A 60,948-nucleotide genomic window follows, 5' to 3' on the forward strand; every position below is an offset into this window, starting at 1 on the left:
TAATGAACGTAGCAAATAACAGTATCCCGATGACTTCCCCACTTGTAAGAAAATTTCGTAGACCGTGGTGGAACGAAGCCTGTCGCGACAGTTTTAAAAACTAGAAAAGACTATGGAATCTATTTCGAAGATACCCAACGACAGAGAACTTCATTGCTTTCAAAAGAGCCAAGGCAAAAGCACGGCGCATTCGGCGTCGAAGTCAGAGATAATCATGTATTAATTTTATTTCCTCCATCACATCCTCTACTTCCACTAAACTTTTATGGAAAAAAGTAAAGGCTGCTAATGGGATTTATCATAAAACTTCTGTTCCTATTTTAAAAACAGTAAATGTCATACATTTTGCACCAACCGATGTGGCTGACATTCTCGGCCAAGCATTCGCACAAGTTTCCGCAATAGATTCTTATAGTCCGACATTTCAGGCAGTTAAAAATCGCACGGAACGGTTGCCTTTGCGGTTTTAATCCCAAACCACTTTTTCATACAACTGTGAATTTAGGATATTTGAACTGGAAATGGCCTTGTCTAAAACCAAAAATACCAGCCCCGGGCCAGATGGAATAACTTACAATATGCTTCGCCATTTAAATATGACATCTCTTACCAATCTGTTGCTGTTATTTAATAGAATCTGGACGGAACAGAAATACCCTTCACAATGGCGTGAATCTATTGTGATTCCAATATTGAAACCAGGCAAAGAGCCATGTATTCCTCTGAATTATAGACCGATTGTCCTTACAAACTGCCTCTGTAAAATATTTGAACGGATGGTCAATGCTCGTCTTATATATGAATTGGAGAAATAGGGAAACATCTCCCCTATGCAGAGTAGTTTTCTTAGAGGTCGATCCACTTTCGATAACCTTGTATTATTGGAAACACAAATAAGAAATGTCTTTGTGAGGAGGAATCATCTTGTCTCCACATTTCTCAATATAGAAAAAGCATATGACCGTGCATGGGGCATGCTTAATACATTTTTTGACCTAGGTTTTAGGGGTAACTTACCTATATTTTTACAAAACTTTTTAAGACATCGCACCTTTCGTGTTCGAGTTGGCAATTTTTATTTCAATCATTTTATTCAAACTGAGGGAGTTCCCCAAGGAAGTATCCTCAGTGTAACACTTTGTATTGTTCATCTCAGCCAGATTTTGAATCATTTGCCTTCATCTGTTACTGGAACACCTTATGTTGACGATCTGCAGATCTCATGCCAAGGTAGTATGATAGGTAGTAATATGAATATAATAGAGTGACAAATGCAAAATGCTGTGGACAAATTGGTGGCTTGGTGCAATAACAATGGACACAATATCTCGCCGTGGAATAGTCGCTGTGTGCACTTTTGCCGTAAAAGAAACATTCATCAGGATCCTAACATTCAAATTAGAAACGTTTCCATTCCTGTTGTGAAAGAAATACGGTTTTTGGGAGTGATTCTCGATCAAAAGCTCACCTTCCTTCCGCATATTTTACACCTGCGGAAGAAGTGTGAGAAGTCCTTAAACATTTTAAAGGTACTCTCCAGAACATCTCCCTTCTTCGCATCTATCAAGCAGTTATTCTTTTCCGAATCGATTACGGGTGTATGGTACATGGCTCCGCCCGCACATCTGTTTTGCGGCTACTGGATACCGTCCATCATTCTGCTTTGCACATTTGCTCTGGTGCGTTTTGTACTTCCTCAATAGAAAGCCTCTACGTTATTTGCCACCAGCTACCCCTTTGTTTAAGACGTAAGAAACTGTGTTCTGAATAAAACAGAGCGGACAATCTGTTCTAAAACACCCATTAAGAGAAATATCACTATCAGTTGGCCTACGTCGCCTCTATAATGCCCGTCCTTCTCATATTCTACCATTCTGCGAAACAGTCAAAATGCTCCTGCATGACTCGAACCTGAACGATATTCATATTAAACCAGTTGACCCTTTTAGATTTCCACCTTGGGATATTCCGCAATTTACATTTCTTAATCCTTTCAGAGGATTCGATAAATCCTCGACTTCTCATATTATCTTGAAACAGTTCTTTCTACAGCATCGATATCGATATCTTTTGTGCCTGTTTTCACGGATGGCTCGAAATCAGATGGCTATGTTGGTTGTGGAATAATACTTCCATCTGATACACTGAGCCACCGTCTTCACAACAGTTACTCAGTTTTTACTACTGAATTGGTAGCCATTTTTATAGAAAATTTCGCTTTCCTCATAGCGTAAATTCATTATTTACGCTGATAGCGGGAGTTTGTTAAAGGCACCCTCCCACTACCACAATCATCAAATCCATCCAATTGCTGTACAAATTATGTTCACTTTGCACATCTTGCAAAATAAGGATTTTCAAATCTTATTTTGTTGGGTCCCCAGTCATGTAGGCATTTATGGTAACGAATTGGTGGATTCTGCTGCAAAATCTGCAGTGTCGCCCTTGAACCAAGGTCTTCCATACAGTGATGTTAGGAAGGTCTTCAATAAACACATCCATTTTACCTGGCAAAACACTTGGGATCTGCACATCCAGAATAAACTTCATTCTGTCAAACCAATTATTGGACTGTGGCCTAATCGCCCTATACGCGAGGTTGATGTCAAATTGAATCGCCTCCGTATAGGGCATACTCGCTACATGCATAAACATCTCATGTTTGGCGAGGCGGCACCAAAGTGGCCTGCATGTCATATGGATTTTACCATAAATCACATTTTATCACAAGTCATCACCATTAACTTTGAAAGACCTGGTGGGTGAGAAATACCACCCAAATATCTTTACATTTTTAAAAACCATTCGCTTTTATTTCTATATATAGAACTTTTTAATGTCATGTTTTGACATTTTACCTGGATTTATTGTTTCTTTTTTCTCGCAGCAATGTTTCCCTAAATAAATTTAACATTGTACATACTTCACATTTATTAATATTGATACCTTCTTTTACATTTTAGCATATGTGTTTTTATATTTTGCTCTTTAATCCCACCATTTGTTTGGCGCAGCACAGCCAAATATGGCTCTAGCGCCAAAAAAACACCAAACCGTTCAGCGATCCCAGAAAATTATGAAATTGAAAGCTTTGGCAACAATCCCTGTAAACGCTAGTCCTCATAAGTATTTGAATTCCTCAAAAGGAGTAATAACTTGTGGGGAATTATTCAATGACCTTCTCGAAGTTATAACCAATGAATTAAAATACCAATGGGTAACTCATGTACGCCAGTTTATCATTCGGCGGGATGGACAACTCCTTAATACAAAGCACTACGTTCTTACTTTCAACAGCCCCAAATTACCTGAATCAATTAAAACAGGATATATAAATTTAATAATAATACATAAATTTGCCATATATTCCAAACCCTCTACACTGTTTAATATCAACAGTTTGGTCATTCTAAAATGAACTGCCGCGGGACTCTGACTTGCGCCCGCTGTGCAGAAAAGGGTCATAATGGCCAGCAGTATCCTGCAGCTGAAAAGTGCATTAACTGCAATGGAGACCACACTGCTTATTCTCGACTTTGTCCACGTCGGCAGCTAGAGAAGAAAATAGTTGCAGTCAAATTTAAATAAAACATCTCGTATCCTGAAGCGAGACCCAAGGTTATATCTCAAATTCCTACAGAAGATTCAAGTTATGCATCAATCATTATAAAGAATCTCCCAATTGTTGCCAATCAAAACATTCAAATAGAAAAAAACTGCCCATTCAAGCACAATCCTAAAATTCGGAATGTGACACAAATGATACTTCTGGGCCATCTAATGTCTGTAGGTGTAAATCTAGATCTAAATCACAAACTTCTTTGACACTTAGACTTTCAAAGCGAGGCTTAACAAAACATGACTTACTGACAACATTTAGAAAACCTGCCGTTAAGAACTCTGTCACTCTAGGTTTAGCAAATAAGGATGTTGTCCAACAGGACTTCATGTCAATTTTTGGTGATCATTTAAAAACTCCTGAACTCATCTCCCTTCACCCATCAGAGGAAGAGGATGAAAAATTAAAAATGAGTTGCGACGCTAATGCAACTCCATCAACTTCAATTATACCCTTTACTAAAACTTTTTTCTTAATGGGTACCTTCCTTTCATGGAATTGTCGCGGCCTTCGGTCTAAACTTCAAGACATTAAAAATCTCATCAACAATTTTCATCCTATTTGTATTGGTGTCCATGAAACGTTCTTGTTGTCCAATATTCCTCTTAAACTACGTGGTTATAACAGTTTTAATTGAATGTCCTGATTTTAGATTTCATCGGATACAATTTCTTAACTGCTCATCGCTGGAAATGCGAAAGTTGATGGGTGAGCACCCCCATCAAAACATTTTTAAATTTTTAGAAGCTGTTGGTATTTACCATTTCATCTAATATTTTATCATGATGTAATTTAAACATATTGTTTCCCTTTAAAAGGCCTCATGCCAACATTTTAATCACAATACATATTGACATTTATTTAATTTTTACGTACGCAGTATAGTCAGAACTGGATCTTGCGTCATTAAAATCCACGAATCCAATCCAATCAAATCTTAAGGACGGACTTCGTAATCTTAAACCGCGGTTAGATGACGAGGATGATACCTGAGCTGACACGCCCCTCTCCAGGCTTCCACACCACACCATCAGGATATCGTTTGGAGGATGGATTTAGCATGCACCAGGCCCGTTTACACTACGGTTCTTCGGTGGAATCGGGTACTACTAGGCCACGCCCGCCCCCCCTCCATATTTTCCGAGAAAGAAAACTCCAAAGGTAAATTCATTAGAAACTGTTCTAGCCTAGGGAATACTAGACTGATGACTAATTCTATTATAACTAATTATATTAAATGACTAATTATATTAAAACAAAACAAATTGGGGGGATTTCAAAATTAAGCTAATGCATTTTGACAATTATGAATTTTAGAATGCATTTTTGCTGGAAATTGCTACTATTACTTTTACCATCCATGTAATTATAGTATCTACTTAACTCATGAGCAACTTTTGATAAAATAAAGAATCTAATTAAAATTTGCGCTTTTTGCAAGTTTTGCAAGTGAAAAAAGCTGCAATAAATTTTTTTACAATGATATATCAAACGAAAGATATGTATAAATGCGAAAGTAACACTCAGACAACATTTAAAATTGAAAGTACAACTCCATTCACCAAGTACGATGCTTTCGCATTACTAAATAAACATAATCTTGATGTTAAAAAACAAAATATTTTAGAATCTACTACTATATTACATTTAAAAAATCTGTTACATAAAAAAAAAAGGTTGAAAACTTTAATTACTCTGTGATCAAAAATGTAGCTGGTTAGGATAATTTTTCTATTAGGTAAAAAATAATTTGAGCGAATAAAAAAAGTTCCAGAATATTGCTTTATGCCAAGAAATACATTTTTAAAAAATTAAGAGAAATTAGGAGATGACACTGAGGAAATTTCAGTGTTTCAGGGATAAAAAAAGAATTTGGCCATTGAGACAAGACATATTTTCCACTTACAGGTGGATGAATGTTATTGTTAAAATTATCTTCAGGTGTTAAAGAGAGAGCCATTCTGTGTATTAAAAAAAATGTCTCATACACTGGTGGAAAAAAAAAAACATATCTGCAACTTAAATTCATATTTTCAATAAAATTATCTATTGTTTAATTGCATATTTAGAGAGTCATTAAATAATAAAATGAAACTGCCTGTTAATGGAGCTTTTCATTAAAACTATGGGAATAAAATTGATAACACTGCATAACACTTTTGAAAGTTTTTATAATTTAATTGGTGTTCATTTAAACGAATAGTTAGTATTTTGATGCTTAATCCTTTTTTTCCCCTATATGAAATAGGAGCAAATATAGGACCATATTTCTATCAGAAAAATATGAAAATATTCCTTTTCATTAATCCAAGTAATATTTCATTTAAAATACTAAAATTAGTATTCAGAAAATTCCTCAACCTGTAATTCAATTTTAGTTACGCTTTAGAATATTGTTTTGTACTTAGTAATCAAGTTTACTAACAACAAAAATCAATAAATTAGTAGTTATAGTTCTGATTTTATGAATTATATGGTTAACTGGTTATGATATGCATGGTTATAGCTACTATAAATATTATAAAAGGTGAAAACTGATTATATATTTTAATACTGCATATGAAATGTTAACATTATGATGTCAAGAGTCCCGTACACATGTTATTAATTTTTCATACTTTGATATAAAAAATATAACTAGTCACTTTACATATTTGTATACTTTCTGCAAATTGAAAATTTGGTTACACTAAACTCAATATGAGAAAGATTATGCATATAGCTATATATTTTAAAATTATTAATTACATTATGTTGTTGAGAATAATAATTGTGTTTTTCATAAAATTATTTATAGATAATATAGTTATGGATTATTTAAATGTTCCATAACTTCTAGAGAATGCTTGCTTTTACTAGACCTATGGTATATAATGATTATAAGTAGAACTAGAAATAAAAACATAAAAGAAAATAAAAAAGCATATTTGATTGCATACAAAACAAACTTATACATAGATGTTATTTCAAGCTATTTTAATTCACTGCTGAACTCTACAATGTTATGCATGCTGATTATAAATTGAAATTTTTTTTTTCCAAAATAAATCCTTATTCTTCTGAATCTTTGAGGGAGTTTTCGTGATAATAATAAAATGACATGCAATGGAATGATTTTACTTAGCTTAATTGTTTTGTTTTTAGAATCTTAATCAAACAATTAAAAATTAAATATTGATAGCTATAGAAATTAGATCAAGTTTAATGCTTTCAAAATATTCTAAAGTCAAAATATCAGGGAAAAAAAATTCTATTTTCAATTATATTAAATATTTTCAAATAGAACAGAAATTTAGAACATTGTCATTGACAAAGCATTGCATTATAAACAGAACTTGGTTGGAAAAAAAATATACTATCCCAAATAAAAAAACAGAAAATTCAGCCATTCTAAAAAGCAGTTTTATTTTATTTCGATTTAAAATGAAATGCTAATTTTTAAAATATTATATATAAGCCAGTTCTAGTAAGTTTCTAATCTAAAGTAATTATCTCGGATAAGGAAGACTTTCATGAAGTAATCCTGCATGATAATTAAAATCGCAAGAATGTTATTAAAGAACAAGTTGCTACGGCAAGGGAAGTTCATTTTACCGCAGAAAAAAAAATAAAACGTACATTCGTTAAAATACAACAAAATTTAACATATATTTATAAATGTATAATAATTTAGCAATCATTTGCGAAAAATATCACATTTTATAACTCAGAAACACCACTCAGAATGTAAACAATCTATGGAATATGTTATAAACAGACTGAACCCCAACTTAACTACCGGAAAAACTTCAGAAGATATACTCAGTCGTAGATATCAAGTGATTTTTACTTCATATGAATGAACTCCATTCACTCATCAATTAAGGTTCTTCAAACCATATTTAACGTTTGGCTTATATTTCCGCTACGAATTCAGAATCTAACTTTCCTCGCTCCTTATCTCACCATCTAAACAATTCGTTCTATGTTTGAGGACGGCGCTGAAAATTCTCGACATTTATTTCGACGGTCTAAAATCGCTTCTGAAGAGAAATTCTCTTGTTCTCTTGCTGTTTCTAAAAAAAATTATTTCACAAGCTTAAAGCTTTGCAAGTATCAACTGCGTTAAAAAAAAAAAAAAAAAAAAAAAGCGCGATCGGTATTTTTATTCATTCTCTAATGTGGTACTCTAAATACGAATACAGGTGCTTAAGTTTGTAAAAAAGTGAGAATCTAAACATATATAAATAGGAATATATGCATTAAAATTAATAAAAATGAAAACAATACTATTGTCACATTATTACGTATTATAAGTGTGTATTATTTGAAGTCTTACCGAAAAGAACTTTTAGTAAATAAAAATAATAAATGTTTAAAATTACAACAGAAGAAATGTAAACCCCTCCCATCCCCAATTAGAAATTCTAACTAATAAGGCCTTTCATAATTGCATTTCAAAATTGTTAAAAATGCACTTAATTTGAAAAAAATATGGTACTTTCTCGATCTATATGAATTACCAAAAGAATAATATTGATTATCATCTAAATAAAATATTTCGAATACTTAAGTTATAAAAGATCCTCTCATATCTTGTATTGAACTACTCCAATGTGGGAAAAACAAGGCCTCTTCAAGAAATGCAATTGCATTTGGGATTATTCCATATACCTAAAGGCAATAGTTTTAGTTAACACATCTTATAAAACATAACTAGATAAAATACCCAAACTAGCCGTACGGAAAGTTAAAGAGCAGCCTACAGGTACAGATATATATTTTTTTAATCTCTGTACCTGTGCTTATTTTTTGTTTTGTTTCATGTTTAAAATCAATTAATTGGTGTAAACTTCTTTAATCAAAATCAAAATTTCCCGATTCTCTCATATTTGATTTATAAAATAAAAACACTTCTGTAATAAAGGTTGGCCTTAGAAAGTGCAGGCCCATTACAAATAAATTTTGATAGTACCTGGTTCTCAAGCAACTTTCATCAATGTCGGTACAACTATAAGAGATAAAAATTTATAATTGGCTAACTTCAACTTAAAGGCAATTTCAGTTTTTCCCAAAGATGTTATTTGAAGACATACACAGTATATAAAAGTACAAAATATATTAAAAGTAATAAAATGCTGATACAAGTGTTAATAGGAATGACATTCAAGAGGAAAAAAAAAAAAAAAAAAAAAAAAAACAGTCATGTTTAAAAACCTTATTTTAAGGGATGAATTTTTTTCATCGGTTCGGTAGTAAATCAAATTGTTATGCACTTACCAACATTAAAATTTAAAGTAAAAAAACAAAACAATTAAAGTTTTTTTTTCTTTCAAACTTAAACAGGAGCTGGATATCCATTCATTATACATTTGTTTTTATTTATTTGAAGAAAAAAATTTACTTTTCTTGATTTTCGTGTTAATATACGATGAAAAATTTTATATACGAGCATTTCCAAAACTTTAACGATTTCTTCCCTTTTTATGCGATTGGATTGAATAACCACAACTGCCTTTTTTAAAGTGAAATCTGAAATGAACAACTGAAGTTCTGCTAATTATGGCAAAAATATTGTAAAATTAGTCACACTTTTCAACAAAGAATTACTTTTAGACCTTATCAATTATTTGAAAAAATTCCTGTAAATTGAATGGCTGCTACATTCAAAACCAGGTTTAGCCCTATAAAAGCTCTTAAGCATGCAGATTTTAGAAGTTATTCTCTTTGTTAAAAAGGATACATTTTTTTAATTAATTTATTTATAAGGAATTTTTAAGTAATGAATACTATAATGAACTGAAATAACATAAAACTCAAAAGATGCACATTAATAACTAACGTTCTCTTGAATTATTCAAGAAAGGTGGTTTCAGGACCCCAAATACAAAAATTTTAAAATTAATTTGACAAAATAATTTAAAACTTTAAAGCCTTTTGAACACATTTAAATATTCTTTAATCAAAGACAGAATATTTCCTAAACTGTGAAATACTGAATATAAAAGTAAAGAAAGTTTAATCGGGTAAAAATCATTAATAAAGTGGTTTCAGATACTATCTTTTTACGTTTTTTTTAACTCATTCTTTCAAAAAATCTTTTATTTATAAAGGTGGTATTATGCATATATTTCAAAATTAAAAATCTAAATTCATTTATTTAAGCTTACTAAGTAGTAATAATAGTAAACTAAAAAGGGAACATATTAATAATAATAATAATAATATTCGTTTTAGGTTTTGTTCAGCATACTAATAATTTATTCTATTAAAATGAACCTTTTTAATAAGCACGTAATTCTTATTTATTGGAAAAATTCTTGTTAGAGAGCTAATTATTATGATAGAAATTTAAGTAAGTAATGTGTATCAACTGCATCATTTATAAAAAATATAGGCTTTCTGATTGAAATTTAAATTATATATATATATATATATATATAATGATTTTGTAGGAAAAGGTTAAAAAGGTATTATTTCAGAGTGTCAAAATTATTATTAAGGACAAAAAAAAAAAAAAAAAAAAAAAAAAAAAACCGCCTGGATCGTTTTTTTAAAAATTTTTTTTTTTGTAAACGGAAATTCTACTCAAGTTTGATTTTCTATTCAACATTATTTAGTCCATGGCAGTTAAAGAGAAGAAAAACTCATCTAGTTATAAAAATCTTTCGTCCTTATTTTACCATGGGTATCCAATAATGATTTATATCTATATTTACAGAGTTACCTTAGTATTAAAACAAATAATTCTTGTAAGCAAATAATGCGATATAATAAAAGGCTGCGAAATTTTACTAATTTGAAATTGACTGAACCACACAAACTCGACTTATGCAAACAATCTGAATTTAGAATAACTTTATATAAAAATTAATATAGTAAGAGAAAACGGCAAATTTGAAACTAAAAATGGCAACAAAAAAAAAAGATTCATTCATAATATTTCAGTTTTAAATAAATAATACGTGATAAATAAATACAGTATGAAATTTTAATAAGCTTAATTAAGTTTAAAAAAGGTGTTTTTTTTTTTACTAGATTCATTGAATAGCACTGAACTTCTCCCGAATTAAGAACTTTCAAACACTGTTTGGACATTGAGGATTGAAGACAAAGAATTTGGACACTTTGAGGACATAAAGAACAGTTGTATTTAATTAATGAAAATAATTAGCTTATTTTAGAAAGATTATGTGTAGACTTGATCTCAAACTAAGCAAGATAAATTCGAATTGCCTAAGAACTAGAATTAAAAACGTTACATTTTGCCAAACTTCATTGTAATGATAATGATTTAACGCACCTGTTTAAAAGTAAGTTTCGTGCAAAAATCGTTATATTTGAATGACAACATTTTTTCTTTCCGTTTCAAGTCACTTTCCGAATTGAGCCACAAGTATTTTTTCCTAATCCATTATCCTAAACTTTGTAACAATGCAAAATATTTGTTCAATATGAATTTAGGGGCTTCTTTGATGTAAAAACAACTGCATTTCCCAGCAGTAAATATATTACAACAGTTTACTTCGAAAATCTTTTCCATCAATGCTGTAAACCAATGGCATCATCGAATTATACCAGTACTAAGATTAATCAGCTTGTTACGATGGCATACATAACCCAATATGAGCTCCTGTGTCTGAGAGAGCGAGACAGAGAGAAAGGTAATAACTTGCACCAGCAGATAAATGCTGTAACTTCATTTACCTTTTCTAAATAAAATAGTATGAAATTTTTCGTTACAAATGCTTAACATCTTCTATTAAAAGTTCTGGCCGCAATGATTACTCAGATTTCATCACTGTTGCGGCTGGAATCAAGGCGGAAGATATGCTAAACTTTTTGTCAAGAAGGGTAGGGTTCTTACGAGAGGTGGCTAAATAATTTTTTTAAATTTTTTTTGAAGATGAATTTTCTTGTGCCTATATAAAAATTATGATTGTAGGCCTGCAAGCGAATAATTAAAGAAAACTTTCAGTATTATTGATCGATAAACAATACGATATACGATTTCATTTTGAGAAAATTCGAATAATAAAAATGTACTCGGAACTTTTTTACAGTGAACTTACAAGCATTCTGATGTGGGGCCTCTAATGGGAGCTATTGGTCCAACAAATAACAGCAGCCCTGGATGAATTATTATTACAAGTACGATATTGAACAAGAAATTTCCCATAATATCGCTTTATGGCATGCTTTTAACTAAAATACCTTCTTTCCAAATTTTCGAAGAAAGTTATAGGTTATAATATTATCCTAATGACAGAAAAAGAATCTTAATCACCAAAGAAAGGTAAAACTAAAAAAAATTGTGTAGTGTTATGAAATATCAGTAACAGTGTGAATAAATATTATAAACTTTTTAAATTCAATGTGCACATTTATTAACATCATACAAAAAAAAATTATGTCATCCATTATGTCTGCAGCTATAACAAATATTTCTGACTGCAAGGCAGCAATGCCTACTTAAATATATAACCTTACATGTAAATTAAATAAAAGTTCAAATTCATATAAGCTTACATTCTACTATATCTTGAAATGCAACCAAGAAATGTGAACAGATTTGAAAAATATACAATCAAGAAACTAAGTAGAAACAAAATTTTATACAAAATTGACTTACTCATATTTTGGCAGAAAAATCACAATGACTAGGCAGAAACTGTATTATACATACATTTTTTGGAAGGCAAAACTTCCATCACATTAATTCTTATATCAGCTGCATTGCTATTCAGACAAAATTAAATTATTATGGAAAGATAATTATTTCTTGTATAAATAATGAATTGCTAATATAAATATATACTTCAAACAATTAATTTATTTCTCAACACACAATACTGACAGAGTAAAATTGCATTCACCAATCATTTTTTAATTGCAATCATTAAATAACAACAGAGAGGCGACATTAATTATATTAGAATAATTAAAAAAGTAGTTTAAATAATAAATATGTTGACCAGAACACATAAAAAAATAAGTGGTTTGGCATTCACAAAAAACAAACAAATTTGAGTCCTGTCTTCAAACAAGAGGAAGTAATATTTTAATTCAAGTTGAGCACAATATGAATTAATATATTTTGATCATCCACCTTTTATTTAAGTCCAAGATACAAATATTAATTCAAATGATGATGATACAAATGCAGCATGAATGCAAATAAACAATAACAGCTTAGGAAACAATGAACTTGCAATTCAAATTTCAAATATTCATCATTTATCAAACAAAAAGGTGTACACAATTTTTTAAATAATAGTATTAAGGAAACATTATTTCATATCAAATGGAAAAGTGCAGATTTATATATTATTCCAAAGATAAAAGCAAATAAGAATTTCTTTGGTTTAATAACATTTATGTGCACAGTTTTATATAAAATTTAATACAAAAAATTCTAAAACTATACAACTAGAGAATGATACAACAAATCTATATACAATACCCAAAGCTTTATTGGAAAAATTAAAATGCTTAAATTATAAGAGTATAAAAATTTATATAAAATATATTTATCACTTAAACTATCAGATATTTCATATAGCTAACAAATAATCAGCACAAGAATCCAAACGGTAACTCTAAACATCTAAGAACCATAACAAAATAATTAAAAAGAAAAATATATAAACTCTCCATTCTTCCAAAAATCGTTTACTTTGATATCGTTCAGCTTTGATATTTAAAGAAAAAATTAACTTTCTCTAAAATTTACTTTTGTAACCAAATTTTATTATTTATCACTCAAATTATGAAATGTTTCACAATTCTCAACAAATGACGTTCTTTACCACAAAATACATATATATCAAATGCATTCATTAAAATGCAGTTGCAGATAAATTGATAGCAGATATTTATTCAAAAGTTATAGAAAAGTTGAAGATATTTATTCAAAAGTTATAGAAAAGTTGCAGATATTTATTCAGTTAGTTTCGCTTATTTAAATTGTGAAACATCAAAGACATTCAACTATAAAACAATTTAATGATCTGAAAATTTTCTAACCAAAATATATTAGCATAATTCTTTGTATTTTAATTTAAAAATAATAAACAATTAGATGTTCATACTTAAAAAAATGCCTACAGAATTAGAATGTTATATTCAAGCACAATTTTTATAACAAAAATATCTTAAATATGTATAAGCAGTATATGCATACACAACAAACTTTCAAACACTTACAGCATTAAAAGTACATTTCATTCAAAAGAAAAACATCACAGATATATCTACTAAACAGTATTGCTTTAAAAGATGATTGGAAGTATTCTAAGAAAAGTCATTTTAAATCATACAGAATTCCCACAGCACAAAAATTATTATTTATCAAAACGTATATTTTAAATAAAAAGTACATATTTTTACGTCGGAGCAGTTTCTCAATTTAAAGTTACATATTTTAGCAACAGCCAAAATTCATGCCTTGTTTTCAAGTTTTCAAAATAATTTATTAAGACGAAGCTAATCCATTATAAATGGTAAATTATGCATTGAAAAAGACATTTGAAAAAGTTTACTTTTACATTAAACCTCACCTTTCAGCACAATTATTTTATAATTTTTAATACAATTTTATGAATATTTAGGCTATTGTCCGATTATTACCACAGCATTTCTATAAATGAGGACTGTTTCATAATATTACAAATTAGTTACAATTACACAAGAACGACAAAGCTACACATAGTAAAGAAATGTTGCTCCCAAGTTCACTATGAAGAATTTTAGCAGTATGGGGGAAGAGAGGAGAAACTTAACAACACAGTGCGTAAAACGCATTTCATTTCAAAAATAGTAACTACTTTTCAGATACTATTTTAAATCAAGAAGATGAAATAAGTGTATTTAATTAAAATAATCACGATATAATTAATATTTACATTTAGAATGATCAAGTAGGAAATGTTCTTAGTTGTACACTTCTATCATCTAACAATATGGGGACAATTTTCACAATGGCTTTGTGGCTACATAAAGATGTAGAATTAGAAAAGTCACTGATTATGTTTTTATCTATTAAAAGTTAGCAGAAAAACGGGAATTGAAGAACAGATTAATTTAGAGGAGAGAACAAACCATAAGAAAAGTAAAAATATTAGCAAACTGGAATGATTTAAAAGGTAACAGTATCACAACGCAACTCACCATTTTGATTTCAGAAGTTTAACCATTTGTAAAATTTATCGATGCATCGAATAATAAAACAGACTTCAATAAACAATTTCTTCTATTAAATCAAATAAAAGAAGATAACACAGGATGTCAAAAATGTATCGGAACGTTACTAGTTACTCAAAAGCTATTAATCGCACATTAAAATCAAAAGAAAGTCATTTTAGAAAAATGATCTTTAAAGATGTATGCAATTTTTGGTTCTGCCGGGGGACATCTACATATAAAATTTCATGCGAACTAATTTTTTTTTTAATGGAAACAACCAATTTAAATTGCAAATTCATATTCTGCAAATAAAATTAGTTCGAATGCAAATAAAACTTTTCTATTTCAATGAAACGAGTGTCGAATTTATGAGAAATTGAAATTCGAATATAGTAACGTTAAATGAAATATGCAGATTTTTCGATATACCCCTAGATATAACTGATCAATTAAAACAATTCTTTCCTTCCATTAAATTGTTAATTAAACAAATAAATTGTGCACTTTTTCATATTTAAAAAATATTTTAGAATTTTAATTATATTTAAAAATTATTAATAAAACAAAAATTTAGATGCTAATCGGAAAAGCAGAAACTGAAAAATCGAGGTGCAAAATTTAAATAATTTCAGCTCAATAGTTCAAGAGACAGAAAATTCTAATACATGCCGAATTTTGCCATTTTCATCTTTTTCGAGGAGCTATTATACGTATTAGTTGGGGGAAAAGTATTGCTGAAATAAAAAAATTGAACATTTTAAATAAATAATTAGTCAAATAATTAATGTTTCCTTTTCAAAATAATTATGATACACAGAGCAGAGAACAAGCGTAAAAATCGATACAACAAACATTCGATTCAATTTTCTTAACTTTAAACATAATACATCAGAGAGGATAGAAACTTAATAGGATCAGAAGAAAGGATAATCCTAGTTGTTAAATCTTTGATGGAAACAGTTGTATAAATACGATTTTGTATAAACATGAAACAATAAAAGGAAAATAATAAATATATGAAAGGAATAAATTCTGCAGTTAACCTGTTAACTAAGCATGACGAAATACTTCAATGCAAAACAAGATTTAAAAAAGTTAATACAAGGAATATTTAAATAATAAATAGAAAATTAAAGCTGCAAAAGGCAAATTTTTAATTTTCGTTTTTTTTCCTACTAAAAAGCAATTGAATATAAATGCCACATCCAAAATTTTCGTAAATGATATTAATTTTCGTTTGGTGAAAACTTCATAAAAATCAAACTGGCATTTACAGCCATTTAATTACCATTTTTGCCTATTAAAAAAAAAACTAAGGAAATATTTTTATTTTATATAATTATTTATGTTTTTAGAATATTCCACAACTTTAAAAAAAAAATCTATATATAAAAAGCGATATAATGAAATGTCGAAGCATGCGATCTTCGAGATTCTAGTTCACAGCAGTTCCAATATACAAGGGGGGAGGGACTTCAAATGGGTATATCTCAATCTTAATTATGGATAGCCACAAAGTAAGATACGCCCGGGGTAAAATGAATGACTAAGTCACTGCGAATGAAATGTAAAAGGCACTGGAAAGTTATAAATATGACCTATTTTCAAAAGTTATGTATATGGAGGCATCACATAAGACTTATTCTTGTACATCTTCGGTTGTTTTACCGAAAATTACATAAAAGTTCGATTCCAAGAATTTTTTATGTGACAAATCATGTAGAATAAAAAGAAGAGAGAGAGAGAGCTGCCAAGGAAATTTGAAAATAAGTACAATAATGGACTCATAAGAAAACATAAATAATTTATTAACTCAAATGCCACAATTAGCTTGATTTTACGATTTGTAGACTGTGAGCAATAAGAAAATTCGAATACATTTTTGACGGAATGTACAGTTAATGGAAGAATTTGCTCGTTCGGGGCAAATTTATTCATGTAAAATATCGATACTTGAGAACAAAATATAAGAAGATTAACTCTAAACGTACTGCGAGTGGTAAAATTAGCTTTTTCAAGTGCATCGGTACGTTTAGCGTTAAAGACCGATCCTCCATTTAATGCTCCAAAACAATTGCTGCTAATACTAAACTTATTTACAGTACTTCCTTTTAAATATATAAAAAAATGTTAGTCACAAGCTTAAAGATAAGGCAAGTTGTGGATTACTTTCAAAACTAAAAATCTATTTTAAGTAAAAAACTTAGATTCAATTTCTGTTACTGATCAGCTTATGTTATCAAAACTGTCATATAAGCAACATCTAAAATATTGGGTGGTATACCATTTACAGGATAAGTTATTTCACATTACAACATCTCATAATGCATCAGAAATATTTAAAATAATAATTACCTACATTTTGATAAACAGTTAGTTGAATATTCATTTGTACAAAGATTACGTATCTACCATACACTATAAAAGTTAAATATTAATAAAATAATACCAAATTCATAATATAAAAAGTAAAAAATCTCATTAGCTGAGATGAGCAATATTCATCAAGTTTAAAATATATACCAGAATACATTTTAAAAATTCCAAAAATTATGGCATCTATGTTGAATAAAGGCATAGTTTATGCTAATTCTTACAAGTGAATTATTTCATGTAAGGCATTGACATAATCAAGGCAAGACAGAAGATAAAGTCGTCGCACATAAGAATAGTTTACTTTTTAAATCAGAAATAGTATTCTCAGAAGAAGTATTTAAAGGAAAATACATGCTTGATACATATTATTAAGAACAGCTTACAAAGTCTGATATAGCACCACATGATGGGTTACAAATGCAAAAATTCAGCAAGGCATATTCATAAAATATGTATACATAAATAGAATGCATATTTAAACTCTTGGAGCACAATATAACAATCAGTAGTTCTCTAAAATTACTTCAAAAGGCAGAAAAATGTATTTGAAATGGGTGAAATCGTGTAGCAAAAACATATTTCAAAGTAAGTTCTTATTTTTGCATTTCTGTTTTTACATGAAAAATAATATTGTGAAGATATTAATGCAGGAAGAAAGCTGCTAATTTAAAAAAGATATTTTTAAAATTCAGAAGAAATGCTGCATAAAAATAACAAGATAAAATCTATTTTTTTAAAGCACAAATCACTAATACCCACCTTATGAATATTAAACAAATTCCATAAAAAATATATTTTTTTCCTTTTGAAAGTGATTTCCTTTTTTTAAATAAAGTTACAACAACATAGGCATAAGAATCTACAAATAAAATGTAAGAATGGGAAATGACAAATCAATATTCTATTTTCAACAATATGCACTATCTTTGACACACTGAACAAGTGATTAGAAATATCTAAAACGATAAGCTATTAGTAAAAAGAGTTATTTGAACTTGAATCAATCAATACTAATGAAAGTGCAATCAATATGAAGCAAATAAAAACAGAACTCTCAAAAGAAATTCTAATTTCATTCGAATTTTCGTTTCAGCCAAAATTTTCATGAATATATATGGATTATGGCTTTAAAAAAGAATGTAACTATATTTATCGTAAACAATTATGGAAATTAAGAAAGATTTATATCAGAAAGTCAGAATGGGTTTCTTGATATTTTTGAGGTACATTTACAACATTACAAAACTAACAAACTTAGGTTTTCACCAAACATCTCACTGAATGTTTTCCATCTTATATTAATACTTCAGGATAGAATGCAAAACAGCATTTACCGAATGAATAAATTATACAAGCAAAAAATGGGAAGAGAGCTTTTAAATAAGATGAAGAGAAATGACTACTGCTTAAAAAGAACACAAAAAGTAACTTAAATAAATAGTGAAGACAAATAAAGGAACCAAATTTTTATTCTTCACATAATGAATAAATAAAATTTGTTCTACATCTAAAACTGAAATATCAAATAGTAAAATTCTATATATATGGCCTATAAATATTCATTTGAATCATTTTTTTATTTTGTAAATTAAATAGGATTTGACAACTGGTAATATAAAGTTATAAGTCATTTATGAACTTTGCATAAAATGTTTTGTGACTAACGGAAATGCATTTTCCAGTATTAAAAACATGCAGTTCACACATAAATAAAATGAAAGTGCCTGATATACACATATAAAAAATATGCAAAATGAAAAATGTCACCTTTAAATTAAAATTCTCTAATCTTTGGCAACAAAACTGAATTTAATGTATCTGCATACAGATGCATATTAAAAATTTCAGTTACTCGGTGAACAACTATAGATTTCCAAATTAGAAAATATCAGACTAAAGGGGGGGGGGACACATGATAGTACTTTTAGTTTTTTTTAACTGATAGAAATAGTAAGCATAAGAAATATTCTACGTTAATTCAACCCTTGTATGATGAAAACTTTATTCACCGTCAGTAATATCAGTGTCATTATGAAACAGCTTTTGCTTTGCACAAAATAGCATAACTTCATAGATGGCATTCCTGCAAAGAGAATAGTAATCAGGTATTATGGAGAACTAATGTTTTGAATTAATGAAAAATATGCAGAAATAAATGCAAATATTAACTTTAAAAAAGAATATCTGCAGTTTCAGTTGCTGACCAGCCTCCAGTGTCATCAGGATTGGCAGGAATAATTGCATCTACTATAAGGTCTTTATCAGCCTTTTGACAATTTTCAGACAAGGATGCAGCTCTGAGGTTTGATTGAGAAACACCTAGTTCGAATTCATGACTACCACTCAAAACTTGGGGTGTATAATTTGATAATCCCAATCCTAAAAGTAGAAGAAAAGGGAGTTCAAGCTAAATGCATGAAATAACATCTTAATGTTCTAAAAATTGGTACCATTAAAATCATATTTTAAATCAACATTATATTCTCGAAAATAAAATGTTCACAGTCAACAGTACAAAAGCAAAGAAAATATAATTTTTTAAAAAAGGCCACTTTATTTTGGTAACATTAAAAAGCAAACTAAATGTAAAAAGTGAGCAAATTTTTAGAATACTAAAGACTTATAGGACATAACACTAAGCATAAATTTTATTGATCCTCCCATATGAAATACAGAATGTCACAGGCACACTAAAATATAATTTACTTAAAAAGTAAATTAAGTAAAGACTTTCCAATTGTCATCTCTCACATATGGTTTATTGTTTATGTATATATAAGTCTGTTACAAATATTTTACAAATACATAGGAGTGAAAATTAAAATTAATAGATTTACAAAATTACTGCAAGTGAAATAGGCAACTTACACTTCAAACGAAATATGACAATTGAAAGACTAAAACTAGAATTTTCCTTTTATAAATTATCTTTAATTCTTCACACATTTTCACTTTTATCAATTCTTTTCATGGTGAGTTACTTTCAATATTAAAAGTTTGAAGAACATTTCAAAGGCTAATTAAAGTAATCAAAAAATCTAAAACTGATAGTACAACTTAAATACAAAAATCAAGCTATCCAAAATTTTATATCTAAAGCTAATGAAAGTAATCTTCTCAGAAATATTTATAATTGTTAATGCTTCTCAGCTTATTACATAACTCCAGGCATATGCCACACACATTCATTTAATAAGTTTTTGCTCCAATGCAAACTTGTGGGAAATCAATAACATTTTTAAGATGCATTTTGATTTTAATATCATCAATTAAACTCATATTTTAGGCTACAGAAAAGATTAATGCATATAAGCAAACAAATTTTGAATTTTAGAAGATGAGACTGTCACATGACAACTTTTTCACAACTGTTCTAAGCAAAGACACTCATACACAATTCAGGAAATAATTATACATGAAAAATTAACAATGCATTTTTTTTTTTCAGTTTCATATTTAATTACTTTTGAACTAGCTTAACCAATGCTATAAATTTAACAGCTTTAGTGTCTAGCTTGCTAGGCAATAAATCCATTTAAATTGGGAAGGCATCAGCAGTACTATCTAATTGGTAATAAAGATATTCAATAAAACTAAATGGAAGTATTCACTAAAAGTTCCAAGTAAACTGCAATTAACTTGTCCTACGCCTATTAATATCAATATCTTTTGAAAAATACTGCAAATATGATTATGATTAATGATGGCTCATACTGCCCAATTTTATTAGTGCATTTTAAACACCAAGTAGATAAAATATATAACATTATAATGAAGAAGTTTAAAAAGAATATAATTAACAATCTGCAGCATTCCTTGCAACCAGCCTGCAGAAAGAGTACTAAAAACACAAATAGAAATGTGATATGATAACCGAACACAATGCTAAAATACTGCAGTATTTCCAGCTGTGGAAAACAATTAGATTTTGTTTCAGAGACTGACCAATTCATTTGTATATCATACATTCGGCTCCATCAGTCACTCACACCATTTTAATTATTGGTACATTAAAAAAAAAAAAAAAAAAAAAAAAAAGGGCAATGCAGCTGTTTGGAGAATGTCTTCCATTTAACTTACACCCCCTACTGGAATCTGAATACATAGTTAACACACTATGTGTACAGATTCAGATTTGAGAGCATCAGGCAAATCTGTCTCATAATACCTGGTTTCAAATACTTAAATTAATATAGCAACAACAGTCGAATGATGATAAGTATATTCATTACAAAATTGAGACATTGTGTTTCTGGCAAAAGCAATATCCGGTAGCCCTATTTGCAATAAAATATAAGCATCCAATTAAAGTTCCATATAGTATTTTTCTCATCGAGTTCGTTTCCTGTATCTCGTTTTCCTTTACTCCATCTGCTAAGACCTAACTTATTTTAAGAGGTAATGTAACCTGCCTTTTAGAAAAATTTTTTAATCTTACCTTAAGCTTATTTATGTCTGTATTCTGATCCAAAGAATTCCTTTTTAGCTCAAAATTTACATTGATTATAAACTAAGCTGGTCACAGTTAATTTTCACGATAACCAAGTTTTATTACAATTTGGTTTAATTCTAAGTTCACTTTTTCCCACTTTAATGCAAACCGTAAAGACTTATGAAGTATACAAACATAATCTTCGCTTCCTTTTACCGCATAGCCTTCAGGTTGCTTCACATACATAAGAGCATTAAGGCTTCCAAATAATAATAATAAAAAAAAGCTCTTTTTAAGGTGGAACCATTTTAAAATCGATATAAAGTGCATACTAACAAAACAAGTAAAAATGTTATATAAAAATTCACAAGTGATGCAAAGACGTCAGTAAAATCAACACCAGGTCTTTACCTAAAACTTTGAAATTTCCTCACATTTTTCTCATCATGTTTAACATTATAAACCCGCCTGCTTTTTACAACTTTCATATTCAAATATGGTTTGCCCCAATCCCAAACCTTTCTATTCTGTATTAATTTCCTCTGGCATAGCTTTATTTCGTTTATTTCTTACTGCAAAATTTGAGTTTATTTTAATATTTTTGGTATTTCAATAATGTATTTTTATGCTGAAATATATTTTACATGATTTGCTTCATATGATTCATCTACGGAATTTGAACTAATTTCTACTTCACTACCGTATTTGTCGTTGAAGGTTTAAAATTAAACTCGACGAGATCAAACGGCAACATTTTTTTTACAATACCTGTTATGTTATAAACCACAAGCACAAATTGGATACTCCGACTCGCCGGAAGGCACACAGCAAAATCTGAATGATCAAACCGCTATCACAACAACACTGACGAGAACAGTGATTGAGTCCTACGGACCATCACCGGCCACGGTACAGCACTTCCCTAAGGAAGTACATCCCGTCAGCGATGGGACGAGCCAGACCACCACCTTTTAGTGCACCCTTCAACTACCATGCCAGAAGATTCTCCTCCTAAATTACGAGGTGCCACCCCCCCCCCTCGTAGGACCTCTAACCCCAACCAATTACATTTCGTTTCAGTGATCGAGCAATTCATCTGCTTATCCAACAAAGACAATTCCCCTCCAGCATACACACACAATTGTTCGTCCGATGTATTCCTTTTCTAAAACAAATTAGTAATGATATTACTGACATACATTTAAGTTAGGAAAAAAATCATTCAAATTTCCAGAGGAAAAAGAACAGAAAATAATATTTTCTCTGTAATTAAAAATTACGCATATTGAGACATCAAGGAAGAAAAATTGCTTCTATAATCATTTTTATACACTATTAATGAAATGTAAATTTATCAAATGAAAAAAACTAACTATTATGGTTTGACTAAATCTGGAATGATTAATTAAGATTTAAATATGAAATATAATTTGCATAACGATATTTATATCATGGAAGAATAATTTGCAAACCCAAATGTCTTAAGAATTATTGACAATATAAAAGGTGTAATATACGAAGGAAAACTGACCTAGTATATAAAGAAAAACTGTGCTAGTATACAAAAGAAATGTGTCAACATGCCATGCTAATTCAATGTAATTTTAGAGAATTTCTGATTAAACGAATTAATGGTTAAAAACGAAACTATTCAATTTACAATTTCATAAACAAGATACGATGCATTAATAAATGATCGATTACGATACCATTAACAAACTTACAATTTTATAAATAAGATACGATGATACGATTAACAATAAGATACCATTAACATTAAAACAAGGTATACAAATGTGTATACAAATTTCTTTTATTCAATACTTTTTAAATAACTAAAAATATATACCATGATTATTACCGATTCTAGAGAAAATAATCATAAGTCTCGAAAGAAAGAAACTTATCAGTACTTACGAGAACTGGAATCTGATCCCACGGCCGTTGGAGAATTGAAAGAAGAATTTTTCCAGGAATCAACCTCTTCTCTAGGAGAAGGACTAGCATTTTCAGAAGGATACTCAAATGTAGATGTTGCTCTGTCATCAAACTGGATACTTAACTATTAAAGAAATAAATAAATGTAATTCTTTTTTATTCACACATATTTAATCTTACTGACATCCTAAATTACCAAATCATAGGAAGTATAGCACTGAATACATTATGGATATTATGTTATTCATCATGAGCATAATTTAACAAAATTAAAGGAAGGAAACACTCAGAATACTTCAAAGAATTAGAGGAGGAAACAAGGGATAACAAAAAATTTTTTCTTGATTGCAATTTCATGCCGAACTACATTTTTAACATAATTATTACATATTCGTGGTAGAAACAACTGTTCTTATAAAACATTTATTTTCATCGAAGATTTTATTCATTTCTGTCATTTTCCAAATGTGTAATCAGACTGAAGAAATAAAATCATGAGTGGCACAGTTAATCATATTTACCAGAATGGGCGAACTGTTTATATGTAGAAGGTAGAATGTACATGAGCTTAAATTTTTCCTATTATTTTGAAAAATGCAGTTGAATGCAAAACATTAAATTGAAAAAAAAAAAAAAAAATGGAAATTTTAAGAATTTGAAGAAAAGCTCAGTAATATAAATAAATCACTTTTTTTAATTGGACGACTAGTATGAATATCGAGCAATCAGTATGAACTCACACAAATAGGCATAGTTCGTCAACGGATTCTGAGACGACCACATTTCGACTCCATCTCATTAAGGGGTGAGACGCGGAACGAAGAGTGCATTTCCGGTATTCCTTTTGACCTGGGATATTCCCTATTACATACTAGTAAATTTTAAAGATCTTCTTTCATCTTTCTTTTCACCCCTATTTTGAAGAATTAAACACATCCTAATGCAAGCGCAAAAACGCGGAGGGTTTTACAATCCGTTGCTGAACTATACTTATACATTTATAAAAAGAATATCTTTTTTTTTTTTTTTTTTCACTGCGCGATAAATACCTACATGTCAAGTCTCATTCGGGAAACTTTTTTTAAAATTTCATAAACATATCGTTTGTAAACTTTGATTTTAAAGCATAATTAGTTAACTATCAATAGCGAGTGATGCGAGATGGAAATCTATTTTCTACGGCACCGGGCAATTTAATTGCTTCATTCAATACTTTTAAATGCACTGGTTCATCTCTTATAACAGCGATACATATAAATAATAATTCGCTTTTTTTCGTTTCAAACATATTTATTCATATTTGCAAGCATTGCATCTTTATATGGCTGCATAAAATTCGATACGGAGAGATTTGATTTCATTTATTTAATATTAAGATTTTTCTTTTTGCTGGTTTAAAATGGTGATCTCAATACCAATAATGATCGATTTCATTAAGTACAAAATTTCAACTAAAATGCTTTGGAAAAATGCCGGGCTTTCCAATTAAATTCTTATCATAACTCTCTGTTTTCATTTCAATTGTTTGCAAATCCTCTGCTCATAAAATGAGCAATGAAAACGAAATCGGACGGCATGAAATTGCAAATTTCGCCGCCAGATGTTTACACAGTTCGGAACGGTGAGAATATTTTCATCATTTCAGGAAGGAAGTTTCCTTGAACTATTTCAAATGCGATGGCTGTTCGCGTTTCGAAAGAAATGCCTGTAGCATGAAAAGTAATCTTGGTGTTGCAGATGATTTAAAATAATTCAAATGCTTAAAAAAATGGTAATTTGTCGAGATTTCCACATTTCAAAACGTTAGGTGATGTGATGAAAATGTAAATGGTTTCTGAACCACTGATTCCGTCTTGACGTTTCATTTGCTACAAATTACAAAATCAAAAGTATAAACAATGCTCCCAAAATTTTTTGCACGCAACAAATAGATATAATCATTAAGAACTGCATCAGATGAAATTATTGAAAAATAAACAATTTCTGAATGTTGTAACTTGAAAAAAAAAAAAACATGCTATAATGAATTCTTTATATTATCTCCTTGTATAAGCTTATAAATATACTCACAAATCAACAAAGGTTGGGTAAACACATTTTGTCGAAAATTACAATTTTTTTTTAATTACGAACAAAAACTCACACATTGTCACTTAGGATGCCGAAGCTTTTACACACATTTTCTTCAATAACCAAGGATAAGAGTTTGAGTTCTGAAGGGCATTAATGGTAAATGAAAAAATTTTCGAAAGCATCGTGTACCATTCACATCAATTGTTTACTTTCCTCGAATAAGTCAAGAAATTTTGCTCCTTCCTCCCACCGTCATATGGAGATGGAGTAAGATGGCGTCCACTATTCAGGATCGATACATCTAATTGAAAACAAAAATCATCATGCATCCACTTTTTGTGTTCAGCAAAGCACTAATTCTCTATATTTCCTGACACTAAAAATCGAAACAAGGCAAAATGTTATCACTTACCGCGGCTTCAAAGTTTCAAGTGATGTACTTGAAGTTGAAACTTTGACCCTCCTACGATCATAACAATTATGTTTTGTAGCATAACTATGCATTTGAAATCGTTAAAATTTTGATTTCTTTTCTTTCTTTAAAGTTTAATTTAATTTAGTTTACAAAAGTTCAGTTTTATAACTTTTAAGTTTATTCATTAAGAAAATTCAGTAATTTATTTGACAAATAGATCTATCTGAAAATCTTTCCTTGAGTAGTTTTAACTTAGAATGATCAATATCAATCATATTACTCACTATTTTAAACAAGACGCAAAGTTTATTTTTTTTTTTTATCAATTTATTATTCCAATTATTTAGATGGGCGAATCAGTTGGGCACAGAAAACAATTTCTAGAAAAGAAAAATAACTGCTTGTTTTTGAAAACTCTTAATGAGAGAAATTGCAAAGCAAATCCAACACTGACAGAATATGAAAACAAGAAAAATTACTTATTTATAACGCACTCTTAATAATTTGGGGACTGAGGGAATTTCTTCAATCATGGAACACAAAATCATTTTTAGTAACTGTCTTCATTTTAAACATTGGACAAATTATTTCAATGAAAAAATTAAATCCGTAATTATTCATTTTTTAAAAAGTAAAACTGATAAAAAGAAAATAAAAGTTATAATCCGTATTACAGAGCAAACAATATGAAGAAACTGATATCATTTGAAGCATTTGGAGATATATTACATAATTCTTGCGATAAAAAACGGACTTTATGAGTGGGTGCACAGCATTTACCCGTTTTTCAAATGAAACGGGTAGACTTCAAGCAGAAATAAAACGCCTATACAATGAGTGTTATGTAAAATATTTAACCCGTTAGCTGCCACGATCCCCATTTAGGAATTTTATGTATACGTCAGTCGGCGCCAAAAATGTATTTGATAAGCCTCACATTTTAGTTTCATTCTATATTTATCTGTCAACATTGTATGTAGTAGAGAGTGTGTATTCTGTGCTTCGTTTCCTTAGAACAAGCGAACAAAATGGAAATTCTTCTGTAAGCTGAATGGTACAGAATTGACATATTTGAAGCATTATATTTTTGGTTTCATTTCTATATTATAATGAAACGCCGTCATAAATACGCAATTCAAGAGGTTATTGTAACGATGTTACTTAGTTTCTTTTTATTGAAATGATTTTACTGATCATTTTATAAAGATTCCCTTTTTCAAAAATATCAAATATTTTCAAAGCAAAACATAATTTGAATATAATTATATTGCTACACAACTTCGTGTACACATATACAACACATTCGGCCAAACATTTCTAAAAATATTTGGCAGTTAATGGGTTAAAATTATGAGAGGCCAAACTGAAGAATGAGATTTAAAAATTACAAATAAATAATATTCTTCAGAGAAATATTTGTTTCAGAGATAAAAATTCCTTTTAAATGGCATTTAAATTGGATTATTATTAACTGCAACTGGACCAGTCTATTTAAGTGAATGAATAACTGGTGTAAAAAAATTGTGCAATAGCTTGGAAGTATGCAAATGTCTGTATTCAGTTTTCTTTCAAAGCAGATAAAGCAAAGAATTATTGAAATTGAAGAACGAAACATAAAGTAACTTAAAGTTCCATTAATTTGCACCATAAAACTCATTAAGTATTCTAAACACAGCTTTGAATCCAACATCTGTGAATTTAAGAGTGTGGGGGGGCGTTCTTTTTAGGTACTTGCACGTATTTTGATCATTTTTTTTTTCACTATAAAGAGGCATTTATTGAGAAAAATTGGTACTAATATTTATATATATTTATATATATATATATATATATAGAGAGAGAGAGAGAGAGAGAAAATTATTGAAAATATTTATATATATATAGCTTTTTCCCATTTTCGTCCAATAGTCTTGCAATTGATTGTCTTCGAATTTTTTTGGTCCTCCAGACCGTTCTTTGCAACTGAAATAGAAATCACCATTCTTAAATCGTTGAAACCAAACCCGACAATTTGAATATGACGGAGCAGCATTACCATAAGTTTCTTAAAAGTGCCTGATGGGCTTCGGCATCAGATTTCTTCAAATCGAGCAAAAAAAAAAAAAAAGCAATAAATGTCAAAATGCAATTTAGAACGTTCCATGATTGGGGGCTTTATACACTGAATAACTCAATAATACTAAATGGAAGACTTTCAAAATGATAACAATAAAGTAATAGTAAATTGATAAAACCCAAAACCATTGTTTATATAGACACTTCACATGTCTACCAACAGATGTCGCTGATTAAAATACATGCAAGCAGTAATACTTTTAAAAATAAAGAGGTGGAAATAAAGATTAATGAAAGAACGAAATGTAAATATCAATAAACTATTATATGAGTTGTTTATCTTGGCAATTTTGCATGCATGCAAGTCAGAAAATTTATTATTAATTATATAACTGGAAACAAATACTTAAAAAAAAAAGGTACAGGCCTTACAGAAAAGATATTTGAACATTACTTATAAATATTTTGATTTGAGACTATCTTAAGAGAATAAATTGCGATATTCATAAAAATATATAACCTAGGGACAATAAATGAATATATACACTGAGAGGCCAAATTATTATGAACAGCTCTTCATTACAAGGACAGTTTTTTTAGAACCTCATTCATGTTTCATTCCGAAGTCAGATGTAACATGATTTTTATTCAAACTGTACATAAAACACAAAAATCTAATTAGCAGAATGTGAAATATTCTCCGTATTGTAATGAAAAATAAACGTGATATGAAGTAACAAAAATAGTAAATAAAGAAACTTGGAGAGAAAATAAGAGCAAACGAAAATAAATCATCTAATGTTCATGAGAAACGCTTCGCCACGATAACGGCTTGGTTAAAAATGATTTCACAAACAGAAATCGATGCTATTATGCTTCCGAGTTTTCCTTGTTTTGATTATTTCTTTCATTGCAAATTTATCTGATAGGGGAATAATGTAATACATTTCCTCGGAAATCTTTTTATCATAGCAATGTAGTTATCTTTCCTCAATTATTATTTTCATTAATTTATTTATTATGGACGCAAGTCCGATAATTATATAACACAAAAAGTGTCATTAAAAATGAAATACAATGATCCAAACCGGAATTGTCCATTTACTACAGATAAAAGTAGATTCCGAATAAAGACTGGAGCATACGTATTCAATTTCAGAATGGGGAAGGGCGTTAGACACAGTTCCCATATTTGGCGCAAAAATCCTATTTTAAATAGTTGTTACGTATGAAAGAATGGGATGCGTTACCTCGGACTATCAATCCAAAATTCACGAACAGATAAATGTTCGATATGTAGGCGAAGAATGAGCAATAATTTTCTCGGACTAGAAACTTCATACAAAATGTATGATCCTCTTTGTCTCTTAAATTCAGACATATTCACAAAGAATTACAATTCTAAAAAATTCTTTGATTAGATTTTAAGAAGTCTGTACTTTAGATGCCTTATCGCAAATGCTATGGAGGGGGGGGGGGTACTTTTGCATTCAAAGCAATCTTACCATATTCTCTTAACGCAGTTATAAGCATTTAAGTTGCTTAAGTGACATTAGAATACACAGTCATTAAGCAATCTCTTTAATAGTAAGCATTCTGTCCCAATGATTTCAATGCTTATATTTTATTGTATTATTCCGATTTCAGATGTCGGTGACCGAGATGTATAGTAACTAGGATCTTATTCAATACCAAACACTTTAAATCAATCCAGATTATTCCTTCTATTTGACGCATACCAAAATAACGTTGAGAGCTGAAAAAATTGCTCAGCTAACATGGCATATAACACTTCAAAAGGCATATGAAAAAATTTGAACAAAGGAAAATACGTGACCTAAAAAGAAACAAAACAAAATCATACAATCCAGTCTGAACGGATAACAGGAAGGTAAGGGTTCATTTCCGGTTTTTGCGTTTTATTTCCGAGAATCCAAAATGGAGGAAATGACGGCAACTCCGACCTGACAGCATATAAAGCATTTAGACACACACGATCAGCAAATGGAAATAGCTCACCCGAAAAAAAAAAAAAAAAAAAGGTACAATACGTAAGGGAACCGCATTCCCAAGTTTTTCTCAGAAGGGCAAAATATTACTTGCTCTCCGACTGAAAGAAAAATAAAAGAGCACTCAGACCAGGATGTAGTTTCTTTTTGCAATAAAAACATAATTCTTACAGTGTGTTTTCGTTTCTAGACCCTTTCAAGCGTGTTACAACTCGATTTATAAGAAATTTTATGCAGTCAATAAATAGCAATATGTCCCAGTTTTAGAAAAACCACGGAGACCTCTTAAATCACATGTTCTAACAATTTAAGAAGCAAATGAAATGCAGAGCTTTTTTTTTCTTTCCGCCTTCCCTTTTTCTTTTGAGACAACCATTTTAGCTGCAAAAAATTTCCACTGCCCCATCTATGCATGAAAAATAGTCTCATAACAAAAAGCGGAAAGGATGAAATTTATTAAGCTAATGAAATTGAATTAACTTTACATAAATACTAGATATCGATTAAATTTTAATGAAACGTTTCAAATTCGATAATTTTAATTACTTTCTACATTTTTTTACTACTTTTAACACATTGGAAAAATTTCATCCTGGAATGGCTGTCAATATTTCGGTACCCCACATTTAATAACTGCGGCCTTGACTTGAGCTTAGAATCTATAGCTAAATAAACCAAATATGAAGAGTGATGTTTTTTTTTTTTTTTTTTACAAAGATAATAAATGACAAGGGGACGATTTTTTGTACCCCCTTTTTCAACTTGTAGCTAACTATTCAATTTTTCAGGCAGAGGTTGCATTCGCCTTTTAAATGTCAAAATATTATTCGTAAATGTATATTTTCAACTTAAACAGTTAAATCAAGACACTTCATACAATGAACAAAAAGTTAAAGGACAGCAAAACTTCCGATAAATAAAGGATTAATAGGCTTTACTGCTGATGTTATCTTAAGTTTTAATCCCTTCCAGAGCGAGTACATTTTAATTACAGATTAGAGCTGTGTCGATTCTCTATGCATCAACAAAAATCCACAGTTCGGAAAAACCGACTTTTCAGTATGAATTTTTGGAAGAAAAAAAAAGTCGATTTATCGATGTCAAAACGATGAATCATGGTGCACGTTGAATCACGATGCGCAAATTTTCGTATACGATGCTTACCAGTATTTACTCGACATTTTATCATTGCTGCATTTTACATTTGTCAGCAGAGTTTTTATAATTGGATGTTTTGCTATTGATTTACCCTTCTAAAATCCATTTTAATTTAATTGTCCTGTAAGAAGCCAACTCGAAATTACATGTTTTGAAATAAAAACATGAAATAAAACGATGAAATGTGATAAAAAAAATTACACATTTATTTTTAAATTTAAATGTAATTATAGCATTTTATGTAAAGTTTGTGGTACAAAGAAATAATTTTGGATAGAAAACTGCACAATAATGAAAGCTATTGAAACTAAAATTCAGTTACTTGGTGGTTGGTTCTTAATTGCAAAATTCTGCGCAACATATATCGAGCGTTTAAATTGACATTTAGTTTTGAATTTGTAAGATCATTTGAGTGAATAAAAGTTTTTTCTAGTTATAGCATTTATTGTTCATTAAAAAAATTTAAATCTTTACGTATAATTACATATATTATAGAATAAATTTTAAAAAATATTATCAAATTTCATTACGCTTCTTAATGTTATACGCATATACACTAACTTTCTATTTTTTAAGTACTTATAATATCCTTCAGTTTTCTATGTTTATGTATTAAAAGTATAAGGCTTAAATTGTATTATTTTCAATGTTTGAGATAATTTACAAAATAATTCTGAATATTGTCTTATTAGCAAGTTTTATAGCATATTGTTCATTAAATTATGTTTTTTTTTTTTTTTTAAATTTATGATGAAGGTTAGTTTTAGCGGTAGATTGGTTCACCTGTCATTTGAACATTACCTAAATTTTCATGCTCATTGATGTTAATCACGCGTTCGATGCTGATTGGACTATTTTCGATACTTATAGAGTAATCGAAACTGATCGAAGTTTTGATTCTGATAGAGCACTCATACCCTCGAGAAAAAATATAATAATACTTTCTGGTTGATTCAGAGACATCGGTTTGAACGCACTGCGAGAAGATGCATATGTTTTGATGGATTGATACACCTTTATTATTCGGATTTCTCATCATATATTATCGGAATATATTATGTTGTGATATTATCTCATCTGCTTCTACATACAGGATTGTTGTAATTAAAGTTCGCCTATTCAGAAGGCTCTAAATGAATCAATTTTACTATTTTACTAGTATGTAATACAAGTGATGCGCTCAGCAAAAATTGGAAAAAAAAAAAAAAATCAAATTTTTTACAATAGATGGCCTGCACTATCTAAAGCGACTTTTTCCAAGCTTTTTTTTTTTTTTAATAAAGAAAAATTTATTTCACAGTTAGTAACAAAATTGTTGCAGATTCTTTCTATCAATTTCGGCCAATCCAAACAAAACGCACAAAATTATAAAATTCAACTAACACTTGTTGAAGATTAATTTTTATTCAAAGCTTCGACGTACTATGTAGAAATGGCAATGATGTTATAGGTTCGAAACCCTGAAATAACCGCTTTCACATCAACATACGATTTAAAACAAGCAAACAAAAAGTATCTGCAATTCCTTTTATACTGGGCAGGTTTATTGTTTCTGAAAAGCTTTAGAATCTACGCTTTGTGGAAAATGATAACTTTGAAAGAAAATATTCTTCTCGTATAATTATTTTTACAAAATAAGAGAAATGCAGCTGCAGCTCTTCGAGAATTCCAGAAACAGAAAAATGTAAGATGTGGACTAAGGTCAGATCGTGGCGTTCATTACATTACGAATTCACGATTCATCAAAACTATTCAATTTAGCATGCGAAAGGCGTAACTGTTTTGTGTGTGTATATGAGGGATGAAAGAAATTGAAATGTTCTAAATTAGCATTAAAGAAGATAACATTTTAAAAATTACTCCATTAATAAAGAAATAAAATATTACGACATATTGGGAAATACAGACAAAGCTAAAACTCAACATTCTATTGAAATGATATTAATATTATTTTATTACAAGGAAAAGCACAAATATTTTATCATACAAACGAGGATTAGCAGAGGAACATAATTTTTTCTTTTTTCTTTTTTCTTTTCTGGAGAAGTTCTGGTGTCAGCATTTTTTAATAATTTGTTACTGAAATAAATAACAAAATGGCGATATATCGAGAAATATCGATTTATCTTGGGTGATATATTGCAATGATGAAGTTCGGTCACTGCCCAGCCTTATTACCGAATACGTTCGAGCTTTAAAATTTCTTCCAAATATGTATTATTCAGTAAATGTTTCATTCTACCCATACATTAAGCAAATGAAAAAGTAAACAATCAATCCCAAAAGCCAGACACTTGGACCGATAAAAAAAATCACTACAGCCACTTCAACCCACTGATATAAAATTGATAAAATCGGTAAACCTGATAAAATTTTTAAACTGATAAACTCGTACATGACAGAGTCCAGAGACTGTTTGCATTGGCGATGAACTTTATACAATATGCCTTTTTAAAGAATTGCATTTTGCAAATGAATTATATGGTGTTGATCATCATGCATAAACCAGTTCAGTGTAATACACCAAACGCTTCTTTTAACAAGAAGAAACCTAATGTTAAGTTTTGTTAATGCTTCTAACGAGGTTCTTCTATGTTAATGTTTCTAACCCGATAACAAAAGAATCAGGACAACAAAGCTTTTTCTATATCGTCCAAAACGCATGAAATCTCTGCATCTTAACAACAATTTTTTTTTATTTTATTTAATTCAATTTTTTTCATTGAACCCAATTTATTTCCATTTTTTAATCTCTAAATGTGAGTTTTTCATATTCCTATTGAACTTTCTTTCAATATTTGATCATGTCCAATGTAAAGGAAGAGGACAAGCAAGGATCTTTGTAAACAGAACTGTCTAGCGTTTTCTAAATGACTAATTGAATCTAAAAAACCGAATCGACACATTCACAAATGGTGTTCGCCATGATTTCTAAATTAGAAGAGACTTGAATAGTCAAAGCAAGCAAAAAATCAAAATGAAGTTAATTTAACACTGAAACAAAACGGAAGAAAAAAATTTGAATACTATGTGTATTTTCAATTGCAATGAAGGAAAATTAATGAAATAACCGCTTATGCCAGCTTGTCTGGGAAACAGGACTGTCGAGGAGTTTCATACATTACCATGAATAACATTAATTATAAATTACACTATCTTACAAAAGGAGAAAACATCGTTTTCAACTTACTAATATTTCAAAATTTAACAATGTTTCCATATACTTTAAAAATAAATACCTCGCAATATCTTGTAAAAAGTTAATAACATCTTGCATCTATTGTTTTCATTTAAAATATAATCATTTCTACTATGCTGCATCACACAGTTGTAAATAATCTATAATACATAACATCTAAAATTTACCCATTCTAAAACTGGAAAAAGCTATTCGGAATAGAAAAACCGAAACATGGTGATGTCACACACATGAAGCTAAAGAAAGATAAATGATCACATGAGGAATTAAAATATAAAATCTTACGTTTTTACTTTCACGTATACGAAATATTTAAAGGGAAAGTATAGTAATTGTCAAAATTTCGAAAACGAAATTTTGGCGCATTTCTATGTTTTAGACTTCTCTGTGTCCGAAAACACAATTTTGAGGCTGTCTGTCTGTAAACACAATAAATTAAAAACACTTTGAGCTAGATAGATGAAATTTGGAAGGTGGCATTAATACCAAATTTGTAAATTTTCAAATTTTGAACGAAATTGATCCTTGGAAAATTTATTAGTCTGGACATTGTTCTATCATAGATTTCGTCAGTTGTCCTATTACAAGTTTTTACAATCTGCTATATAAAGCATACAAAAAAAAAAAAAAAAAAAAAAAAAAAAAAAAAACCCCTGCAATTTTCAAAAAAATTTGAAATCGAGATTTTGCCGAATCTTTAAATTTCAGAATAAAATAAATACAAAAAAAAAAAAAAATATGGTATACAGATTTAGCATCTGAACTATAGATCAGTAGCAAATTTTAAACCAAATCCAATAAGGGATTGATCGTCAGTCGGTCTTTATTCTCGTGTGTACGTAAGCGCGATAACTCAAACACGCAATGACTTAAATTTGATATGTGATTTTGTGATTATAACTATAGCTCTATATCAAATTTAGATTAGATTTCAATCGGTAGGAAAAAGGGTGTTCAAAATGCTTATTCAAAATGCATATTAAATTTGTATATATTCTTGTATTAATATCTGTATATATACTTGGATATTAAATGTATATCAGAAATTAATCGCCTAGTCATCCCTTATTGGGTATATAAAGCCATCTTTTACACGGGTTATCATAGAAACAACCCTTCTTATATGGGATTTAAAATATTAATCGTTGCAAAAGTCAGGTCGAAAAGATTAAATAATTATTCGATTAGCCACTACTTTCTTAAGTCAACTCTCTTATTTCCTAAAATTCCTACATACGACGGAATTCAATATAAGATAATATTTAAACTCTTATAGATAAATTTGTCATAAACCTAAAATATTAAAAAGTAGGCGATGGATGGTAGAAGATGGAGAGGAAAACAATTTTAGAGCGCATATTGAATCTGTATATATTATATAACTATAAATAAATGATAAATTTTATTTATGTGCAGTAATTACGTCTATAAATATGAAACTAGACGAATGAATTCTGAAAGATGCACACATAGGAATGAATGATCCGAGAGAATCATTTTTTGAATTTAGAATAAACAGGTCTGAAATGATGATATTTTTAGCAATGATCAGCAAACATTGGATGATGAATGATGTGATGAATGAATGATAATGAATATCGTGAGATTTCCAGGGTGACAGGAGACTGTTGTGATGAAATCTGCATCTTCTCTAAATGTAGCTCTGAAATTGTACAAAACATTTTCTGAAAGAATGAGGACATTATTGAAGTACGAGGACATTGTAAAAACTGGCTTTACTTAAAATAATAAAAAGGATGACAAAAGTTTCGTAAGATTTTAAAATAATAGCGAATAAGAATTTAAAATAATAATAAAATAATGTAATAATAATCTGTCTCTGAATGTGAAACGATTCATTACACTCTAAAAACAATCTTTGTACAAAGGATGTCCGAAATGCTCTAGAAAAAAAATCTAAGAGCAATGAGATAGCATCTAGTCTTTGGAGAGTTTGGAAATGACCAAAATTCTAAAATCATTTTGTAATTATTCACAATGAAATCAGAAAAGGAAAAAAAAAAGGCATATTTTGTTAAAACTGATTGGAAGATTATGTTAAACAAGATCACTATCAAGTCTTAAAATGTTAGGTGTAAAATACGTCTAAAGTGCAAGTGGTGGGCACAGAACATGCATACTAATAGAAAAGGAAAGCGGGTCGGGCAAGTGACATGCATACTAATAGAAAAGAAAACCGTGTCAGTAAAGTGCTTAGATATTGCATATAAAAAATGTTTGAATTTTAAAAATGTATACAATATCCGCAATTAAGTTAATTATGAGAGGAAAACAAGTAAATGGAGGGGGAAAAAACCGTCGAGGAAACAAAGAGAAATAAAACTACAACAACTGTTTGTATTTCGTGGAAATATATATTTTTTTCTTTTCTTTCGAGATTTAATAGATGGCGGAAAAACAAGCAGCTTCAGGTGAATCTTCTAAATCTTCGGACATGTTATACGTTAAGGACAATGTGATGGACATTAATGTATGTCGTCTTCCGAAGCTGTAGAAACCATACAGGCAACAGTATCTGAATCGCGAGGTTATAAAACTTGTTTCTTCTGAAGGGAGAACAAACTGGGATTGCGGTGCAGCGTCAACAGAAGTTTAATTTTAAAGAGGTTACCGTTGAGAATTACTAATAAAGAGGTAATCACTGTGGATTTCAGTGATGATACAAAGACGGGAATTGAATGAGGCGAACTGGCAAAATTTTTTTTCCACACTAGTGATACTATTGGTTTTAATCCTCTGGGTAGTTTTATTCTGTATGTAAGACTTTTTGAAAAGCGACAACAGTCAGATCAGTAAGCCGTTGAAAAAGCACGCGGCTTTTCCAAGAGAGATGAACTGAAAATGTGAGCGGGATTCTTTTTTCTACTACTCCTCTACACCATGGGCGGTCAACAGCCCCCAGGCTAGATACAAATTACAGCTCATTCAAATCAAGATGTTTCCACGAATACTCTATGAGAAGACTTTTCCGTTGCATTTAAACATACAGCGAAATTGTTATCCTCAAGAACGTACAATGGTAGCTAAATAAAATAAAAAACTAAGAAATTACAAGTGATCATTTATAAATGAATATTTCATTCCACATAAATTTCAGAACTTATGTCATCATAAAAAAATAACTGAGATGAAATATATTTTATTAATTTTGAAATGTACAAATGTGTTGTTGCTGTTACTTTTTTTTTTTTTACTCGGGTTTAGAGAAAAATTAATAAATTGCATTATAAATAAATGAATTATAATATGAAACACGCAGGATTTTATTAAATATAGTACAGAGATTTAATAAGTGTTTTTTTCTTCCGATTCTAACAAAGGACAATTTTTTTTTACTACATTTGAAAAATTATAATTTTGTATTCGACAAAAGTTCCACATAAAGTGACTTCTTTCTATCGAAATAAATATATCAAACAGGTTTTGTGTATATATAAAATCACGTCATCCTGTTTTGTATGAAATCGGGAAAACACTGCTTAAATAACATTAAACAAAATAGCATTTAAATCTTATATTCTGAACTGAATTTGAAATTTATTTTATGCTTAACGAGTAAGTGAATAAAAAACACCCCCACCCAATATTTATAAAAATAGCAATTTGAAGTATTAATCACGAGCCAATGCAGCCAAATAATTTACAATATTTAAAAATCTCAAAATTTAACACACACACACACACACACACACACACACACACACACACACACACACACACACACACACACACACACACACACACACACACAAAAAAAAAAAAAAATCGCGAGCATTCCCAATACGTAATATGAAAAATAAAACTCCCAATATGTAATAATCACACTTCACACTAAATAATTATCACAAAAAATTCATAATATAAAATAAAACAATTGCAGCTTTTTAATTACACCTACCGTGATATTTCTCTATTTGTTCTTAAAGCCATATACAAAAAAAAAAAAAAAAAAAAAAAAAAAAAAAAAAAATGCTACCATGACTCTATCTCATTCTTATATATATTAATTAAAGAGTTTTATAGATGTTTTGTAGTAAGATATATATAAGCTTCTTGATACAATTTTCTCATAATGTGGAAGTAGCAACGAAATTAATAAAATGTTGCGATTTCCTGACATAGCTATGAATCCAGCGCTTCTCAATATTTAAAAATAATTTGTTGCTCACTGAAACAATTATCTAGATTATTTTGCACCAGACTTCCATAAAAACATTTAATTCGAATTTGCATTGTACTTCATACCAGATTCATAAAACGCTATTTAATTTATCCATTCAAATTTTATTCATTGAATAATGTACAACAGCATACCAATAAAAATATATTGCTTAAAAGAAATATGAAATAATTTTTGACGTTCCCATTTATATTTTTAGATATGTTTTTAAGCTCTATACATCCAAGAAATATATTGCTATTTTTATCATCTATTGAAGAAATATTTTAAGGCAATTAAGTTATAAATATTATCAGACTCTTTATATTCGTAATAAATTTACTCAAATATTTAATTGGGTTTATTTTACTCTTTTTTTCATCAACTTTGAGGTTCATTAATGTATGTAGTTAATATAAATAACTTTCCAAATAAAAACAATTTTAAAAATAAATTTTCTAACTGGTATTTTTACGAATTTAAAAGAAATTTTCTTCAGTTCATTACGGAAGTTTTTAAAAAATTAACACATTTAAAAAATGAACACACTCACCCATGTATTACATATCCTCAAAAATCAGAAAGTTTCTTTTCATCAACGCAATATTAAATGAAATTACTATAAAGTGAAAGAATGGATTTAAATCTGAAGACAGAAACAATATAACAATATATTTTTTATATATTCCTTGAAATTTAGGTTGTTTCGATTTTTTAAATTGCATCAGCTCATTTTTTGCGATGAAAAAAATTGTTGTCAGAGATTAAAGTAAAAAGTGTGAGTTAATATCATAAAAATAGTTGAACTAAGAAAAGAAAAGTGTCGATTAAAGAAATATGTTTAACTACATATGAATAGCAGTTTGTCACCATCTAATGCTTCAATGCGATATTTAATCACAAATGAGTGTAAAAATCTATTTTGAATAAAAACTCAATGGAATTTAACAACATTTCGACTAAACCAACTATTCCAAAGAAATACTACTTGAAGCAAAATACAATTTCATTCTAAGTCAACATAAAGCCATTATGGCCTATGCGGGTAAGAAAAACATCCAATACTCCTCTCTCTCCAAAGAACGACCCCTCAACATGTGTCCGCACAATGTCCTACGCCTAAAGGACTCCGTAAGGCGCCAGTTCCTATGTCATCTATAAATGACTGTAAAACCGCTTTGTCGGAATTCATTGTGTAGACTATTCTTCGAACTATCAAAATGTACCTTGAAGGGGGAAAGAAACGCATTAAAATACGTCTGAAGTTTTCTTCGAGCAGTATACGATCTACTTGATAATCCGTGCAAACCGAACTTGAATAATTACTGACCACACGTTGAAATGTATAAATAATATATATCTATATATATTCGATATTTTTGATTAATTACTGTAGAATTCATATGTTATCTTATTACAACAAAAAAGGAATGAATATAAAAGTTAAAGATTTTTTACATGAAAATATTGAAAAACAATAATTCAGCAATGCGTCCACTATTAATCACAATTGTGACAGATTGTAAGCACGTTTTAGAAATGTTATAATAAAAAAGTGACACGTGATCTTGATTTTTTTTCTTGGTCTTGGTCTGAAAAACAATAATTCAGCAATGCGTCCACTAATAATCACAATTGTGACAGATTGTAAGCACGTTTTAGAAATGTTATAATAAAGTGACACGTGATCTTGATTTTTTTTTTTCTTGTTCTTTTTAAACCCTGATCATTAACCTTAAGCATTCGCTTACGACTCCAATAAAAGACAAACTTATCAATGCCACTATGGAAACATTAATATAAAATATATATCGATTTCACAATTAATAACTAAAAATTTTTTCGAAAAAAAAATGCATAAGAACCCCCCCCCACACACACACACACAGGTAGTATATTTATGATATTTCAAATGATGTCTCGAAAATCTCCGACATTTTGCTATACGCTTCCCCATTTTTAGCGGGTTAAAAAAAATTGTATCTCAGCAATATGAGCACAGGCTAATGGCCGGGGATTTTAAATCGGTAAAAAACTATGGCTAAAGTTTTAGTGTTTTAATGGCTTTAGTAAGAATACTGTTCGATTGCTCCAAGTTTTCCCATTTTTGAGAGTTGGAGTTGGCTACTAGATGGGAAAAAGTGAATTAGGCGGGCTTTTTCTGTTTAAAATGAGTACCAACAAAAATATTTTGCTAGCACTACATATTTAAACTTTCGTTTCTTATTTATTTATTTGAAAAAATTATGTAGGAGAAAATGAGTATGTCAAGAAAAATAAAATTTAGCTCCACTCTTATTCTCTTAAATAGTATTATTGAAAACGTTACTACATTTTCCAATTGAAAGGGAGGGGGGGAGCATGCTGAAGTTTGAACTTTCAAGATGATTCCTGTGAAGCTGGCTTTCTGAATTGATTGAGAGGAAGGACTGATGAAGAAAGAGAAAAGTGACATCACGATATCCGACTATTTACGCTGAGGACGAGGACAGTAAGAAAAAGTGTTAGCATCGTTTTTTTTTTTTTTTTCCTACACCGTAACACTTATTCCTAATAGTTTTTGATCAGGCTTCGTGCTGAAATCATCAACTACTAATTATTTTCACACGCACACACGTTAAACAAAAATAATAATAATAATAAATAAATAACGCAGATTCGTATCGATCCCAAGAATGGTGAGAGTCAATTCCAAAAACACTGAAATATGAGCTTCTATGGGGAACTGTCATATCTACTAATTATTTTATGTAATTTGTTTCACTTCGGTCAAATCAGATGGTTTGGGATTTTTTTTTTCTTTTTAACAAAAAGTCCCCATTTTTGTTTTCAGAATTTTTTTAAGCCTTCAATCTTGTGCAACAGAATTTATTTTAATCTCTAAGACCGTCACGCGCACACTATTCTCTCGCCCTATAGGGAGTCACGTTGGCATGGTGGTAAGGTCTCTGCTTCGGACCCGGAGGGTTTCACGTTCGAGACCCGATTCCTCCGAAGAACCGCCGTATAAGCAGGTCTAGTGCACGTTAAATTCGTCAGGGCCAAACGTCCTCCCACTGGTGTGGTGTGTAAGTTTGGAGAGGGGGTGTCATGTCAGGTGTCGTCCTCGTCATCTGACTGCGGTTCAAAATTACAAGGCCCGTCTCGAAATAGCCCTAGTGTTGCTTTAACAACGGGACTAAAACTAAACTAACTTAAAACTAAAACTTTAGACCTGTAGTTGAATGAATAGAAATGCAGTGAAATTCCAACACAATAAAATCTTAAAAACGTACAATTATAATAGATAGATAATTTTTGAAATAGCCAAAATATCAAAATCATGTCTCTAAATAAAAAGACACAAAGGAATTACACACAGCTACTATCCGCCCTTCTGCGACTGCAAAGTGAACTTCACCCTAAACATTTGCCAGAAGTTCAGTTACGCCAATGTTTCTATGAATCTAGCTAACTGCTATTTCATTCAATGCCCTTTTATTAAACCTCCAACTGTTTAATTCATTTAGAAAAATTCTTTCAGACTAAAAGGTAACAAATTTTTTAATAAAATTTGCCACAAGCAAAAAATATACGCATTATAAAAACGAATTAGATTCTCTAACAGAAAAGTACTAATCATCATAAGATATTTTTAATTAAAGATTGAGCATCAATTAATTCATAAAATAAAATGAAAGCTGTTATATACGTATCATAAAAAATATCCATAAAGAATTTCTTAAATAATCGAAATATTAAACGAACATTTAACATTTTATTACAAATGCAGAAATCAAATAAATATAAGAGAATGTAAGATGAAATAAACGAAATATAAACAAGACATACCGGTTCTCAGATTATATATTATATTCTGTAATGACATACGCAATATTTAGGGAAAAACTATAAACATATTAATTTTTTTGAGGGGGGGGGGGAGGGAAGGAGGATCTGTAATTGCTGAAGGATTTATTTATTATAATCGAAATGAAAACTGCACTATGTAACAATAACAAAATATGCAACTTAACAAGCAAATTTTTAAATAACTGAAATATTTACAGATAACTATAATGTATCCGGCCTTAAAGTAAGAGAAATAATTTTATAAACTTGAAATGCTGGAATTAACAGCAAGGAAATAATACTAAACATTATTGCTAAAAATTCGCATTATAATTAAGCAAATACATTTGTTACACTTATTTAACATATCCAGAAGATTTCTTTCCTTGCACTAAAATAATAAGTAACTAGTTTTTCCTCGGTAATAGCGAAAAACAGGTTGATAAAGCACTATTTATAAAGTTAAAAAAACGAACAAGTCATAAGGCTTGTATATTAACGCCACTAATATAAATTGGCGTTAATACACAAGCCAATAAGGGAGATTTTCAGCTTAGAAAAGAAATCGTAAAGGGCAAACGAAGGGAATGTTGCATATCATTCTGCAGAAAAGATGCTTGGCTAAGTATGGGTGGGGGTGGGGTAAGGATTGCAGATTATTTTAAAATTCTTTGGACAATATACAGCTTTTATACATTAAAAAAATAATCTCAAAATGTACATTGGAAGAAGACATTTGTACATTGTTTGCGCCTACATAGGAATTATATTGCTAGAGATAGTTATTAATAATCTTCAGGCACTTATCAGACATAACACCAAAACGTACACATTACAAACATAAGAATTCAGAAATAAAACCCACGTTACAGATTCAGGCAAGCGTAAATCGCCGCTCAACTAAATACGCTTCTAAAGCTTTGCTTACAATATATATCTCTTTCTTTGTAATTTAAGGGTCGAAAAGTTTTACTTTTCCAGGTAACATAAGGATCAGGTGATGTTTCTAACATGAGCTAGCTCTCAGAGTAAGTCTGAAGTCTGGTGTGACACTGGAATCAAAGATGAGAATCTCGGATTTTCAGTAGAATAATTATTTATTATTTATTTCTTGTATTTAAAATTGAGACAAAATACAATTAATACCCGCAGTGACTAACATATTTACTAAGGGGGGGGGGGGTTAGAGAAGCATTGCTTAGAATATTAAATTCTTCAAATGCCAGTCTGAAAAATAAATATGCTTTTTAAAAAATATATTGTTTAAGACTTCCGTTAAAGATTAGCTATGAACAAAATAATGATTACTTGATTTATGATACATGCATAGCATTAACAATTATGTATTACTCAAAACATACATCTCTGTAAATATTCATTGAATTATGTTATAAATATCCACTTCAAAAAGGAGGGGGGGGGGGAACAAAGCAATAAATATTGCTGTTAATGTTTAAAAAGTTGCAGAATCATTAAAAAATTATGACTGCAACTTGAAATGCAGTTTCTAAATTTTGAAGAAACAAAATCTGTATTTTTGAGAATAATTTAAAAATTTCTGTGCTTAACTCTAATTAACAATCTCAATTCTCAGCAATATACAGAGAAATCTGGCCAATTCTTGATTAAATCTCAAATTTTATTCAGATAAGAGCAAATTGTCTACAGACACATAAGAAAAAAAATTTTTTACATAAAAATGATTGTAACTTTTCAAGAAAAATGCTGACTGATATTTCTTGCACAAAAGGGAAATAAATATTATATTTCACAGTACTTACCATCAATTTAATAACACAAAACCAACCCTATGATGTACAATAGAAAAAGAACTTTCTACTAATGATAAAGAGATAGTTTTCAAAAATGATTTGTAATATTTGATGCTATTACTAATGTTGATGTTGAATATATCTTAAAGTTATTCTCATTTCAGAAAGGAAAGTTCAGTATAATTTTTTTCATCTAGGAATGAAAAATCAATAATAGGTACTAAAATCAAGCAGAAGATACAACACCTGAAAACTTCTTCATATCTAGCAACTTTTTTCAACTTTAATAAGTGTAATTATAAACAAATGTCTTAATTTTCTAGAGTGCGACATCCATAATTCAACTTCTGATGATACTGAACAGCTGAAAATATAGGTTTTACAAGATTAACCTTTCTAAATGTTATGTGTAAAATGTCTAGTCAGAAAGAAACAAGATTCAGTGTTATGATATCCCTTTAAATAAAGAAGAAAAAAACATGTCTAATCTTCAGACTTCATAAAGTGAAATGCAATTAGGATTTAAAAACTAAACGAATAATGGACAATGTAGATTTAAGAAGCACATTACAGCGCAAGGGAGTATACATATTAAAAGAGGGCCTTAAAGTGGACAATTTAGTTTCACATTTCTATACATTAACTTAATCAATATTCATTTGTTTTAGATTTTTATTTTTTTTATTTTGCCAATTTAGTGAAAAAGAAAATCTTTATTTGTCACGATTCCTGATTGCGCAATATCCGCATTTAAGTACAACTACTAACACATGGAATAGTTATGAATGGGAATAACGATAAAAATCTAGAGACAGCAAGAGTCAGGAAGGCAAGAATTCTGAATTAGATTAAAATGATTTAGTAGCATTTTGCATTGATTGAACATAAACAAGAACAATTAATAGATGCATCAACAAATTGAATATAAAAAGAATGAAAAAAATTGAATTTGAAATAAAGTGATAAACCTTATAAATTGATCTAATGTTACAGAGTATTTAAAAAATAATCAAGTGCAATCTAAAAATGTTTGTATATTTAAACATTTATAAAATGTTTATGTAGGCAAAAAAATATATTATCTTAATTTAACCATTTGTTTAACTTTATTAGTGGCTTCCAAACTGAATTTGCTAAAAAACTGTTCTGGGTCATAAGTTAAAAAAAAATTGATATAAAATTTCGCAAAAATGCCACATATTGTTTGAATATTTTATGAATCAATTTCTTCACATTAATTTTCGGTAAGAATATGGTAAGAAATTTTTATTATAATTTCATAAATTTTTAGGTAACAGGCAAGCAATTGCCATTAAATAAACATCAGATAAAGGTTACAGAGAAAAGATAAGGAAGAAATAATATTCCATTCAAAATAATTCTGTTTGGTTAAAGACTTCGTGTATACCCTGAATTTCTTTTCATGATTTCTACATGTAACTATATAATTATAGAGAAAATTTAAAAAGTTCTTGTTTTCCAATAATTATAATACAAAAACATATGAACTTAAGAAAATATGGATATTTAACTTAAGAATAGCAATTCTACAAATAGATATAGATCCATGACATAGAAAATGTATAAAAAATGTAAAATTAGTTATGTACAATAGATATAGAAAATGTAAAATTAGTTAATTAACATTTGAATTTAATATGATAAACTGAAAAAGTTCATGATAATTAACCCTTTTCGCATGGAAAAGAAATTAGATACATCATTAACAGAACATATATACTCATTTAATTGCTTCTTTAAGTAAAAAAGTTACTTATATAAGTTGATTTTTTTCTGAAAAATAAATCTAACTTACTATTCCAGAGAACTTATATTCTAAAACTACCAAAACCCTAAGAAGTCAAAATAATGCACCTGAGGGTGCTCAAGAACAAACACCCAAGCACAAAATTTAAACAAATGAACTCTAATAAAAAAAATGAGGGAAAATTTTATGCATTTTTTAGGAAATAAAATATAGTTAAGTTTATTTAACTATCAGGTACACAATATTAGTAGCCATCACACTATAAAATTTTTAAAAAAATCATAAAATTTCAGATCTTTATAAATATATGTTTAATTGCAATTTATTTAAATAAGCCTTACAGCGTACTATATAGCTCACTAAACAAATTGATTGCACAGAAAGAATTTATCAACTTCTAACCTATTTTCATTCTACCTTCGCTAACCCTACCTAACCTTTTTCATTAATCTTCCACCATTTTTAATCTTTTTTCTTTCCTTCTTTTACATCCTATATAAAATTGACATACGAAATTGAATTTTTATGAAATGAAAAGTGAAACATTCACTGTGAAACTGATACATTATTTAAAGTAATTATTTATCATTTTTTTTTCTTAAATGATATTGCATTATATTGAACATATAAGTAAAATACATTTTTAACTCGAAAGTAGCATATCTAAAGGCAAAGATATTTATTTACAGAAAAAACTAATATTTAAGTAAATATTATATATATATATAACTTTATTTTTAAATATTTAAATAATTATGTATTATAAATGTCTATTAAATATTATCCATATTCTAAAACTTTCATAAGATATTGCAAGACAGTACTCAAGATGCTAATCAAAACTGAAGAATCTAGAAGTATAAATAAAATTCTTTTTCCCCCAAGTTATGAATAGATTTCTATTATAAAAGTAAATATTGCAACAAACAATTTCTTGATATTAAAAACATATATTTACTATTTAGGGGAGACAAGAATTCCTATATTTCTGAAGAAAAGCCCTCTACATATAATCAAACTGAGTACAAGAAATGGCATTTACAGCAATTATTACAAAATTATGAAAGAGCAAATAAAATTCTGAATATGCAACAACAAAAAACTATGCAGTTTAGTGAACTGGTTATCCATATCTCTGAATATAACATAAATTTTACAATCTATAATTATTTTTAAAGAATTCTTTAAATAAGAATTCTTAAACAATAAAAGAATTATTTTTATTTATTATGCATCTTTCATAAAATGCTGAGCCCCTTCACTGTGTTGCTTTTTCTACTATTTAACAAGTAACATCTTTGATTTTGAAAATATGATATACTGACTCAAATAAGAGTAAAGATTGTAGAAATATTTAAGGATTACAAGTCATTTTTGTATCCAATTTCAACATCTTTGAATGATTTAATTATAGAATAAAAGTTTAAAAATAGATTAACTCAATGTTTGAATCGCATTTAGACACCACAGTTAAAGATTTCAAAACTGACAACTAAGAGAATTAAATTAGTATACAAACAAGCTATTATATTTCTAATCTAGGCTAATTTTTATATTCAAAATATTGAATTTAAACTAAATGAAATTCTTATTTTATATGTTATTCAGGATTTTTACATTTTATTTAAACAATAAAACTTGAAATTCAAACATGATTTGTAATCTGAAGCCTTGTGTGCAAGTCTTCATACTGAACAGAATTCACATACAATTGAATACAGTACATAAGAATATAGTCATACTGCCAAAATATTCACTACAATTATCATACATAAATTCACTAAAAAATTTGATATTTATTATAAACTTATGAAATTTAAAAATGATAGTTATTTGAGATGAATATTAATTTGAAAATGTAAATTTAACACCAAAAAAATTAATTCACCAGAAAAATTAGATTTTAATCCTATCATGACAATTTGAACAATAAAATATTTATCATTTAATGACAAGGAAAGTAGTTTCACTGTTAGAACATTAAAGCTAGAAGACCAGATGTAAAATGCTATCAAATTGAAATTCAAATATATAATTTTTCCAACAATTATTTAATTAATAAAATGTTTCATATTATTTTTACAAATAAATAAAATAAATCAAGGTTGTAATGGTTAACAGATGAAACTTGTACGTATACCAAAATGAGGAACCTGAACTAAAAAAAATAGTACCTAAATGATACAAATTCAAACAGTGGACAAAAATATATACGTAATTTACAATTCAAAAATTTTCATCTAAAGATAATTATCATCAACAGCAAACAAACAGTAGCAACTAGCTCATATCAATACAAGTAAATAATACTTCAAAAAAATTATTTTGGGAATTTAAATGCTACATATAAATTTGCAGCATTTAAAATATTTTAAATTCTTAGTTTAAATTCAAAATATTATTCTAGTTTAATAACTCAAAATATTAAAAAAATTTAGCTTTCACAGTTTTGATTGTATGATTAAGAAACATGAATAGACAATTTATTTCAATATAAAATTTTTCTTGAAATCATGAATGACACCAAACTAATTTTAAAACCCCAATTTACCATAATGCATGAAAATGAAACATCAAACTTCTGCCACAGTGCATATAAAAAATGTTTAAGATAAAAACAGATAATAGCTTTCATAAATCATGTAAACTCATACTTTTATCAGTGTATTATCACCCACCACATACATACAAAAAAAAAATGATTTAAAAAAATAGACCTATTTTATGACAAAAACTAATCTCCCTTAAAATTAATTCTCACGTTAGAATAATTGAATTATTTTATACTTTAAAATTTGAGCTGCACTATGAATTTAACACAATTCTTGTTTGCATAAAAGCATTGTGTATTTTAGATTTCTTATGGAGTTTAGGTTTTGAGTTAGAAATATTAAAAACATGTGCAAACATTTAATGTAATATTTTAATTTAAGAGTCATAAAATACAAATCATATTTAATATAACACACAGATTATTCAAAGAAGAAAATACCTGAAAATTATAGTGTATAAATAAAAAAAAAATTGAAAAAATGGTTCCTGCCTGAAAACTGTCATTTTTATGTAATAAATTAGATAATTTATAAGTTGTTACATCAAAAGAATTATCTAATTATCTAATATAAATAATAATTCATAAGTTAAAATTTTAAAAATGAGGAATTTATAAACTAGCCCTTAAGGAATCATTTTTTTTTACAAATAAATGAATAAATAATTGAAAAAAAAGGTATTTACCATATCTAAGTATATATATTCCCAAAATAAAATTTATTATTGACAATTACTTTATTTTAAAATGAAGATTCTATTTTTACTAATTGTTATGCCAAATTACTTATTCATGGTTAAAGTCAAACATTTATAAATAAATGATTGAATGCAATTATTTAACTGTAAAACAAATAATATCAATTCACAGATATCACCCCCATCCATAAAATCAGTACACACACACACACACACACAAAAAAAAAAAAAAAAAAAAATAGCATAAACAATGAGACAATTTTTTTAAATATGACTCAATTCGTTAAAAATTTTTTTAACTTGAATAGGAATAGAAAAGTTGCATGTTAGGTTAATTAGTTAATATAAGAAGTTGATAAACTTTGTCTTAGATTAAAACAACCTTTGCTAGTTACTGCTATTTAAAAAACAAAAATTCTTTCACTAAATATGAAAAGCCCTTACCTTTTTGTTCCTCTTCTCTAGCAATGCTCCCCTGCCAACTTTGACATTTTCTCCAGAAAACACAATGCCAGACACTGCCGGAAGATCAGCCCCAATGTCCATTTCATCCCAATCCTCCTCATCCTCAGCCCCATTCTGGAGCTCTTCGTCAACGATGTAGTTCTTGGGATCCGCCCTGTTAATTCCTGTTCGAGGAGGAGAACCGGAGCGTTTGGAATTCTTGGTTACCTTCGCCGGCCTACAGCCGAACGGGGCTGGATTCAAAGAAATATTTGGCTTCACATCCTTCCCTCGGAAATCGAACACAATTGAAGTGGTAGCCGGTGGGGCTTTCTGCCAGGTGGATCCTCCCTTCTTCGGTAAGGATTCACTGCTTACAACCACCATCCCCTCGTCTTCTGGGCTACTGACACCTGTTGGTTGATCTTCGTCTTGTTGAAAAAGTTCCACTTGGCTGACTGGACTACCTCGAGACAATAGTTCGGTATGTTTATCACCCTCCAGTGGAGGTAACTGCTCGGGTGTGACCCCAAGAAATAACTCTGCGTCTCCCTTTCTCTCAAAACTCTCGTCTAACTGAGGAGTGTCAATCAAAATCTGGTGACTACTTTTCGAAGATAATATACTTGCTTGCGTAAGAAGCGTGTCACGTGAGCTATTAGCTGATAAATTGTCATCCAATACCGGGCTCCTACTTCCCTGGTAATCATTGCACTTCCCCACTTCCCGCTCAGGTGAGAAGGATAACTCCTTTTCCTCAGTGTTTACGTCAAGCAATTCTTTGGCACTTGGTATGGCATCTAGGCAGTCCTCGTCTAACACAACGTCGTGTTTCTTGACCGATGGTCGAATGGCACCGTTATTGCAAACTGAGGTAGATGTGGTCGTGCTACCTGGAATTTTACGGAAGCGCGCACCGCCACTTTGGCTCAATGGCTTCTCAGAACAGTTCACAACGGGCGACGGCGATTCGAAGATTTTTTTAACGTGCTTCACCGTATCAGGCTTGGGAAGCTCGTCTTCGTTGATATTTGGCGCAGAAACACTTCGATTGTAATCCCACCGCCGAAATGACTTAGAAAACGACCTTGGCGAAACGGCTGGCGACGGTGTTTTCTCTTCAGGCTCATCATTTTCATTTGTCAACACTGAAATCGGAGAGATATTTTTCAAAATTTTTCCCTTGACACCTGCAACGTGCCGAGCATTAAGTCGTCGGTTCGACGTAAATATCTGCTGCTCGGGAGTAGTGCAAATCAAAGTTTCCATACTTTGAGCTTTTTTCACATTACCTGTACCAGGTTTGAAACCGTTTTGCCGAAATCCACGAACATTAACTCTGTATGGTCCTGCATTGCTAACGGGTAAATTTTCCAAACTTGAAAATCGCCGTACTACAGGTTCGATTTGTTGTTTGAGTCCCATGTTAAGAAAACGAGCACGTAAGCGATCAACGATACCGGGGCCATACTGGAGATCTTGACAGTCCCCATTATCAAAATCGTGAGATAAAAAATCACCATTCGAGCTCCTTTCAGATTTAGAAATTTCAGAAAATGAGAACTGATTTTCAGGTGCTGACTTAACACTTCTTAGTTCAATGTTGATATTGCCAATAGTGACAGTTTTAAGAGGAGCAGTCTCTCGGAAATCTTGCTCTACTACTTTTGCTGGCCTACCAAACTTGTTACTGCCGCCCGCGGCTAAATTATCACGTGTGTTGTTACTACAAGCACCGCTTCTAGACGCATTGTTTACATTACTAGCTGACGAATCTAGGTTACGACGAGTAAACTCATCCACACCAGTTCCAACAAATCCTGCACGTTTCTTCATTATTAAAATTTTTTTCCATTCCGGAATATCAGGTAAGCAATCACTATCCGGTGCTACAACACTACCCGTTATTTCGAATGTCGAGTTAACGCCTGCATACATGGCTATTCAATATCCTTTTCCTGTTGGAATAATATTTCCTTTTGTTGACAAACGGAGGGTCTTAAAATAATTCTCACAAAGTTAATTATTCATTTACTTCTATCATTCACACACAAGTAATAAAGTACGCCACAGCATGAGCACAATATTTTCGCTAATAGCTAACAAGTGACACTCATAACAGTATCAAAATATTAGACTTACCATTAAGCCTAAGGAAGTGAAAACCGAACGCCGTTGTTGCAGTTTTCGAAAAGCAACTATCCATCAAATGTGCGTGCGCGCTTAGGAAATCAGAGAATGAACTCATTCGTACGGTGAATAGTAGAGCTTGAATAACTCAACTTCCGAATTGAGTGGTCGCCGGAGTCAGCTTTTTAACTAAATTTGGATAGAGTACATTTTCATAACCAAATGCCGAATAGAAACAGGCAGCACCAGAAAAACAGTTGTTCAGCCGCTGTGAAAGGCGCCGAGTTTCAAATCATGAGAAGCACGTGGTTCTGAAAGGATTAGAAACTTGTTATGATAATTTTTTTAAATAAATTGTAGCTCCCTTCCTCAACCACGGGAACGCTCAAGCTGACATGTTGATCATGACGTCACTAACACTTAGTGGGAAAGACCTGCTTGCACTGCCATCTATGACAGCAGAAAGTTATTAAAAGAAATTACATTTACTTTTTTTTTCCCACTTTAACAACCGTATAATAAATATTTTTTCGAAATAAAGCGAACTATTCTCCCCTAAAATAAATTTTCAGAATTATTTTAATTCATAAAAATAGTCTTTATTAATTCCTTTGAATTATTTTCCTTAGATCTTGTGACAAACGAATCAGAGAAAATGTCTAAGCAATTTACTTCAATATAAAAACATTCTGATGACATTTCTCAGAGACCATAAAAAATATTGCATATTGTTATTGAAGTAATTAATTTTTTTATTAGAGAGCTTGGTTTAAATTCATTGAAAAAAATTTTTAAAGATGAAAATTATATTGTCAAATTGGTGGAAATTTTTTTTACCCCAAAATTTTATGTAATAGAGAAATGAGTTTGCTGATACAGTTCTTAATAAACATCATGTAATGTAAGGAAATGGAATTAGGTAAGCTAATATAATATATGTATTTCAAATGCTTTTATTTCTCTAAAAAGAGTCATTTTAATGACCTGAAAATGAAAATGAAGCTCCTAAAAAATTTTATTTTAAAATTGCACTAAAATTTGCAGTTATTTATAGTTTTTAATTTTCTCACTAGAGGGCAGTACGTCTGTGCATATCGTGAGTGAAGGGAATCCATTCAATTTAAATGAAAATTAGGCGAAAGTAATGATAGTCCGAAACAAGGCGAGCTTTTAACCAATTATTCATAAAAAAAATTCTTAAATACCTCAAAGGTTTGTGCTAAAAATTTACATGTAAAAACTCTAACAATATTGTATGCAATAATAACTATTAAATAATATTTATCTTTCAAAATAAGATATTAACGCAATTGCCTTCTTCCCCCCCCCCCTGTACACCTATTTTCACTACATCAATTTCGGGTATGAAATGAGCATTTTTACAAATTTTTATGGAACTGTCATAAACTTTTGAGAATCATAAGATTTTGAGAAATAGCACTTCCAATGGTAAATAAGTCTTTTAGGTTATCTAGGAATCTAATATATATTTATTTATCAAAGATATTTTTACTCCATAAAAATACATTATCAAACTGGTGACATTAATTAATAAATATGATTACGAATAAAAAGGGACGTTTTTTCACACAATATCAAAGATTAGATGCTAATATATCAATACAATGTTCATATTTGCTATAGCTTTTGAAATATTTTTAAACAGTGATAAGGCATACTTTTAAAGAGACTGTATTTTTTTTATTTTATTTTTTTAACAATTTGCTCTTTGTGAAAAATGAAACTTAATAGCTCTCAAAAATTGAAGTTGAATAAATATTTTCTTTGAATTTCATATGAACCTATTATAACATAAACTATTTTTTGATTTCTCTTCAAAAATATTTTATTTTAAATTAGATAATGCAAAAGTTTGTCGTCTTTAATCTAAAAGAATTTTTGATTAGAAGGAGGAATAATGATATTGATGAATTACGACTTTTAATACATCATATTTTATTATCTATACTTTTTTCATGATTTTATTACCGATGGTTAAACTTGGAACCATGAACATTTGTAAATTTTTCAAATGAAATTTCAACATCACTTGTATAGTTTGAATATTAGTTTGACTGTTCAAAGGAAGACAAAGAACACTGCCTTTTTTTTTTAAATAGTCAAATATATTTTAAAGTATCTATCTTGAATTTTTAAAGGTAATTCGGATTTTTAAAAAATGCTAATATATTTATTTATAATACTCAGACTGTTAAAAATTATTGTGTAGTCTAAACATAATTATGTTTCCTGAAATATATAAATTAAGATGGTGCTGTTCGAAGAAGTTTTTCAATCAAAGTTATAGAGTACTCAACCAATTAACCCATAAATAAATGTAAACAAAATTTATCTTCCCTTTTCTTTTTCAGCAATGAAAATCGTACCTGAAAATATTCTTATGTAAAAATTAGGATACATATACCAAAAGAAAAGTTCATCAAAGCCTACAAATTTACTTGTTGAGTAAATATGCTCCATTTTTTCTCTGGGTGGAATGCTTTTTCTTCCCAGTTATTTCCTTCTTTTTATGTCGTTCCAATCATAAATGGTAAAACCCACTTCTTTTCCGTCTACGTTTTAATCGATTAAAAAAACGGTCCTTTATTCATTCATGTTTCCGTGAGGTTAGTTGTGAGTGCATTGGTTGAATGTGTTTAACAAGACTGGATTTATTTGTTAAAAAAATGTTATATTTTGAAATTTGCGTCAGAAGATGACATAAATAAAATGTATTTCTTTACAATTGGAGCTCAATTGCTCCTATACATACATATGTTATATTTAACTCTCAATTATTTAAGAAATAGCAACCTTTGCAAAATTTTACAGAATATTAAAGCAGCATTCATTTCGTTCTTCTGTACATTTTTCTTATTCTATTAGCAACATTCTTTGATTTAAATATTCATTTTCATCATGTTTCCTTTTAATATTTTTCAAATAACTTTTATTTTTTTAAAAATACTGCAAACTCTGACTCTTAGCAACAATTAAAAGAAATTTCATGTGTTCCCTTAATAGATTATACAGTCCGGTAGATCGCATTATAAGCAAATAACGAAATATACTGAAAAATATCAAAGATTATGAATTAAATTAGAAGGATAGCTAAAGATAAAATTTTTATTACTCTGATAAAAATATAATTTAAGAATTCAAACTTATTAAAATGTTTTGAGTGAATCTTTGCGCTGTTAACATTTTCCAATTTACACACACACACACACACACACACACACACACACACACAAAAAAAAAAAAAAATCCTAATCCTAAAAATTCTAAAAATGTATATAACATTTTTCTGAATTTCATTTAAAAAGTAAAAACCTTCACAGCATTATTTCCCCTCGAGCTAAAAACTCGCACGGAATTCTAAAATTCAGAATTAAAATTGGAAGTTCCAAGTATCGGTGCCGGTACCCCTCGCATGCTAAACGAGCGCTCTACCATCTGAGATACTTCTCCTTCGCAAGTCTCTTCATGATACGTATCCCAAAACAGTTACTAATACTTTTGACTGCATAAACAAGCGTACAAATAGTTTTCTCACTAGGAGAAAAGGGTAAAGGTAGGTGAACAATCCATGCCACTGACACGTATAAGAATTGCTCAAAATGCAAATTCGTAAGTTTTTGAAAGTGCACATCAATACATCGAAATTGGAATATCTTATTGATCCAATCTCAGCATAATTCAAAGTGAATTTAAAAATGGAGGCGCCGGGTATCGATCCCGGTACCTCTCGCATGCTAAGCGAGCGCTCTACCATCTGAGCTACGCCCCCTTCGGTTCTACTACCCTACCATGTAATCAGATCCAGGTATTGACCCAATTTGACAAGTGAAATGCGCTTGCTTATAGTTTTCTCACCTGAGGCGCAGGTGTGTCAATAATGAGTTGCAAATGGTTTCCATTACCATTCTACTTCGGAAATTCTAAAGTCATATTAAAGTTCGTTTGCATTTAAATTGAGCGAACAGAAATCATTGAAGCCTTAAATACGACTTTTATTGTGATTCGATGACATCTGATATAACGTACATTTGATTTAATTGTTGCTATGCACAATTAAATCAAATATACGTTGTAGAGGACAGTATAAAATGTCTCCCTAAATCCTTCAAATTCTTTAACTTATAAGACAAATTCATCAATTTTTGTGACCAAAGTAGACCAAAAACGACTTTAACTATCAAAGAATTAATTACATTTCATTAAAAAAATTCTAAAAAATAAAAGAAAATTGAATGGTTTATCATTCGCCAGATGATCATTGAAAAAGTGAAGAATTCTTTAGTATGTAAAGCAAATTCATTATTATTATTATTATTATTTTTAGACAGAAGCATACTATAAATATCTTTAATTTTCAAAGAATTTATTTGATTTCTTTGATAAGAAAATCTAAAAATAAAATGAAACTGAAAGAATTATTATTCATCAACACAATCATTGAAAAAGTTAAAAATGAATTAAAAAAATTAAAGTATTTTAGTTTTATCAATTTATAAGACAAATACAAAAATAAACTCAAAAATGAGTTTAATTATCAAAGAATTTATTTGATTTCATTGATATAAAAACCATTAAAAATAAATAATAATTGCATTATTATTTATTTTTAATGATTATTTTAATGGTTGCAATTTTTATGGTTTGTTTAATAGTTAATAAAATATTGAATGGGTATGATCATTGAAAAATAAAGGATTTTAATTTCATTAATTTATAGGACAAATTCAAAGCCAAAATATGACTTTATTTATAAAAAATAATTTGATTTCATTGATAGAATCTAATAAAATTAAAGGATTTCAATATCTTTAATTTATAAGACAGATACAAATCAAAGAACTATATTAGGTCTAAATTACCTAAATAAACACGAAAAAGGGTTTAAAAAAAGAAATTGTAGAATGAATAGATGAAAATTGGAAGAATTTTAGAGTACAATCAATACAAATCAAAGAACTATATTAGGTCTAAGTTACTTATATTTTAAGTAAAAGACCTAACAAAGAATTTCGACAATAAATTTTAAGCAAATGTGCTTCATTTCCTTCTACACGATCTTTTTTCGATTATATTTAACTATTAGCAAGTCAGAAAATGTATTGAGTTCTTTTATTTCTTCTTCAGTTATTATTATTATTATTTACTTCTTTCTGGTTGAAAAACTCTCAAATTCTTCCAATTTTCATCTATTCATTCTACAATTGCTTTTTTAAACCCTTTTTCGTGTTTATTTAGGTAATTTAGACCTAATATAGTTCTCTGATTTGTATTTGTCTTATAAATTAAAGATATTTAAATCCTTTAATTTTTTGAGATTTCTATCAATGAAATCAAATTATTCCTTTGATAAATAAACTCATTTTTGGTTTTGAATTTATCCTATAAATTAATGAAATTAAAATCCTTTTATTTTTTCAATAATCATACCCATTCAATATTTTATTTATTTTTTAAAAGATTTTTTTATCAATGAAACCAAATAATTTCTTTGGTAGCTAAAGTCATTTTTGGTTTTATATTTGTCTTATAAATTAATGAAATTAAAATGCTTTTATTTTTTTAATTAATTTTTAACTTTTTCAATGATCGTGTTGATGAATAATAATTCTTTCAGTTTTCACTTTATTTTTAGATTTTCTTATCAATGAAATCAAATAAATTCTTTGATAATTAAAGATATTTATAGTCTGCTTTCTTCTAAAAAAATTAATGAATTTGCTTTATAGATTAAAGAATTTTTCATTTTGTCAATGATCATGCTGGCGAATGATAACCCATTCGATTTTCTTTTATTTTTTAGAATTTTTTCAATTAAATGTAATTAATTCTTTGATGGTTAAAGTCGTTTTAGGTCTACTTTGGTCTCAAAAATTAATGAATTTGTCTTATAAATTAAAGAATTTGAAAGATTTAAGACCATCTTATAGTGTTCTGTAGGATGCCCCACACGTTGCTTACACAGCCTTCGAGCCTCAGGGTGCCGCAAGATTCAAATTTCTTATAATCATTCACAGTTTCTTACTTAGAAGAGAAGTATCTGGTCTAAACGCACGATTCATTGAATTGGAGCGATTTACGCATGTCCAAACATATAAAATTTTTAATAATTTTAGAGATATTTTGAGATAAAATGTATTTTGAGAAGTGTAAACAATGGAATAATTCGTAGTAATTCTAGAATTACTTAGAAAAATAATAATCAAAATAAATAAAAAAAAAAGAAGAAATATATAAAACTATTCATACGCTCCGAGATTCGAACTCAAGATCTGCAAAATGTTCTAAAACGTCCTGTTCCTCAATCCATCAGGACAAAAATCCTGTGACCGATAGAGAGGTATCTGTTTCTAAGCACGATGGACAACTCATAATTAAAAATACGATTTTTTTTTTTTCTAAAAGCAAAATTCTATGAATTGGAGCGATTTCTACGCATGTGCAAAATATAAAATTTGCTATAATTTTTTAGATATATGAGATAAAATTTGATTATAGAAATTATACCCAGTAGAATAATTCGTAGTAACTTTAGAGTAAGTTAGAAGAGAATATTTATTTTTATTTATAGGCTACGAGATTCGAACTGAAGACCTGGAAAATGTTCTGAAATGCCCTGCCTCTCACACCATCATGACACACATGACAACAGCGCTGGTGTGGTGTGGAAGTTTGGAGAGGGGGTGCCAGATCAGGTGTTGTCCTTGTTATGCGACAGCGGTCCAAAATTACGACGTACGTTCCAAAATAGCCCTAGTGTTGCTTTAAAACGGGACGTTAATATAATTAAACTAAAATCGGCGAGCAACAGGGAAGTGTAAGCTTGTAAGTACGATAAATTATTCATAATTTGAAATTCGGTGGGTTTCTGATCTAAAAGCACAGTATTATGAACAGCAGTGATGTCTACGCATATGCAAGAATTTGACATCAAAAAATTGTATTAAGTTTATCGATATTTTAAGCTAAATTTTTATTTTAGAAAGTACAACCAGTGGGAAAATACATAGTGACTTTAGAATTAGTCTGGAGAAAAATATTCAAAATATATTCTAAAAGAAGAAGAAAAATATACCAAAATACTCAACTGATTCGAGATTCGAAATTAAGATCTGTCAAATGTTTTTATTAATTTACTGATATTCTGAGATAAAATTGCATTTTCAAAAGCATTATCAGTGGAATAATTCGTAGTAACTTTAGAATTACTTAAGAGAATAATATTTAAAATAAATATTAAAAGAAACTAGAAAAAATATATAAAGCTATTCATTTGCTCCGAGATTCCAGATTAAGTACCGAAAAATGCTCTGTAACTCAATCCAACAGGATCCAAATGCAGCGAGTGACAGGGAGTTATTAGCTTCTAAATACCATACTTATTCTTAGTTTGAAACACGATGGATTTCTGGTCTAAAATTAGAATGCTATGAAAAGGAGAAATTTCTACGCATTTGCAAGATAATGACATCTAAAAATTGTATAAAGTTTACTGATATTCTAAGATCAAATTTTATTTCATCAAGTATAACCGCTGGAATAACTCGCATTAACTTTGAAATTACTTTCGACCATAATATTCAAAATAAAAAATTAACATATAACGATTCATGAGCTCCGACATTCGAACTGAATGAAGCAAAATGCTCCGAAATGTCCTGCTTCTCAATTCCTCAGGCCACACATCCTTCGAGCGGCCAGGAAATGTAAGCTTCTCAATACGATTAACCTTTCATAGTTTGAAACAGGATGGTTTTCTGCCATAAAGTACAATGCTATGAATTGGAGTGAGTTCTACGTATGAATAAGATATCGACATCTAAAAATTGTATTAATTTATTGATATTATGAGAAATTTTATTTTCGAAAGTTTAATCAGTGGAATAATCTGTAGTAACTTTGAAGTTACTTTGGTGAATAATATTCAAAATAAATAAAAAAAGAAAAAATATACATATAACGATTCACATGCTCCGAGATAGAAACTGGAGACCTACGAAATGTTCTGTAACACCCTGTCGCTCACCTCATCAATACATCAGGCCACACATCCTTCGAGCTACAGCGAGGTATAGGCTTCTCAGTTCGGTTAAATCCTTCATAGCTTGCTATATGATGTGTTTCTTGTCTAAAAGTACAATTCTATGAATTGGAGTGATTTCTATGCATGTGCAAGAGCTAAATTTGTAATAATTTTACGGATATAAAATTTTATTTTAGGAAGTATAATCAGTGGAATAATTCGTAGTAACTTTAGAATTAAGACGGTGAATAATATTCAAAATAAATAAAAATGGAAGAAGAAATTTATAAAACTATTCATCGGCTCCGAGATTGGAATTGAGGACCTGAAAAATGCTCTGAAATGTCCTGCCGTTCAATCCATCAGGCCACTCTAACACAATAACTCAAATCATTTAAACTACAAATATCTAAAGTGAACTGTAAACTTTAATTAAAACCCTTAGACACCCTCACAATTATATCTTCGATGCAACTCCAACTAATACACTCCAGCTCACTGCTCTTACCTGAAATTTATATTAATTAAAATACCCATTTTGACAGTTAATACGAGAAAAAACATTTAAGCTGTGAAAGGTCTTTCGATGCAAGCACTCAAGTTCCCTTATGAGTTTTGACTTTGAATGCAAGAATAACTACGAAGCACAGGGCCTTTTAACGAGTTGTCATTCGATATGTGCACTCGATCAAAAAACTTGTTTAACTAATTTTCAAACAAAAGATTTAAACAAATGTAGAAGAAGAAACAAAAACACAAATTTTGAACCACGTCATGCAAGAGCTGTCTAAAAACCTAGAAATTTTCGCGGAGTTACCTTTCCCAGATCGAGCGTTGTTAATTAAATTGTTTTACCAAAATGCTAATTTTTCAGTAATTACTCTACGGAAATGCTGGACTTTGAAGGGAATGCGAAAAAGTCCATTGACTTTTACAAATCTTCGATTAATGATAACCAAATCTAAAAAAACAGATTAGTTTAATTTTTAGGAAGAGGAAGAAAAACAGTTTATGCAGAAGCAATAAAAAAGATTGCCTTTCAAATGGAAGAAAACAAAGTTTCCAATGTGCAGGCTAGTACCAGTGTCCGCTATGT

The 60,948-nt window shown here is 29.4% G+C and overlaps 1 protein-coding gene and 1 non-coding gene across 3 annotated transcripts; both read right to left on the bottom strand.

The window, feature by feature from the left end:
- Nucleotides 1-11,973: 11,973 nt before the first annotated feature.
- LOC129960076 (uncharacterized) lies at nt 11,974-52,184 on the bottom strand. Of its 2 annotated transcripts, XM_056073166.1 has the most exons (4): nt 49,682-52,184; nt 23,508-23,652; nt 19,328-19,537; nt 11,974-19,241 (listed from the first exon to the last, which is right to left on the bottom strand). In XM_056073166.1, the coding sequence occupies exons 1-3, from the start codon at nt 51,617-51,619 to the stop codon at nt 19,329-19,331; spliced, it is 2,292 nt and encodes a 763-aa protein (XP_055929141.1). In that variant the 5' UTR covers nt 51,620-52,184; the 3' UTR covers nt 11,974-19,241; nt 19,328. The 2 variants fall into 2 exon arrangements, with proteins under 2 accessions (XP_055929141.1, XP_055929142.1); XM_056073167.1 differs by lacking the exons at nt 11,974-19,241; nt 19,328-19,537; nt 23,508-23,652 and adding an exon at nt 25,694-25,902.
- Nucleotides 52,185-55,528: 3,344 nt separating this feature from the next.
- Trnaa-agc (transfer RNA alanine (anticodon AGC)) lies at nt 55,529-55,601 on the bottom strand. The gene has a single exon. It is a non-coding gene; the product is annotated as a tRNA-Ala (tRNA).
- Nucleotides 55,602-60,948: the final 5,347 nt, after the last annotated feature.

The sequence above is a fragment of the Argiope bruennichi genome, chromosome X2 (genome assembly GCF_947563725.1).
Source record: "Argiope bruennichi chromosome X2, qqArgBrue1.1, whole genome shotgun sequence".
Lineage (NCBI taxonomy): Eukaryota > Metazoa > Arthropoda > Arachnida > Araneae > Araneidae > Argiope > Argiope bruennichi.

Excerpts from the sequence above, each read along its gene's own strand:
- LOC129960076 (XM_056073166.1), bottom strand. The coding sequence starts at position 51,619 with ATGTATGCAGGCGTTAACTCGACATTCGAAATAACGGGTAGTGTTGTA. Across the intron at positions 23,653-49,681 it reads TAGAGAAGAGGAACAAAAAG|TTAAGTATCCAGTTTGATGA; the intron begins GTAAGGGCTTTT and ends TTTCTTTAATAG. Across the intron at positions 19,538-23,507 it reads GGGATCAGATTCCAGTTCTC|GATTGGGATTATCAAATTAT; the intron begins GTAAGTACTGAT and ends TTCTACTTTTAG.